Source organism: Pinus tabuliformis, chromosome Q (genome assembly GCF_031772625.1).
Source record: "Pinus tabuliformis cultivar Carrire ecotype Pingquan chromosome Q, CPIR1, whole genome shotgun sequence".
Taxonomy (NCBI): domain Eukaryota; kingdom Viridiplantae; phylum Streptophyta; class Pinopsida; order Pinales; family Pinaceae; genus Pinus; species Pinus tabuliformis.
The window spans coordinates 1093892144-1093964232 of NC_142296.1; the positions used below are offsets into that span (position 1 = coordinate 1093892144).

At 39.2% G+C, this 72089-nt stretch overlaps 1 pseudogene; it reads left to right on the top strand.

Moving 5' to 3' along the window:
• The first annotated feature begins 25915 nt into the window (after positions 1–25915).
• On the top strand, positions 25916–26502 carry LOC149223325 (LOB domain-containing protein 4 pseudogene; annotated as a pseudogene).
• The last annotated feature ends 45587 nt before the right edge of the window (positions 26503–72089 follow it).

The following is a 72089-nucleotide window of genomic DNA, read 5'->3' on the forward strand; positions in this document are numbered from 1 at the left end:
TTTATTGATGAATAACAAGGTTCAGGAAGAGATATAACCCAGAGGGCTCCAATCCAGCATCTCCTTCCCAGCAAATGGAATTCCTATCTTCACCCCCTTCAAAGCATTAAGCACCCAATGATTCCAATCTCAAACCAACAGCAATTCTTTGCAATAACAAAATTCCAACCTCTAGATCTCATGGAGGAGAGATCCATATATAGATGTTTGGAGAGAGGATGAGTCAGCTTGAGATCTGACTAGTGTCCTCTCCCTCTGTCAGTTCTTGATTGCACTTGGAGGTTCTTGCTTCCACTTGGAGATTTGGAACCTCTTACTCATCACCAGTCGAATTCCCTGAGGCAAGTGTCATTGAGGAAGATTCTGGAAGCTTCCTGGGTCTTGACACCTCTTGGAATGAACCTTCCATTTGGAAATTCTCGCTCAACGCAGGTAGCCAGTGTTGCCTTTGACATTCAGTGCATGTAGCCAGTGTTGGCTTTGACATTCAGCGCAAACAGCTAGTGGAGCCACTGAATTGATCCTGAATTGACTTGTTTTTTAGCAGTTTCTGGTGGAGAACTTCTGTGAATCGTTATGGTTTGTTAGCCTTGTTCCTCTAGGGGTAGGAACAACATGTTTAGGGACTTTGGATCCCTTAGATTATGGACATTTTATGCTCAATGCTGTAAGGCACAAAAATGTCTATAACAGTTGCCCCCTAAAGTATGAGGCCATTTATCGGGTGAAATGCTTTATCAGGGGGATCCGAAGTTCATCCAGTGCTGGGAGGAGACCTGTAATAAGATACAATACAATACATTATTTTTCATACTGTTTTCATGATCTAGCTGAGGTGGGCATTCCCATGCTCAGCTTTATAAATTCATTTTCCTGTACATAGAACAGACAATCGTCTGATGGTAGACTGATAATTTTGATGAAATTATCATCCTTTGAGTAGGATGATTATCTACTGCAATGATGTACATGTCAATGTCTTTATCTTTCCTGAATATATATTGCAGCCCGGATGGATGAAACTAGATCCGGGGTCTTCAAACTCGTTCGATCTTCACTCTAAGTACAAGTTGATCCATGTGAGAAATGTTCTGAAGTCGAACATGGAAAGACATCGCTTGATTACCGGTCAATGATGTAAACCGTTAACAAGCGCGAGAGGAATCACCAATAATGATGATGACCCTCAAGGTACTGCAGTACAATTCACGTGGTGTGAATAAAGGACTTGGCGTCGAAGACCACGCAAAATCTTTCGGTCGAAGGCCATTGATGTATACCTGTCACCGGAAGTGAGAAACTTGCCATTGAGGCATGCAAGCTTCAAAGTACTGAAGGGGTTGTTCCTAGATCAACTTCTTGGATGATGAGCTGATGTCGACAAGAAGCGATCCGTCAAAGGAGGGCCTTAATGAATCCCACATCAATGACATGGAACAGAGCTAATGATTTTGATGGAGGTGAAAACTATCTGTGACATATGATTCAGGGTGGCGGTCATGAAAGGATGAAGGATAATGTATGGCAGTGGATGGGACACGGTTGAATTTTCTGAACGACTTCTCTTGAACATGTGGCGACACTGATGCGATGGATCGGTAGCATTACCCCAAATATGGATGGTATGGCGAGACCATGGATGTGACCGGTGAATGAAACAACCCAACCCGATTGTGGTACGGAGGAAAAGTGTCATGTTCAAGAGCGACTTGCTACCATCAAAGTTTTCTTGAGTTTCTCCCAATTTTTCCCCAGTCATTGCTGACCAGTACCTCTTTATTTTTGTCAAGCTTGAGGAGGATAACATATGCTTGTTCTATAACCTTCCCTTCGGGCAAGCCCATCGCTATGTTTTAACGAGCCTAGCGATAGTGAAACTCGTTCTCGTCTAAAGACAAGTTTGTCGCTATTTAATGATTTTAACGAGTCTAACAACAAGGATAACTCGGTCCTTTTCATTTTTAGAGAGTCTGAAAAGGTACATAAAGTTAACTCCAAAAGTCCTTTTTCGTCATCTAATCCCTTTAGTCCGAAAAAGTATAAAACAATACAGAAGGGATGAGTTTTTGATAGTTTTAACGAGCCGAATAAAACAAGTGCTCGATCTTTTTTTGCAATAATCCCTCAGGTCCAAAAAGATTAAAATCTAGAGGAGGGATAGCACTTCCTGTCCCTTTAATGAGCTGGAAGGCTAAGGACTCGGCAATATTTTCATATTTTACGAGTCAGTTGAAAAGAGCTTAAAGAAGACTCGTCTTTTGAGGAACAAGTGATAAACAGGGTTAGCAGCTGATTCCAGGTACAGGTTGGAATTTTCCAATCACGGCAGTGTCACAAGGATGGCTAGGTGAAATCACTCTTCGCAGCTGTTCCTCAAAATGGGTAAACAATCATATGGAGGTGAACGATCGGCCAAATGAAAAGTGGAGGTGACGGTGCAAACACGACCAAGGCTTTAATGACTGATAAGGTTACATTCACGGTGGTTATTTACCGGGTAGTGGTTCATTTTTTATTTTAAAATGAGCTTAAACGCTGGTGGAAACACTTGCTCATTGCTTATGTTTATTTTTTAACGAGCATGAAGTCCGCGTTAAAACTGCTCGGATCTTGCGTTTATTTTTTAACGAGCATAAACTGTGTGCTAAAATTGCTCGATTACCCAGTCATATGATAAGAGTGTCTCATTGAGATTCTATTTTTTATGGAGCTTCATCTCACAAAGCTTTGCCCCACATCCTTTCTTTATGCAAGTTAGGAAACGGCTAACCCAAAAAACAAATAAATAACTGCTCTTTGCTTGCACTCCAAAAGGTTTGCATGCCCGCAGGTATAAAGTATAATTTCAAGGTTACCCCTACTTCATTTCCGTCAAAACATTCGTTTCACCGAGAGAGGCCTACCTCTTTCAGGTTACCCAAAGATTGTCTCGTTAATCTTTCAAACAAAACACTTCCTCGGCAATGTCTACCGAAATAGAAAAAGGTGAGTGACGTAGCCCGCCAACTCACATAACTTTGACAAAAGAATATTATTCTAGAATAACCCTCTTCCTAGACGGACGGGGTACAGACTAGTCATATTCTCCCGCAGAAACCTACTCTATACCCAAAGTTTCCCTGCCGAAGCAGACCAGGATGCATGCCCCCTGGGTTCCAGTCATATCCTCCCGGATTACTCGTGCTCATCAGGAGGACGGACCGTGGGTTGAGACATTTCTTGCGTGAAGAGACCATTTAGGGATGGTACATGACTATTTGCGATGCGTGATCTGGGAAATGAAAGTGGGTCCACGAGCTTGACCACTCTTCCTTCATGCAGGAAACACATTACTCTAAAGAGTGAGGAGACGAGGGCCCCCATGCAATATATATAGTCTCGTCCAAGGAGTAGGTTATAATCCAAGGGTCCTTGAACGACCATCACGTTCATTTGAACGGTCTTCCCTTTCAATGTTATGGGCACATTGGGGAGGATCCCTAAAGGTCGACTGGTTCCTTTATCAAAGCCTGATAGATTTCTCATTTCAGGCAAAAGTGTTGGCGAACCAAGCGCTTTCCAAGCAATAGAGGAAAGGATACTCACAGATGCCCCCTCATCAGTGATAGTGCCAGCCATTACCATTCTGTATATTTGAATGATAATTCTGAATGGTATGCTTGCTGGCAACTGGGGTCTGCCTAGTTGGTTCCAGTCGAATGAGACAACTAGGTTGCTTGGTGGTGGGACCGAATAGACGGCCGGGTATGACTCTGACGAAGTTCCTTCCTGTGATAAATGAATGGGTAAATTTCCCCCTTGTTCGTCGGAGTCTGTGTTGATGAAGAGAATTTGGACGGTGTCGTCTTTATTCTCCTCTGTGATGGTATCATTCGAAGATAGATCCTCTGAAGGCAAAACCAGGTCAACTGCCGCCTCAACCTTTTGGCTTTCGTCAGGCATGGATCCAGACGGTTCATCTTCAATGATAGGTGCTTCGGCTGACCACCTGGGCGGGCTAGCTAGGTTCTCAACTAGTGAAGGACTTGGCAGGAGTTTTTGATATCCAGGAGGAAGTTGCGCTCGTAAAATCGGGCGATCTTCCAGAACTCTTTTAGCCTCGTCTAAGAAGGGACAATGGTGGATGGCATGGTCGCCTTCTCACAGTTTGCAGGGAAATCTAGCTTTCCCTCTCTGTCCTGTGACTTCACTTTCACTAGTTGACGGTGAGCAGTCAACATGGCTATCAGAGGTTGACACTACCGAATTGTGCAAACGGGGAGACCAGTCCCTCAGTATCTGAGGGATGCAGGGACAATCTCTTTGGAAGTGATCTCCCTTGCATATGACACATGGAGATTTAGGCCTAGTCAGTGCTGTGTGTGGATTCTTGTCAGACAACACTTGTTTGCCCCAAGTCGCTTTTGGCTCCTTCTTCTTCTTCTCTTTCTTCTTCTTTTCCTTCTTCTCCTTAGGAACTTGGTTTTTTGTTTTACCAGTTCCGTCAAACGAAGAGGAAGGAGGAGAGGAAGAATTAGATGAAGTAGAAGGCTGGTGGGCAACTCTGGTCTGGTCTAACTGTTGACTCGACTGTTCAAGAATAGTGGTGTTCTGAACGACATTGGTTGAAAAGAGCCAGACCGGCAGGCCAATTGTCAGTCCCGGAAGCGACAATGTGGCCATATGGGGCGCACCAACATCTCCCCAAGAGGAGAAGGGACTAGGATTTCCACCAAGGGGAATTCCTTGGTTGGTGTGCTCCATTTTTCCAACCTAAAGATCAACGCAGGAATAAAGGGTGATTGTTCCGTTTAAAATAAATTTTAACGACGCTTTAGACACAACTTTCTTTTTCAATTTTAAAGAGTCGAGAAAAAGCTAAAGATGACTCTAGTCTCCTTCGATGTTTTAACGAGCTTGAAGTGACAAATGCTTGGATGGACTTTTTCCGTTATAGAGTCTGAAAAAGGCCAAAAGGAACTGCTCTGGAGTTCTAGGCAGAGGGTGTGCCAAACTTTTCGCAAAACCGCAGAATACTTTTTAGGGTACGGGCGGTCGATCTTCCTGAATGTTGTGTTCAATGCATTGCGATTAGTAGGGCGGCCGACACGGCTTCCTAAGGATAAAGGTTTTATGCCTATAGGGGTCTCCCAATATATACGCGATGGTACGTGGGAGCACAATCCATACTGGCGCTATCGTCCCTCAGGAGGAATCACCCACCATCCACGAGATCGACAGTCACCAGGCTTTACGACGCTGGAACACGTCTCTAGCCTAGACCTCTATGTTGTGCGTTATGTTGCAAAGCGTTGTTAAGTTCATTCAATTTATTTTAGGTTGATCTTTTTAGAAGTTTGCCTTTCAAGGTTCACCACGATATGTATGATACAATTCCTAAATGCAGTCTAAAGATGATAAGCAAGCTTTATATCTTTTCAACTTTGAAAATCCTAGCTACTAAGGGAAAAGAAAGACACCATCTTTTCTTAAAGAGCAATCAGCACACTCTAATGCACTTTCCCTAAATCAAACATGCAAACTATCAAAATTCAAATGCATAATGCAGGTGTTTGTTTTCCGCTTTCTTAGTATTGATGCCTACACAGAAAGCTTTTTATACAACTTTGAATTTGCTTTTAAATGACAAATACAAACAAGTTTACTTTTTTGAAATCAGAGAGGGTAGAAGAGATTACAACACTTAACGATTTTCGAAATGAATACTTGTTTCGACACTTAAAAGAGACAAACTCAAACCAATAAGCAAGAGTAAATGTATAATCAACTGCAAACAACCAATGAACTCTCTTCTAAGATCACAATCAACAGATCTGAATCAAGGGCTACAGGATGATTATTTCACTCATGCAAAGGAAAACTGTAAATGACGCCACAAACACATAAAAACACTCACAATCTTTTTGTACAAAAGGAGGCGGAATCTAAGCAGAGAAAAGGAGTTATCAGACTAGTACCTATGCTGGTTACAGGCTGCAAAAATCAGAGATCAAAACAAGGAAAAACAGAGCAGAGAACCCTAGCTGCACAAGGGAAAACTGGATCAGCACAACCTCAACACAGAGGTTTTGACATTCAGCGCAGGTAGCCTTCACGGGACCTGCGTTGAAATGCAGAATCCCTTCACATGGTCTGCGCTGAAGGAGAAACTCTCGTTTCTCACTGGGTTCTGGGTCACAGATTGCTATTTAATCTATTGTTTCAGGCCAAATCAAAGCAACAAGCAAGGTGCAATCAAAGGGATGCTTTGAGGGAGTACTAAGATCTATCACAAAGGATCATCAAATCATTTGTGAGTCCATTGTTCAGATCATAGACAAGTCTAGTGATTGGATCAAAGCAGGAACTGTCTACTTTGCATCTGGGAATAGCAGATGCAGTTCGATTGTTGCTGTCGAGTCTATGAAACAAACAATGATAGAGACACAAACAAAATGACTAAACAGATCTCCCCAGTGGGAGTCGCCAATTTGTTGTGGGAAAAAATGACTATGCAGGACGATCCTATCCACCTAAGGTGTGACAGTGCCTTAGCAACAAACAGAGACAGCTATTCTAGTATTCTTCCTTTATGAATTAAGAATGAAGAGAGATGGATGGACTAACTGGTGTCTTCCGTTTGTCCCTCGATCCGGTTTCTCTTCTCTTGGAGAGTTCCCAGCTACTTGCCTTCTCGCTTGCCCAGCTTCAAGAGGTTTCTGCAAGATCACAAGAAGAGAACACTACACAAGACATGGATTCATATTCATAACTAGTTCAGGATTAGAAGTAAACTAAACATACTAATGCAATCATACATCAAAAATACATCAGTATATAGGAGAAACCAAGATAGCTTTATTGATGAATAACAAGGTTCAGGAAGAGATACAACCCAGAGGGCTCCAATCCAGCATCTCCTTCCCAACAAATGGAATTCCTATCTTCACCCCCTTCAAAGCATTAAGCACCCAATGATTCCAATCTCAAACCAACAGCAATTATTTGCAATAACAAAATTCCAGCCTCTAGATCTCATGGAGGAGAGATCCATATATAGATGTTTGGAGAGAGGATGAGTCAGCTTGAGATCTGACTAGTGTCCTCTCCCTCTGTCAATTCTTGATTCCACTTGGAGGTTCTTTCTTCCACTTGGAGATTTTGAACCTCTTACTCATCACCAGTCGAATTCCCTGAGGCAAGTGTCATTGAGGAAGATTCTGGAAGCTTCCTGGGTCTTGACACCTCTTGGAATGAACCTGCCATTTGGCAATTCTCGCTCAACGCAGGTAGCCAGTGTTGGCTTTGACATTCAGCGCAGGTAGCCAGTGTTGGCTTTGACATTCAGCGCAAACAGCTAGTGGAGCCACTGAATTGATCCTGAATTGACTTGTTTTTGAGCAGTTTCTGGTGGAGAACTTCTGTGAATTGTTGTGGTTTGTTAGCCTTGTTCCTCTAGGGGTAGGAACAACATGTTTAGGGACTTTGGATCCCTTAGATTATGGACATTTTATGCTCAATGCTGTAAGGCACAAAAATGTCTATAACACCATCCTCAGTGACCCATAGTATCAAAATGGTCAAAGTTTTTCTTAATCTTTGATGATGTAGAAGATATCATATGATAGGTTTCCACTGTGGCCACTTCCGCCAGATTACTTGGAGGCGGGAGGATAAAAGTACCCATTAAGGTAGGGTATTTTAGGAGACCTACTCTAACATTTTTAAGTGATTGAGAGCTTCCATGGATCATTGGGGTGCTTCCAGTAGCTTGTGACCTGTTGGGGATAAATATTAGTTGGTCAACGATTATAATTCTACCTTGGAAGGGAAATGCAATCTTTCTAAAATATGTTGACACAACAGCAACCATAGCATAAATCTAGGGCCTTCCCAGTAAGATATTGTAGTCAAGGTTTCCATCAATGACCTCGACTTCAATTTCTACTGTCTTGCCCCCCAGTTCAACTTGCAAGTTACTTAATATCTCGTATGGCGTGTATGCTCTTCCATCAAATTCTTTTAATGTCGTTGATGATCTTGAAAAGGGTGGCAAGCCTAAATTTTTCCAGCAACTCATTGACCTAATACAGGTAGATGCCTGTTATAGACATTTTTGTGCCTTGCATCACCAAGAATGAAATGTCCATAAAAAAAGGGATCCTAAGTCCCTAAAAGTGTTGTTCCGACCCCTAAAGGAACAAGGTCAACAAATTACAGCTTCTCCCAAGAAGTTCTCCACCAGAAACTGCTCAGAATCAGTCAAATCAGGATCATTTCATCTCCTCCACTAGCTGGGTGCGTTGCAACGCACCTAAATGCACTATCAAGGTGCGTTGAGCGGGAAATGACAAATGGCAGTGCCATTCCGCGAGGTGGAAAGACAATGGAAGCTTCCAGAATCTTCTCCAATGACACTTGCCTCACTGAGTTCGACCAAGGATGAGTAAGGGGCTTTCAGTCTCCAAGTGGAAGCAAGAACTGACAGAGAGAAGACACTAGTCAAATCATAAGCTGACTCATCCTCCTTGCATACATCTATATATGGATCCCTCATCCTAGAGATCCAGAGGCTGGAATTTTGTACATTGCAAAGAATTGCTGTTGGTTTTGAGATAGATATAAGAGTATTGGGTGATTTATGCTTTGTTGGAGGTGAAGAAGGGGCTTCTTTGCTGGGAGGTTGATTCTGGATCAGGAATCATCAATTGTAACTCCTCCTAGATCTTCTTGTTATATCAATAAAACTATTTGAGTTTCTCCTACATGCTTGTGTATCATTGATGCTTGTTACATTTGTATGTTTAGCTTAAATCTAATCCTAAGCTTTTTATGAATATAGATCCATGTCTTTGTGTAGTTTTCTTCTTCTGTGATCTTACAGGAACTTGGTGAAGCTGGGCAAGTAAGGGAGCAGGTAGCTGGAAGCTGTCAAAGAAGAGAGGGATTGGATCAAAGGACTAGCGCAAGACACAGGTCGGTTCTTTCTATCCCCTTCTATCTTTAATTCATAAAGGAAATACAAAAGTAGTTTTCTCTGTTTGTTTCTAAGGCAGCTGTCACACCTTAGTGGGATAGAGCAGTTCTAAATAGACACTTTTCCCGGTAACAAAATGGCGACTCCACTGGGGACGATTGTCTAATTAGTTTGTTTGTGTATCTTTTGTTGTTTGTTTCATAAACTTATAAGTAGCATTCGAACTGCATTTTCCATAGCAAATGCAAAGTAGACATCTGCTACTTCAATCCATTCACTGGATCTGTTTATGATTTGAACAGCTGATTCACAAATGATCTGATTGCCCTTTGTGATAGCTCTTAGAACCTCCTTAGATCTACCCTCTGATCATGCATTACTGATTGCTTTTACTCGGCCAAAAACCAAAGACTAAACTACAAACCGTGACCCAGAACCCAGATAGAATTCTCGTTTCTGCCCCAGCGCAGGTACTGTGAAGAGTTCCTGCATTTCAACGCAGTTCCCGAGAGGGCAACCCGCGCTGCAATCCAGTTTCTCTGTGTTATAGGTGCGCTGATCAGACTAGCCCTGTGCAGCTGAGGTTCTTGTGCTTCATTCTTTCTAGTTTTGTCTCTGATTTTTGCAGCCTGTGATCAATGTATGTGTCTGTTTAAAAACCCCTTTTCCTTGCTGTAATTCCGCCTCCTTTGTACAAAAAGACTGTAGATGTTTTTGTGTATTTGTTGAGTCGTTTACAGTTTTCCATTGCAAAAGTAGAATAGTCGTATTGTCGTCCTTTGATTTAGATTTGTTGCAAGTGTCGATTTCGATCATAGGAGAAAGTTTGATTGCTGTTGATAGTTGACTATACTTTTACTTTTGCTTTTGGTCTGAATTTATGTTTTTCTAGTGTCAAAAATGAGTTTTTATTTCAAAATCGTAAAGTGTCGTAATCGTCTTTATCTTTTGATTTCGAAAAGAAGCTTGTTTGTGTTTGACACTTGAAAGAAAATTCAGATTTGTGCATCAACTTTCTTTTTAGCATCAATATTAAGAAAGTCGAAAACAAATACATGCACATGTGCATTTGCATATTGACAGTCTGTTTGGCTTGATTTAGGAAAGTGCATTTACAGTGTGCTCTTTTCTCTTTGTGAAAAGATTGTGTCTTTATTTTCCCCTTGTAGCTAGGATTTTCATTGCTGAAAAGAGATAAAAAGTTTGCTTATCATCTTTAGATTGTATTTTAGGAATTACATCTACATATCGTGGCGAACCGAAAAGGCAAACTTCATAAGAAAGATCAACTTAAAATAAATTCAATGAATCTAACAACGCTTTGGAACTTAACGCACAACATTTAGAGGTCTAGGCTAGAGACGTATTCCGGCGTCGTAAAGCCTGGTAACTGTTGTCCTCACTGATGGTTGGGTGATTCCTCCACTTTGAGAGGATAAGTGCCAGTACGGACTTGTGCTCCCACGTACCGTCGAGTATATATTGGGAGAGCCCTATAGGCTTAAAACCTTTATCCATAGGAAGCCGTGTCTGTCGCCCTATCGATCGCAATGCACTGAACACAACATTCGGGAAGATTGACTGCCGTACCATAAAAAGTATTCTGCATTTTTGCGATTGGTTTGGTACTCCCTAGATCTCCAGAGCAGTCCCTTTCGTTCCTTTTCAAACTCCTTAACGGAAAAGGTCCATCTGAGCACTTGTCACTTCAGGCTCATTAAAAATCGAAGGAGACTAGAGTCATCTTTTGTTTTTTCTCGACTCTTTAAAACTGAAAAAACAAGTTGTGTCAAAGCATCTAAAAATTTATTTTAAACGGAATATTTGTTACCCCTTTCCTACGTTGATATTGGGTTGAGAAAATGGAGTCTACCAACCAAGGAATTCCCCTTGGTGGAAATCCTAGTCCCTTCTCCTCTTGGGGAGATGTTGGTGCACCCCATATGGCCACATTGTCACTTCCAGGACTGACAATTGGTTTGCCTGTATGGCTCTTCTCAACCTCTGTCGTTCAGAACACCACTATTCCTGAACAATCGAATCAGCAATTAGACGAGTCCAGAGTTGCCCACCAACCTTCTACTTCCTCTAATTCTTCCTCTCCTCCTTCCTCTTGACTTGATGGGGCTAGTAAAGCCAAAAGTCAAGTTCCTAAGGAGAAGAAGGAAAAGAAGAAGAAAGAGAAGAAGAAGAAGGAGCCAAAGGCGAATGGGGGAAAACGAGTGTCGTCTAACGAAAATCCACACACTGCACCGACCAGGCCTAAATTTCCATGTGTCATTTGCAAAGGAGACCACTTTCACAGAGATTGTCCCTGCATCCCCCGGATACTAAGGGACTGGTCTCCTCGTTTGCACAACCCGGTGTCGTCAACCTCTGATGATCATGTTGAAAGCACATCGTCAACTACCGAAAGTGAAGCCCCAGGACAAAAAGGGAAAGCTAGATTTCCCTGTAAACTGTGCGAAGGCAATCATTCCGTCCACCGTTGTCCCTTCTTAGACGAAGCTAAAAGAGTTTTGGATGATCATCCGGTTTCACTGTTACGACTTCCTCCTTGTTGTTGGGAAAAGTATCCAATACGGAATGACCCTATCCCACTCTAAGGGTGATAGTACCTCAGCAACAATCGAAGCAAAGCTATCTAAGATTTCTTCTTTATGAAAGTAAAATAGGAGAGAAAGAGATCCACTAACCGATGTCTTTCGCTAATGGTTGATCCAATCTTCTCTCCTTGCTGCTTGCTCCCAGCTCCTTGCTCTTTCACTGGCCCAGCTACACCAAGATCCTGCAAAATGGCAAGAGAGGGAAACTACAAGAAGCATACATTCATAATTGATTCAAGGATTAGAATAAATCAAATACACAAGTATAACAATACACCATTGAGACACATGTATATAGAAGAACCTCAAATGCTTTATTAATGGAAGAAGTAAAGTTCAGGAAGTGATACAACCATAAAAGGCCCAATCCAGCATCACCTCCCAGCAGAAAGAAATCTCCTCTTCACCTCCTTCAAAGCAAATCACCCAATAGTTCTATACTCAAACCAACAGCACTTCCTTACATTCACAAGATTCCAGCCTCCCTAGACCTCATGAGAGAGCTCTATATATAGGAGTTTTGGAGAAAGGATGAGTCAGCTTGTAGCTGGCATGAAGCTGACTAGTGTCCTCTCCCACTTCAGTTATTCTTCAGTTCTTGAGTCCACTTGGAGGTTCTTGCTTCCACTTGGAGATCTAGACCCTCTTACTCATCACCAGTCGAATTCCTTGATCCAAGTGTCATTTTGGAAGCTTCCTGGGCATTGACACCTTGAGGAATGACTGTGCCACTTGTCCAAACTCGCCCAGCGCAGGTAGCCTTCTTTGCAGTTGACATTCAGCGCAGGTACACAGTGGCGCAGTTGACATTCAGCGCAGATGCTCAGTGGAGCAGTTGACATGATCCAGAATTAGCTTGTTTTTGAGTGTTTTCAGGTGGAGAACTGATATTCAGTGCTATGGTTTGCTGACCTTGTTCCTCTAGGGGTAGGAACAACATGTTTAGGGACTTTGGATCCCTTAGATTATGGACATTTCATGCTTCATGCTGTAAGGCACAAAAATGTCTATAACACTCCTGGATATAAAAACTCTTGCCGAGTCCATCGCTAGTTGAAAATCCGGCTGGCCCGCTCAGGTGGTCGGCTGAAGCGCCTATCATTGAGGATAAACCATCTGGATCCATACTAGACGAAAGTCAAAAGGTCGAGGCGGCAGTTGACCCGGTCTTGCCTTCAGAGGTTTCATCTTCAGATGATACACTCACTGAGGGGAACAAGGATGACACCGTCCAAATTCTCTTCATAAGCACAGACTCCAATGAACATGGGGGCAATATACCCATTCCTTTACTGCAGGAAGGAAGTTCGTTAGAGTCGTACCCGGCCGTCTATTCGGTCCCACCTCTAAGCAACCTAGTTGTATCCTTTGACTGGAATCAACTAGGCAGACCCCGTTTACCGACAAGCATACCATTCCGAATTATCATTCAAATATATAGAATGGTCATGGCTAGTACCATCATAGATGAGGGGGATTCTGTGAGTATCCTTTCCTCGACTGCTTGGAAAGCGCTTGGTTCACCATCGCTTTTGCCTGAGATGAGAAATCTGATGAGCTTTGATAAAGGAACCAGTTGACCTTTAGGGATTCTTCCCGATGTGCCCATAACATTGAGAGGGAAAACCGTTCGCCTGAACGTAATGGTAGTTCAAGGACCCCTATATTACAATCTACTCCTTGGATGAGACTATATTTATTGCATGGGAGCGATTGTCTCCTCACTCTTTAGAGTAATGTGTTTTCCGCACGAAGGAAGAGTGGTCAAGCTAGTGGACCAGCTTTCATTTCCCGGATCACGCATAGCAAATAGTCCTATACCATCCCTGAATGGTCTTTTCACTCAAGTAATGTCTCAATCTCCAGTCCGTCCTCCGATGAGTGCGAGTAAGTCGGAGGGATAGTACTGAAACCCATGGGGCATGCATCCTGGTCTGCTTCGGCAGGAAAACTTCGGGTATAAAGTAGGTTTCCGTGGGAGAATATGCCTAGTCTATACCCCCGTCCATGAGTGGAAGAGGGGGTTATTCCAGAACAAGATTCTCTTGTCAAAGTTATGTGAGTTGGCGGGCATCATCACCCACCTTTGTTTGTTTCAATAGACATCACCGAAGAAGTGTTTTGTTTGCGCCGCGAATGGAACAATCTTTGGGTAACCTGTAAGAGGTAGGCCTCTCTCGGTAAAACGAATGTTTTAACGGACTAAAGAAGGGGTAACCTTGAAACTCTGTTTTATACCTGGGGGCATGCAAACCTTTGGAGTGCAAGAAAAGAGCGACTATTTATTTTTTAAATTTTTAGGACCTCTAACCCTTTAAACTCGTAGGATTGGTCGTCTCCTAACTTGCATAAAGAAAGGATGTGGGGATGTGGGGCAAAACTCTAAAAGTTGCCGTTTTTATATGAGACATTCTTATCATATGACTGGATTAATCGAGTAGTGTTTACCGCGAGGTTCAAGCTCGTTAAAATATAAACCCGGACTGAGAAAATGTTTCCACCCGCGTTTAAGCTCGTTAAAAAATGAACTATTCCCCGGTAAATAACCACCGTGAATGTAGTACTTTAGCCATTAAAGCCTTGGTCGTGTTTGCACCATCACCTCCACTTTTCCATTGGCCGATCATTCACCTCCATTTTATTGTTCACCCATTGTGAGGAACAGCTGCGAAGAGTGATTTCACTAGCCATCCTTGTGACACTGCCGTGATTGGAAAATTCCAAACCTTACCTGGAATGAGCTGCTACCCTTTTTATCACTCGTTCCTCAAAAGATGAGTCTTCTTTAAGCTCTTTTCAACTGACTTGTAAAATATGAAAAGATTGCCGAGTCCTTGGCCTTCCAGCTCGTTAAAGGGACAGGAAGTGCTATCCCTCCTCTAGATTTTAATCTTTTTGGACCTGAGGGATTATTGCACAAAAAGATCGAGCGCTTGTTTTGTTCGGCTCGTTAAAACTATCGAAAATTCATCCCTTCTGTATTGTTTTATACTTTTTCAGACTTAAGGGATTAAATGAAAAAAAAGGAATTTTGGAGTTACCTTTACATACCTTTTCAGACTCTCTAAAAATGAAAAGGACCGAGTTATCTTTGTCGTTAAACTCGTTAAAAAGATTAATAGCAACAAACTTGTCTTTAGACGAGAACGAGTTTCACTATCGCTAGGCTCGTTAAAACATAGCGATGGGTTTTCCCGAAGGACGAATTATAGAATAAGCATATGTTATCCTCCTCAAGCTTGACAAAAATAAAGAGGTACTGGTCAGCAATGACTGGGGAAAAATTGGGAAGAAAACTCAAAGAATCTTTATTGGTAGCAATTCGCTCTTGAACATGACACTTCCACTCCGTGTCCGAGTCGGGTTGGGTTGTTTCATTCACCGGTCACATCACCATGGTCATGCCATACCATCCACATTTGGGGTAAATGCTACCAATCCATCACATAAGTGTCGTCGACATGTTCAATAGAAGTCATCTAGAGAAGTCACCTGTGTCCCATCCACTACCATACATTATACTTCATTCTTTCATGACCGCCATCCTGAACCGTATATCATCAGATTGTTTTCACCTCCATCAAAATCATTTGCTCCATTCTGTGTCATTGATGTGGGATTCATTAAGGCCCTCCTTTGACGGATCGCTTTTTCTCGACATCAGCTCATTATCCAAGAAGTTGATCTAGGAACACCCCATTCAGTACTTTGAAGCTTGCATGCCTTAATGGCAAGTTTCTCACTTCCGGCGACAGGTTGACATCAATGGCCTTCGACCGAAAGATATTGCGTGGTGTTCGACGCCAAGTCCTTTATTCACACCACGTGAATTGTACTGTAGTACCTTGAGGTTCATTATCATTATTGGTGATTCCTCTCGCGCTTGTTAATAGTTTACATCATTGACTGGTAATCAAGCGATGTCTTTCCATGTTCGACTTCAAAACATTTCTCACATGGATCGACTTGTACTTCGAGTGAAGACCGGATGAGATTGAAGACCTCGGATCTAGTTTCATCCATCCGGGCTGCGATATATATTCAGGAAAATAAAGACATTAAATGTACATCATTACAACACAGATAATCATCCTACCAAAAGGATGATGGCTCTATCAGAATCATCAGTCTACACTCAGACGATTGTCTATCCTATGTACATGAAAATGAATTTATAAAGCTAAGCATTGGAATGCCCGCCTTAGCTAGATCATGAAAAACAGTATGAAGATAATGTATTGTATTGTATCTTATTACAGGTCTCCTCCCAGCGTTGAAAGAACTTCGGATCCTCATAATAAAGCATTTCACCCGATTAACGGCCTCATACTTTAGGGGGAAATTGTTATAGACATTTTTGTGCCTTGCAGCACCAAGCATGAAATGTCCATAAACCAAGGGATCCTAAGTCCCTAAAAGTGTTGTTCCGACCCCTAAAGGAACAAGGTCAACAAATTACAGCTTCTCCCAGAAGTTCTCCACTAGAAACTGCTCAGAATCAATCAAATCAGGATCATTTCAGCTGCTCCACTAGCTGGGTGCGTTGCAATGCACCTAAATGCACTATCAGGGTGCGTTGAGCGGGAAATGACAAATGGCAGTGCCATTCCGCGAGGTGGAAAGACAATGGAAGCTTCCAAAATCTTCTCCAATGACACTTGCCTCAATGAGTTCGACCAAGGATGAGTAAGGGGCTTTCAGTCTCCAAGTGGAAGCAAGAACTGACAGAGAGAAGACACTAGTCAAATCATAAGCTGACTCATCCTCCTTGCATACATCTATATATGGATCCCTCATCCCAGAGATCCAGAGGCTGGAATTTTGTACATTGCAAAGAATTGTTGTTGGTTTTGAGATAGATATCAGAGTATTGGGTGATTTATGCTTTGTTGGAGGTGAAGAAGGGGCTTCTTTGCTGGGAGGTTGATGCTGGATCAGGAATCATCGGTTGTAACTCCTCCTAGATCTTCTTATTATATCAATAAAACCATTTGAGTTTCTCCTACATGCTTGTGTATCATTGATGCTTGTTACATTTGTATGTTTAGCTTAAATCTGATCCTAAGCTTTTTATGAATATAGATCCATGTATTTGTGTAGTTTTCTTCTTCTGTGATCTTACAGGAACTTGGTGAAGCTGGGAAAGTAAGGGAGCAGGTAGCTGGAAGCTGTCAAAGAAGAGAGGGATTGGATCAAAGGACTAGCGCAAGACACAGGTCGGTTCTTTCTATCCCCTTCTATCTTTAATTCATAAAGGAAATACAAAAGTAGTTTTCTCTGTTTGTTTCTAAGGCAGCTGTCACACCTTAGTGGGATAGAGCAGTTCTAAATCGACACTTTTCCCGGTAACAATGCCCCCTCATCAATGATTTTTCGATGAATAGTTTTATTGAGGGCTTTTACCTGTATAAGGAAAGCGAGTTGGGATGGTAACTGAGGTCCGTATCCTTTATGGTTAAAGGCCACAAGATTGGAATCCGTTGAATCAATCCCACCTATTGTTGATAATAAAGCCTACTTTTGGGAGGGGCAATTCTATAGTACTTCAAGTGTCGACATAGCGGATGACGAATGAGCCAGATCTTCCACTATATTATAATTTTGTGATACTCAAGAACAAGGATTAAATGTCAATTTCTGTACTACTCCTTTAGGCGGCTTTATAGTTAATTTAGGAATGATGGGTGGAACAACTTCTGGCGAAGCTATTGTCAAACTACTGGGTTGATCTGTAGCCTTGTTGTTCGACAACTGTGGATTCCCACAATATTTACTCGTTTTCGATATCAAAGCATAATTTTGTTGTTTTGATATGGATAGCATAAGCACTTGGGATTTAGAAACATTATCTATAGCAACCAGGTTAGTTTCTGGGTTTGGAAACAGATCATTCAACACCACTGAGGTAGTTGAAGTTTTTAAAAATTTCGCAACCTCAGCTCGATGTGGACAATTTCTCGTGAAATGTTCGTCGTTACATATTAAACATGGATAACAAGGTTTATGTTTCCTAGCAGGGTTTCCAGAAGGTTTCCCAAGAGTCAAATATTCCTATTTCTTCTTTTTGTTTGTCCCTTTCTTCTTGCCCCCTGGTTGCTTAGGATTATTTCCCTTGTCTGTTGACATGGCATTAATCTCCAAGGCAAGAGGTTCTTCATCTATGTTTTGACTAGAAAATCCATGGGATTTTTTAGATGTAGCCCTTACGGTTTTCATGCTTGTGGTACCGATCACGCCATCACTGGCATAAGAATCCTTGTTTGATTTAAGAGGGAGAGGAACGGAAAATTATGGTCCAGGAGCATCAAGAATTTTGTTGTAGAGAATGCCAGACTGAGTATAGATCAAGTCTAAATATTGTGCACGAGCAATGGCTTGCTCTTCAGTGACATCTCCTCCCTTAGCCACATCCTTTGTAATAGAGGGTAATAATTACTTTATAAACCATTCAGCTAAAAGCTAATCAGGAACATACATCTTCACCATTCTTAGACGATGCCGCCACTCATGAATATGATCAGATATGTGAGTGGTTGTTGTCTATTTAAAGTTGGTAAGGAGTTCTGTCCCTGTTTTGCACCTTATGGGTAACTAAAAAAGGGTTAAAAAGGTAGTGGCAAGTGTGCTAAAGTTATCAAATGAAGCTCTAGGAAATTCAATATACCATTTTGTTGCTAGACCAGTTAGCATTCGTTGAAAAAGGCGAAGCCTAATCGAATCATTATTCAAGGCGTTGGATTAACATCATAGATGGAATGTCATTACATGATTCGATGGATCTTCACCTGGATTTCCATTGAATTTAGGAATATCAGAGGGAAGTTTATGAGGAATTACTGGCCACCAAGAGGTGTAAGCAATTGGATCATTCGTCAGCCGACTTAGATCTGGTAATTCTAGAGTTACTACAAAAAGCAACTGTTGATTCAGGTTAGGCAAAGCATATCCAGGATAAGATGGAATCACCTGAGCAGTAGGTCTTTGCATACCAGCATAATGTATTTGATGATGGTTACTTTGATAAGGTTGATGGGCATAACCATTATAATATGGTTGTTAATAACCGCTTTGGAAATGCGGTTGCCCATTACTTACAAAGCCTTGTTGCTCAGGTACTTGATATGATTGCTGGAACTGCGGTTGTTGATATTGAACTAGCCATGGTTGTTGGACCATTTGCTGTTGCCCAATACTGGATGATTGACCAAGATGAGGAGTCATACTACCTGTTTGAGCCTGAGTCACTCCAGATAAGGAGGCACTAACCTGAGGTTGTGATCGAGTCGCTAAGACAAGAGGCTGTTGTTTTGCAACTTGAGAAACTTGAGGTTGACATACAACAGGTAGTGCTTGTACTTGTGATACAGTCACAATTGTAGGTGTAGTGGGAATATTTAACATAGGATGGACTAGTTGCATTGAATATACAACCCTTGGTTGTTGAGGTAGTATTGGGACCCAACCGCTGGATGTAATTCCAGTTTGACCTGAACCTTGTTGTAAACTCTCATATGGTTGTTCTCCTGGAGGGAACAATGAAAAGGCATACTGTTGGAAATAATACTGAGAGGGGGGGGGGGGGTGAATCAGTATTATCAGATCAATAAAACTTTTTAAATTTCATACTCAGAAACATATACGCTACTTCAGTTAAGTGAACCAGCGTGTACACGCTACTGTGTCTAAAGAAACCAGCGTATAACCAGAAATCTTATGATTCAGTTAGTTTATCTTCAGTAAATGCATCAGGACATTATTAACCATATTAAAGGTAAACAGGTGCAGTATAACATAACAGATCATCACACAAAATCCACACACATGAACACCATGATATAAGGTGGAAACCCAATGTGGGTGAAAACCACCTGCTGCAAGTCGTCTCTATCTTTCTTTAATAAGAAACTTCATTTTACAATCTTTTGTACTGGTGCAGCCTTATACCAGTACGCAGGCTACAACCTGCAGAAGGCTACAACCTTATCTCGTTTTCCAGACTCCCCTGGAAGGGAGCTCGAACCCCCTTTGCTCTTGTACTAGCTAAGATACTAGTACGTAGGTGCTGGCCTCCAATCTTCTTTCCTTCAGGAACAACTTTTCATACATTTTTAGACTGGATATTCCTGAAGCACAACATTACAATCTGAAGACCACAATTCATCAATTTTCATAACAGATCATACTAGCATCATCAATCTTTGAATCACTGAACCACTGAAACCCTGTCAACACCCAGTCACCAGAACACAGAGCAGACTACAGAACTTCTGCAATAACAGTCAGACCCAACTGCAACCCCAAAAATTAAGCTTCAAAAGATATACGCTACTTCAATGAAGCCAACCCGCGTATACACGCGCTTTTACCAAAGACAACCTGCGTACAGATCTAAAAATAATTTCTCATAACTTGCAGCTGTACCAGACATCAGTCATACTCAGAACATAACATTGCGTTAGTATGCAGATCTAAAAATATGCGTAATCAACCATATACCGATGTTGGGCAATTTATTGGACTTAAATTGCTACATAAATTATCGACCAGGGAAACTCGTAAGCTTGTGATGGTGCCAGCACAATATATGCAGGAGTAGGCAACTAACTCTATGCCTAACTAAATTATTTAAGATTCAATACAATATGCAAGGGAAGAGGCTCCTAACTAAGGAGGTCCTGGTTGTCCTTCCCTACAGTATCATAGAGAAATCATTCCTAAAACTAAAAACTTAAAATGAAAACAAGAGAATGAACTTAGTTATTGTTTAGATTCAAGTAGAGAGAGAGACTAACTTAGTCTCTTGATTGTCCTCTCATGTACTAATCCAAACTAAACTAAGAGTCATTCATGAGCATAAGAAATTAAATAACTTAAAACTTAAAAGCATAAAAGAATGAATTTCAATTACCATATAAATCATTGGAGAGAGAGCCTAACTTAGACTCTTGGTATCTCCTCATATGATACTTGAAACATAAAAGCAAAAGAATGAATTCCAATTATCATGCAAATCAAATAGAGAGAGAGTCTAACTTAGACCCTTGGTTGTTCTCTCATATGCTGATAAGATTTTAATTTAAAACTCATTCACCAATCAAATCCTTAAACATCTAAACAATGAAATGAAATAAAATCTAATATGAAATAACATGTTTCTCTCATCCTTTTAGAGTGAGCTCAATTCTCCTAAGAACAAGACAAATTATTCCATATACTACATTAAGAAAACATATCTAAAAACTACATAATGGAAATAAAACTACATAAATTCCTATCTACATAATGGAAATATATGAAAAATGAAGCTTTATTCTATTCCATCATCAATTGGATACAATGCTCTAAGAGTCCTCCCCTTGGAATGGAGGAGGTACTCCTATTTATACAATGAGAGGAGATAACAAACTCATAATGATGATCCATTAATCTCTCTTTTAGTTCCATACATTTCTCAACCATCTAGACATATAATCCTATCCTCCATGATTTCCTCCATGAGGTCCATGATCTTCTCCATGATCTTTTCCATGAGGTGTATCTTATCAAATTCGAATTTGATCTTTCAAGGCCACAAAAAGGTGTCTTGGAAGCTTCCTTGCAACCTACACATGTCAACAAACTCATGCTAATTGTTAGGTATAAGTTTAAGCATATTATTTTCTAAGTTTTAGCCATAAATTCACTTAGAAATGTTAAGAATTAATAAACTTTGGAAAATTATTGTTATGACCCAATAATGAGGTAAACATAATGATATGGAGGTGGAATGGAGTTGACATGAAGGTAAAATGTGAAGATATAAGTGAATAATGGAGTGAAAATAGGGACGATTTTGAGGCCCAACATCTCCCCCAAACTCAAGATATTGCATGTCCTCATGCAATCAATGGTATCACATGTCCTCATGCAATCTATTACATTACGTTTTGGTACTTGAGCTTTGGCTCGAACTCTGCATGATATCATTTACTTAACTTTTGCAAAGCATTTTTGATGAATTACAACTTGGTTGGTTCTTGTGTTTCAACCATATTTTGTTTGTTGCATTCAATGTATGACCTTTGCATAATGATAATGTGCTTTTTATTGCAGAGTATTTTTGTTGGAATGCATCATGGTTGGTTCTTGTGTAACAACCATGATTCTGTTAGCATCCAATTAACTTTTAAATACTTTTGACAAAGCCATTTGTATGCTCATGTAATAGTGAATATAGCTTGAAGGTAAGTGGGGTTAAGAATGTGATATATGAATGTGGATGTTATATGAATGTGATATATGAATGTGGATGTATCCTTCCCCTTAAACGGATGATTTGGAAAATTATGTGAAATGGGGAAAGCAAGGAAAAAGGAAGTGAAGTTTTTCCAAAAATTATTATTCTAACTTTTCAAGGAATTTAATGGTTAAAAGTTAGAAAATATCATACCTTAACTTACCCTTCCAAAACGGATGAGAGTTGTGCACGTGTGGCTGCAAGAACTTTTGTTCACGGTCTTCTTTACTTGGTTGGAAAAATCATGCATGAATCATGCATGTGCAGCTGCCACAATTCTGCTCTAAATCTGCTTCTTCAAGCTGTGGGTGAAAGATGAATCTGTGTTATTGTATCGGCTGTTGGATCCTCTGCTGCTGGATGAAAAATCTGAGGAGTATGCTAAACATGGCTGAAAGTTGTATCTGCTGCTGGATGATGAATCTGATGAGTCTTGCTGAATATGGTTGAAAATATATAAGGCTTGGAAGGTATACAAAATATAGAAGTTACATTTCCCTCCCAGCCTTATTCATTGACTTGTCCTCAAGTGAAATACAATGTATACAATGAATGGAAATTGGCTTCATCTGCTACAAAATATGGGTCTTCAAGTCTTCAACGCTCGATGGCATAAATCTTACTATGTGATTAAATGTGTCGATGTCGAACATAGCAAGAAGTTGTTGACTTAGTGGCCGTTAATGAATGCCCCTAGCCAACACAAGAGCTCCCACCATTGATTCCAATGGGAGTCAGGATGCCTAACACATCTTTGTAGGTACGAATAAATTTGTCGTGGTCGAGTCACCTACAAGATCCAACGAACTAGGGATATTAATGTACTCCCATTGTTCATTGGCAAGAGTACTTGCCATTAAGGCATGCAAGCCTCTAGGTGTTTTTTCAATGATACATAGACTCTAGGACTTTGACTCAAGCAGATTTTTATTGGTGGAAATGAAGGGGAATGGTAATGACATGGAAAATAAAAATATGCTTGGAAGGAGTGGATGTAAGGAAATGCATGATGTAGGAATAAGAACTCTTGCTGTGAAAAATGGATCTGGAAGTGTCACGCCTTATGGATGTATGATTGGTGGAATTCAAACTTTTTCAAGGAGGTGGAAGGTAGTGGTTGTGGAGATGGATTTGTCTTCAGAATTTTTCATGAATTTAGTCTTTGGAAGACTAATTGTCATCACAATGTAATCTCCTGAATGATCACTTTGTTATCCTGTAACCTGTAAAAAAACTTGGCAGAAGAAACATAAGTTTGTTCAAGAAGAATTGATCATTTCCTTCATGATTCTTACGAAAAAATTTCTAACCAAATAAATCAAATTAAGGAAAATCAAAGTTTTGAATTTGACTTAATCATGATATTAAAATCATTCCATGGAAATGTTATACTCCCTGTTTGTGTCAGCTGACTTTGTGCATGGCGAAAAGTTTGACATTTGCTGTGTCCTGCGGATTAGTACATTGTAAAAGCATACAACAATATTACATTGTGCATTCTATGCATGTTAATCAGCAAATCCACCAAATGGTCTTTTAAATTTTGCTTCCAAATGTTCGATTATTTGTTTTTAAACCTATGTGAATTTTGTGAAAAGTATGTGTTGTTTTTTTTTTTTTTATGTTGATTTTACTTTTAACAATAAATTAAAATTTTTTAATTTATTATTTAAGTTGAATTTTCTTTTACGGTTGTAAAATCAACACAATTTTATTTAGGAAAACCTAAAAATAAACTTAATTTGTTAGTATTTTTATTTTTCAATTAAGAAAATCCATGTGTTTTTTTTACATATCGAAAAAACAAAAATGATTAGTTTCTTTTTTAAATTTAAAATAAAAATAAAATTGAAATATATACAAAAACAAATTATGACTAAATATGTATTTAAAAAAACAAATTAAATGTGGAAAAAAAAACAAATAAAATCAAAACAAATACAAATACAAATATACAAAAAGATTTTATATTTATATATTTTATCGAAAACATACATAAATATAAAACAAATAAAATTAAAAATTAATACAAAACAAATATAAAACAATTAAAAATAAATACAAAACATATTTATGGCGGAGTGGTGAAATGAATTCAGAAAGAAGATGCCAAACCAACGAATATGGAATTTCACTTTCAGGGCTTAAACTAACAAACATGGCACTTTCACTTTCATGGCTCATTACGGGGGTATGGGACAGGATAGATAAAAGGATAAAGAAACGATATCGTAAACAAACCAGACTGGGACGCCCTCCACTTCCAGGGACAATGCTCCATTCAGTATTCACTTCAGCTGTCTTCTGTTCAAGTTCTTTAAGCTTCACCTCAACAATTATTCCTCCTTCATTCTTTTCATCAGGTCAAGGATTGACCGCTATGTTGGAAAACAATGCAAGGGAGTTCACATTTCTCAGAGCTTGTTTTCCTGCTTCTATATTGAAAATATGACCTCGCCGTAACCAACTGGCCTCTCGGGAAACCTTCACAGGTCTGTTGTTATTGCTAGGAAGGTGTCAACCATATGCTGGATTCTGTTGTTAAAAATCACAGCTGACGTGCCATATCCTCGGATTTCGCCGGATTGCTATTTTTATTTGGTTCTGTTGATGATCTCAACGTCAGTGATGCAGTTCCAAAGGACGATTTCCCTGCACCTTCAGGACTTGAAAATCAAAATAAGTCCGTGGATTTGCAAGAAAAGGTGTCCCATTCTTATTGAAAACCTGCAACTCCGGACCCAGTGTATCCAGCATGACAGCACAGAGCTTCTTAGTGTTCTTCACAGCCTTTTTGAGATTTTCAAGAGTTTCTTGATGATATTCGTTATTTCCCCAAGAGAAATCAAAACGAGCAACAGACAATCCAGCCTTGAGGCACCCCTCGATCACTTCTGCAGAACGTGATTTGATGCCAACAGTTCCAACTATCTTGAAGAAGAGTAAGCAGCCAGTCGGCCTGCTGCCTGTCTAACAGTCGTCGATCTCAGAACTTAAATCGCAATGATAATCTCCGCCTCTTAAAAAAACACATTCTCCGCCCATAAAAATGACTGTGTAACACACAAATGCTCTCGGCCTATTCATTTTTTACAAAAATATGACTGCGTTTTATATGGAAAATACTGCACATAGATTCAATTCTGCAATCAACATAGCATATATGCAGGCATGCCGACGCATTTCAACCTTCTGTATATGGCACAGACATTAAAATTCAATGCACTTTGACTGGTTTTGAATATGAATCCTACAGCAACAATCCTCTCGGCATATACCAATGCGCATTCAGTTTATACACACAACACTCAAAAATATGTTTCAATGCGTTCAACCAATGCTTATGACAACACTCTGTATTTGAATGCGTCCTCTATTCTGAGCAGACAGTCATTCCATGATTTATGCGTTCTCCGTTGACAGCTAATGACAATTGCGCACAGCCAAATCGTATTCACATTCATATGACAGACTTAATGGCTATGAATACGGTGGCGCGCAGCAAACAATTGAAGGTTATGTGCAAACAAATGGTTTAACAAACAGTGCCCATATATAACAACCCTTAGCGCTTCGGCATCCAACTAACACTTCCACCTTTGATGCATTGACTCCACATTTAACTCAACCTCTACTATCGTGTTATGCATGCAACAGGTGATTTTAAATGTCGTGGCGATTGACCATTAATTCTACACCATAATCTACGCATACAAATCTGTTTAACCTATCCATACATGCTGCAACTTGGAGTTATCCCGGTTTAAGTGTTACCTGACTGTCGCTGGCCGCGTGGGATGCAAACAACTCTTCAAATCCCTCCTTCTTCGGTCAATCGAACTGGTGGCAGCTGCAAGAACATCTGTGAGTTAATGGCGAAACTCATCAACAATACACGTGCTCTGCAACAATACACGACAAGTCTAGTTTTCACGAGTGTGATAGAGTGGGGTGGAGTTGGTCATAAAACTCCAATATGCTGAAACGAAGGCGAAGGCGAAGGCAAAGGCAGGCGTAATCGATCATATTTTATCCTGGTTGGCTGGCAATAGGCTATAGCAGCTACAGGAGAAGAAACATGGGTGTCCAAGGTGGAGCAGCAGCATCATCGTTAGGAAGAAAGCAGAATAGCATGTCACCATGCGCTGCCTGTAAATTGCTGAGAAGAAGATGTGCCAACGACTGTATATTCGCCCCTCATTTCCCATCTGATGATCCTCAGAGGTTTGCTCATGTCCACAAAGTGTTTGGAGCCAGCAATGTGAATAAAATACTGCAGGTAATTCATTCTCATTCTCATTCTCCTCCTCTGCATATTACATGATGTCATGGACGCATGAGATTGTTTGTTTTAGCGGTGTGACATGCAGGACCTTCCCGTGCAGCAGAGAGGGGACGCAGTTAGCAGCATGGTTTACGAAGCAAATGCGAGGGTTAGAGATCCTGTGTATGGGTGCGTGGGGGCCATTTCTTCTTTACAGCAACAAGTTACAGTGTTGCAAGCGCACTTAGCTGTGGCACAGGCAGAGGTTATTCGCATCAGATTATTGCTGCATCAAGCCACAGCTTTATCAAACTTGGTGGAAGCTCATGGTCTCAAAGACTTTGAATATATCATGGAAAGTGATACACATCGCCAATCTGATGAACCAAAGAAAATTTAGCTTACGACCACAACTTAAAGAGCATGGGCGTTTCAGCCATATTACTAATTTCTAATGATTATTTCTTTGGAAAAGAATAAGTTTCGATTTTTTTTTTTTTTTTTTTTTTTTTTTTTTTAATAATATATATATATGATATATATATATATATATATATGATATATATATTATTAATTTTTTTTTATTTTTGAAAATCTAAAATTAAAAAAAAAAAAAAAAAAAAAAAAAAAAAAACTTTTTTTTTTTTAAATATCTAAAAAAACAAAAGAAACAAAACAAATGGTTATTTTTTTTTTTTAATAATATATATATATGATATATACATTATTAATTTTTTTTTTTATTTTTTTTTTTTAAATCTAAAATTAAAAAAAACTAAATTTCATCTAAAAATTTAAAGATGTTTTTTTTTTTTTCACAAAATTCTTTATTGACATATTACACATTAGTTTTCCAGCAAGAGTATTTTTATTCGAACGAAATCAATAGACTTTCTGATCTTCCTGATCGCACTAAGCGCAGGAAGAGAGCATACTAGTCGCTTGATTCGTTTTTATTTATGCAGGGGGGGTTTGTTTGAAAAGACGAAAATTAAAAACTAGCTAAACACTAAATCATCAGAAAACTCAAATTTAAACGCCTTTGTGAAGATCCTGCTGTCACCAGGTCTCACAAGTTATTTTGTCTAAAGAAAAATACTAGTACTGAATTAAATTTCTAATGCCTAATCCCTTAGCACCATTCCCGGCAACGGCGCCAAAATGTTGGGCAATTTATTGGACTTAAATTGCTGCATAAATTATCGACCAGGGAAACTCGTAAGCTTGTGATGGTGCCAGCACAATATATGCAGGAGTAGGCAACTAACTCTATGCCTAACTAAATTATTTAAGATTCAATACAATATGCAAGGGAAGAGGCTCCTAACTAAGGAGGTCCTGGTTGTCCTTCCCTACAGTATCATAGAGAAATCATTCCTAAAACTAAAAACTTAAAATGAAAACAAGAGAATGAACTTAGTTATTGTTTAGATTCAAGTAGAGAGAGAGACTAACTTAGTCTCTTGATTGTCCTCTCATGTACTAATCCAAACTAAACTAAGAGTCATTCATGAGCATAAGAAATGAAATAACTTAAAACTTAAAAGCATAAAAGAATGAATTTCAATTACCATATAAATCATTGGAGAGAGAGCCTAACTTAGACTCTTGGTATCTCCTCATATGATACTTGAAACATAAAAGCAAAAGAATGAATTCCAATTATCATGCAAATCAAATAGAGAGAGAGTCTAACTTAGACCCTTGGTTGTTCTCTCATATGCTGATAAGATTTTAATTCAAAACTCATTCACCAATCAAATCCTTAAACATCTAAACAATGAAATGAAATAAAATCTAATATGAAATAACATGTTTCTCTCATCCTTTTAGAGTGAGCTCAATTCTCCTAAGAACAAGACAAATTATTCCATATACTACATTAAGAAAACATATCTAAAAACTACATAATGGAAATAAAACTACATAAATTCCTATCTACATAATGGAAATATATGAAAAATGAAGCTTTATTCTATTCCATCATCAATTGGATACAATGCTCTAAGAGTCCTCCCCTTGGAATGGAGGAGGTACTCCTATTTATACAATGAGAGGAGATAACAAACTCATAATGACGATCCATTAATCTCTCTTTTAGTTCCATACATTTCTCAATCATCTAGACACATAATCCTATCCTCCATGGTTTCCTCCATGAGGTCCATGATCTTCTCCATGATCTTTTCCATGAGGTGCATCTTATCAAATTCGAATTTGATCTTTCAAGGCCACAAAAAGGTGTCTTGGAAGCTTCCTTGCAACCTACACATGTCAACAAACTCATGCTAATTGTTAGGTATAAGTTTAAGCATATTATTTTCTAAGTTTTAGCCATAAATTCACTTAGAAATGTTAAGAATTAATAAACTTTGGAAAAGTATTGTTATGACCCAATAATGAGGTAAACATAATGATATGGAGGTGGAATGGAGGTGACATGAAGGTAAAATGTGAAGATATAAGTGAATAAGGGAGTGAAAATAGGGACGATTTTGAGGCCCAACAACCGATAGTTCATTTCAAACCATTTGTTCCCGATCTATCCTTAGATCTAGTCTTCCTTCAACCGGTGTGATCTCTCCTTAGCTTAGATCAAGCAACCCAGAACCTGCATAATAGATCTCTTTCTTTATCAGATATTCAAGACTTTTTCAGTGCACTTTCCTAATGATCTTCTTCTCCTTATATAGCCTTAGGCCCTTCACAATACCACGGTCCAAAACCATAGTAACACAATACCATCAACTTCAAAACTAGGGATCAACACATCTGTCGATTGGTCAAAAACATAGGCTCGAGTACCGAGGACTAACTACCACGGACCAAAGGGAAACTTCTCGACATGTACGCTCTTTTTTGTTCATGAAACTGCATGTATACGCGACTTCGTATATAGCGAGCCTGCATATCCGCGACTTAGTATATAGCGTACCAGCGTGTATACGCTACTTGGGCTTAATGAACCTGCGTATATGAAATTTTTCTTCATTCTTGTAGTCTGGACTGAGATCTGTCATCAAAGAGAGTTGCCATCAAGGACAACACCTGTACCGTAGGGCCACACCTGTGCCAAAATGCCAACAATCTCCCCCTTTGGACTTGATGGCAACCCAAAGATCCTTAGAATCATTCTCCCCCTTTGTCATCAAGGGAAAAGGGCTGTGCTCCCCCTGAGAACATGCTGATATCTCTACTCTGCTGTGCTAAACATGCTCCCCTTGACTGTAGGCAAGATCTGCAAAAGGTGTTCTTCAAAAAGAACCAAGACTTATACATCATAAAGGACCTTCCTATCACCAAAAGACTCAATATATACATCCATACTCCCAACCAAGAGGGGATACATCAGAAATTTACATATAACAACCAATTACATTACATCATTCATCCCAGGCATAGTGGGGAAACCAACATAGGCCGTTACATGACCTTGACATCATAAAAGAGATACATGGCATAGAGACGAAAGATCTAGACCAAGACTTATGAAAGTCACCAAAAACATCTGATAATCATCTCTTAGATCAGCAACCAAGATTTCCTTCTGTGCCCCTTCTCCTGAAACCAACAACAGTTGTGAACTAGAACCAAAAAAATCTAAATGCCAACAATGCTTTATTAGACTTTAAGCTGCTCCCCCTGAAACTGTGCCTGCTGCACCCCCTGAAAGTGTGCCTGAAGGACTCTGGCATACCCATCTCAGACCTTCTCCAACCAGAGTCTACCCTTGCTGTTTAGAACTCCATATACGCGACTTCACCTGCATAAATCAGCGTATGTACGCGGATATCCCCTATACAACACGCGTACACCAATGTTTCTTTAGAACAGACAGGATTCAATAGCAGGATGAAGCATCAACTACTCCCAGCTTTTGTTTGAGATATTCAAAAGTCTCCTTGGGCAGTGGTTTTGTGAGAATATCAACAACTTGTTCTTTAGAAGAAACATACTCCAACTTGACCTTTTGTTCAAGCACTTGTTCCCGGAGGAAGTGATACTTGATTGGTATGTGCTTGGTCTTTGAATGCATGACTGGATTCTTTGAAATGTTGATTGCACTTGTATTATCACATAAGATAGAGACAGGTGGAGTGCAAGTGATTTGAAAATCTTGCAAGGTCTGCATCATCCAAAGAAGTTGTGTGCAACAAGATGCCGCAGCCACATATTCTGCTTCAGCTGTAGATAAAGAAATCGAACTCTGTTTCTTGCTAAACCAAGATACTAATCTGTAACCCATGAAGAATGCACCACCACTTGTGCTTTTCCTGTCATCCACACTTCCGGCCCAATCTGCATCTATGTAAGCATGAAGAGTGAGATCTGTATCTCTAGGATACCATAAGCCATAGTTTTGAGTCCCTTGAAGATACTTGAAGATTCTTTTGATTGCCTGAAGATGAGTTTCCTTTGGGTTGGCTTGAAATCTTCCAACAATTCATACTGCATGCATAATGTCTGGTTGGGTACCTGTCAAATAAAGCAAACTCCCAATCATGGATCTATAAGTTGGTTGATGAACTGCTACTGATTCATCATTTGTACTGAGGCTGCATCATGTAACCATGGGGGTACATACAGGCTTTGAATCTTCCATGCCATACTTCTTCAAGATCTGCTTGAGGTACTTGGTTTGAGACAAGAAAATACCTCCTTCATTTTGTTGGATTTGCAATCCAAGAAAGTATGTCAATTCTCCAAGTAATGACATTTCAAATTCTTTCTGCATAGCAAGGCAAAGTTTTGACTCATAGCCTCTTCATTGATGCCAAAGATAATATCATCTACATACACAACAAGTATTAGCAATTTGTTATTTTCAACTTTCATATAGAGATTGCTATCTGCTGATCCTTTTGAAAAATCTTGTTGGTGAAGATATTTGTCCAAACGATAGTACCAAGCCCTTGGAGCTTGTTTGAGACCATAGAGAGCCTTTTTCAATCTGCATACAAGGTTTGGATCATTCCCAAGAATGAAACCATATGGCTGCTCAATATATACTTCTTCTTCTAAGTCTCCATTCAGAAAGGTTGATTTCACGTCCATTTGAAATACCTTGAAGTTTTGAAAGCTTGAGAGAGCAAGGAACATTCGGATGGCCTCAAGTCTTGCAACAGGAGCAAAGGTCTCTTCAAAATCTATTCCTTCTTGTTGTGCATACCCTTTACAAACAAGTCTGGCCTTGTTTCTAGTTACTTCTCCATTTTCATTCAATTTATTTTTGAAGACCCATTTTGTCCCTATGACATTCTTATCTTTTGGTCTAGGAACCAATTCCCAAGTGTTGTTCTTTTCGATCTGCTCAAGTTCTTCATCCATTGCTTTGACCCAACATTCATCTTTGCATGCCTCTTTCACATTTTGTGGTTCAGTGGAAGAGAGTAATGCCAAATAGCTTGAAGCTTCTGCAATTGTTCTTCTTGTTTGTACTCCTGCTTCTTTCTGCCCCACAATCTGAGATTCTGGATGATTCTTCTGAACATATCTGGATGGAGTCTTCTCTTCTATTCTTGTCTACTCCTCTGGTTCTTCTTCATCATTCTGTCTTTGAGAGTAGCCTTCATCTTCTTCGATGTCTTCATGATGAACTTGCCTAGGAATGTATCCCTTCTCATCAACCACAACATCAATGCTGTCAACAATTCTGCCAAGTCTTTTATTGTAGCACTTGTATGCTTTGCTATGTGGAGAATAACCAAGAAGAATGCCTTCATCTGCTCTTGGTTCAAGTTTGCCAAGTTGCTCATCAGTATTCTTAATATAACATTTTCTCCCAAAGATTTTGAAGTGCTTCACCGAAGGAGTCTTACCACACCAGAGCTCATGAAGAGTTTGAGTGCTGTTTACTCGGACATTTGTTTTGTTGAGAATAATAACCGCAGCATGTGCAGCTTCACCCTAGAAAGTTGCGGGAGTACCTGATTCATCAAGCATAGCACGAGCCATTTGTTGGACTGTTCTGTTCATTCTTTCCACAAATCCATTTTGCTGACGAGTTCTAGCTATATAGAATTCTCTTCTTATCCCATGTTCTTCACAGAAATCGAAAAATTCATTCGAGGTAAACTCCCCACCTCTGTTAGATCTGAGACACTTAATTTTGTGTCCTGATTCATTTTCAGCCAAGGCTTTGAAGGATTTGAATTTTTCGAATGCTTCAACTTTGTGCTTCATAAGTCCTAACCAGACAAACCTGGAGAAATCATCAATGAATAATATCAAATATTCTTCTCCTCGAGGTGTTCTTTTTCTGAATGGACCACATGTATCTGTATGTACTAGCTCAAGAGGCATGCTAGCTGATCCTTCCTTCTCAGGAAAATTAGTTCTGGTTTGCTTTCCAAACTGACATGATTTGCATATGGTGTTGTCTGGAATTCTGATATCTGGAAGATCACGAACTACCTGATATTTGCATGCTTTCCTTATTTGTGGAAATCTTAGATGCCCCAACCTCTGATGCCATAGCCAGTGTTCATCATTCTTGCTCAAATAGCATTGTTGTTGTCTTTCTTCAAATATGTATAGATTATTTGGAGTCCTTCTTCCTTTGATCACTGTTTCACCTGTATCAAGATCACGAACACAACATCCATTTGATCTAAATATTACCTCTGTTCCTTGATCGCACATCTGACTGACACTCAGAAGATTATGCTTCAATCCATCAACATACAAAACATTTCCAGCTTTGACCTTCTCTTTCAACGGAGCAACACCTTTTCCTTTTATGGCTGTAGAGATATCGTTTCCAAAAGAAACTTTCTTTCCCTTTTCTAATGCGGTATATGATTCAAGTTTTTCTTTGTCCCCTGTCATATGCTTCGAACATCCGCTGTCAATGTACCATAGACTTTCTTGACCTTCTGCATAAAAGGCTATCCCACATCTTTCTGGTTGCGGTTCCTTTATTCTCCATGTTCTGACATTTGAGGTTTGTTCCTTCTGAGTTGTCTTCCAGAACCTGCGCCTACATTCAGAGTGTTCATGACCAAATATATTACAAATAGAGCATTCAACTTCATTTTCAAGAACCGAAAAGTTGTTATAAGTCCTTTTCATGGTTCCAGTCATACTTCTTTGCTTTTGAGCTTCTCTAGTCATGATTGTCTTGTAGGCAACACATTGAGCTACTTTGTGACCGAAGTTATGGCAAGAAAAACATTGGCCATTAAAGAAATTTCTCCGATAATCAGATCTATCATCCAACAGATTGTAGCTTCTATTGACATCCATTCTTGGGGCAAATTGGGAAGATTTTACCTGTGGCTGATTGTAGCTTCTGTTTGTCCTTAAGGCAGCTTGTCCCCGAATTTCTTGATAGTCTTTATTTGTTCTTGAGGTAAACTGTCCCTGATTCACCTGATGATTTTTATTTGGTCTTTGCTCGCTCCTCCTTGCTGCATGAAGATAACTTTTAGAGGTAGAAGCTTGAGATGTTTCTCCATTATATCCCAGACCTGTCTTGATCAGAGGAGAACGCTACACATTGATAATCTCATCCAAGGTTTCAGATCCTTTAACAAATTTAAGATTAATCGCTTTTGTTTTCTCAATCTCCTTTCTAAGACAAACAATCTCACATTCCAATTTTTCAAGATGTTTTTCCTTTTCTGCCAGTTGACATTGTAGAGAATCAATAATAGCACTTTTCTCTTCTAAGTAAACTTTGAGATTATTCATTTCTTCACAAAAGCCTTCTACATCTATAACATCCATGTAGTCATCATCTTCAAAAGCCATTAAAAGTTTATATCTATTACCCTGTTCATCTTCGTCACTATTTGAAAGACCATCACTATCTTCATGAGTGTAATAGCTTTTCTTCTTTTCATTTTGTTTCTTGTTCCATTTAACAGGTTCCTTTCCCTTGTCATTCTTATCTTTGTGAGGAAATTTGGCAGCATAATGACCTACTCTTCCACAAGCAAAGCATTTAAAAGGTAACTTACCTCTGAACCTTCCAGAACCCCTTTGAAGATTTCTGACAAAATTTGATTCTTCTTCTTCATCTTCTGGCACGTGACTTGCTTCATAATAATATTCTTTGCCTGAAGCCTTGAAAGCAGCTTCTCTTCTGTCTGATGGACCCCCTTTTCTCATTTCATAAGCAGTTAGAATTCCGTGAAGCTGAGACATAGTAAGAGTTCGTAGATTTTCCTTTTCTTCTATTGCAGACACTTTAGATTCAAATTTGGGGGACAATGATCTTAGAACCATTTCAACCACAATAGCCTCTTTTATTTCTTCACCCAAGTTTTTCATGCAATTAACAATCTCATCTACCCTAAGGAAATAGTTAGCCACACTTTCATCATTATACATTCTGAGAGTCTCATACTTAATCCTGAGAGTTTGAAGTTTAGCACGCTTTACCTGTTCGTCTCCTTCATAGCTCGTGACAGTTTTGTCCCATATTTCTTTTGCAGATTTATAGTGCATTACCTTCATGAATTCCGATTGGGATATACATCCTAATAGAGTACTGACTGCTTTCGCATTTGTTTCATATTTCTTTTTCTCGGCTGGATCTGTAGGAGTAGCTGAAGGAAAAGTGTAGCCTGTCTCTACAATGTCCCAAACTTCTGTACCAAGAGATTGAAGATAGGCAGTAACTCTTACCTTCCAATAATTGAAGTTTGTCCCATCAAAAACCGCTGGCCTGATTGATGCTTCTCTCTCGTAGTTGCTCATGATGAACGATCTACCTTCAAGCGATCAAGCTTCTCTGAAGGACCTGCTCTAATACCAATTGTTGGAAATAATACTGAGAGGGGGGGGGGGGGGGGGGGGGGGAATGAATCAGTATTATCAGATCAATAAAACTTTTTCAATTTCATACTCAGAAACATATACGCTACTTCAGTTAAGTGAACTAGCGTGTACACGCTACTGTGTCTAAAGCAACCAGCGTATAACCAGAAATCTTATGATTCAGTTAGTTTATCTTCAGTAAATGCATCAGGACATTATTAACCATATTAAAGGTAAACAGGTGCAGTATAATAGAACAGATCATCACACAAAAGCCACACACATGAACACCATGATATAAGGTGGAAACCCAATGTGGGTGAAAACCACCTGCTGCAAGTCGTCTCTATCTTTCTTTAATAAGAAACTTCAGTTTACAATCTTTTGTACTGGTGCAGCCTTATACCAGTACGTAGGCTACAACCTGCAGAAGGCTACAACCTTCTCTCGTTTTCCAGACTCCCCTGGAAGGGAGCTCCAACCCCATTTGCTCTTGTACTAGCTAAGATACTAGTACATAGGTGCTGGCCTACAATCTTCTTTCCTTCAGAAACCACTTTTCATACATTTTCAAACTGGATATTCTTGAAGCACAACATTACAATCTGAAGACCACAATTCATCAATTTTCATAACAGATCATACTAGCATCATCAATCTTTGAATCACTGAACCACTGAAACCCTGTCAACACCCAGTCACCAGAACACAGACCAGACTACAGAACTTCTGCAATAACAGTCAGACCCAACTGCAACCCCAAAAATTAAGCTTCAAAAGATATACGCTACTTCAATGAAACCAACCCGCGTATACACGCACTTTTACCAAAGACAACCTACGTACAGATCTAAAAATAATTTCTCATAACTTGCAGCTGTACCAGACATTAGTCATACTCAGAACATAACATTGCGTTAGTATGCAGATCTAAAAATATGCGTAATCAACCATATACCGATAGTTCATTTCAAACCATTTGTTCCCGATCTATCCTTAGATCTAGTCTTCCATCAACCGGTGTGATCTCTCCTTAGCTTAGATCAAGCAACCCAGAACCTGCATACTAGATCTCTTTCTTTATCAGATATTCAAGACTTTTTCAGTGCACTTTCCTAATGATCTTCTTCTCCTTATATAGCCTTAGGCCCTTCACAATACCACGGTCCAAAACCATAGTAACACAATACCATCAACTTCAAAACTAGGGATCAACACGTCTGTCGAGATACCTTGGTCAAAAACATAGGCTCAAGTACCGAGGACTAACTACCACGGACCAAAGGGAAGCTTCTCGACATGTACGCTCTTTTTTGTTCATGAAACTGCGTGTATACGCGACTTCATATATAGCGAGCCTGCGTATCCATGACTTAGTATATAGCGTAACAGCGTGTATACGCTACTTGGGTTTAATGAACCTGCGCATATGAAATTTTTCTTCATTCTTGTAGTCTGGACTGAGATCTGTCATCAAAGAGAGTTGCCATCAAGGACAACACCTATACCGTAGGGCCACACCTGTGCCAAAATGCCAACACATACTGCCCCCCATATGGTGGCAATACAGTACTTAAAGGGTAGATTGGCCTTTGAAGACACATCGGATCGACTTGTTGAGTTTCAACATAAGAAATACCAGATGAGAATCCAGATGAAGAAATAGGAACTAACCATGTCATCGAAACAGTCCCTGATTGGACTTCGGCTTATTGTTGATAACTCGCCGAGATAGATGGTATACCAACAATCATTGTAGGAATGGCAGTAGTAAGCTTTGCTGTAGCCGTGTCTGTTGACACAGTCCTAGATGTTGATGGTTGTTCAGACATGTTTAGTCTATCCAAAAGATTTCCTAGCGATTCGACAAGAACTTGTGATGAAAAAGAACTAACTTCAGTAGTAGAAGGATGTAAGTGGATACCAGTTCCAAAATGCACTGGAGTACTGGGTGGAACATCCTCCACTATCTCTTCTATAGCAATCAATCCAGATGGAAGAGGTAGACTGTCAGGTCTGTAAAATATTTCTGGAGCCAAAGAATGTGTAGCTTCTGTAGTGACAGATACTGGAGGGGTGACACCTTCTGAATTTTGGAATTCAACATCCAGATCTTCAGGTAAGTGAACTTCAGTTTCTTGATCAATCCTAGGTGGAGCTGCTTCAGGAATAGAGGTGTCTACCTGTACATTAGGATCAGTTCTACTATCCTCTTATAACTGCTGAACTTCTTTTGTAAAGGCAGATGTACCAGAGATAATTGGAGTAACTGTAGTCTCTGACGATGTTGAAACGAAAGTTTCAAATAAATCAGGTGAATTGGACTCAATTAAATTAGAATGCTTTCCCTGGGATGGTTTCGTTTCCAGGGTCAAAGACCATTAACTCGCTAGTCTCTGTGAATGACGGGGTTTTGATTGAATTTCTTCCACGATTGTGGATTACTTAATCAACTCAAAAATTAAGGGGAAAAATGTTATTCCGATTTAAATGAATTTTAAGACACTTTGATGCAACTTGCTTTTTCAATTTTTAAGAGTTGAGAAAAAGCTAAAGGTGACTCTAGTCGCCTTCAATTTTTAATGAGCCTGAAGTGACAAGTGCTCAGATGGACCTTTTCTTTTAAGGAGTCGAAAAGGAATGAAAGTGACTGATCTGGAAGCCTAGCTATAGGGTTTACCAAATCGATCGTAAAACTACAAAATACACCTTGGTGATAAATGAGAGAGAAATTACCAAGGACTTATGTACGGCAGTCAATCTTCTCGAATGTTGTGTTTAGTGCATTACGATTGATAGGGCGGCAGACACGACTTCCTAAGGATAAAGGATGATAGCCTATTGTGGTCTCCCAATATATACATGACGGTACGGGGAGCATAAGTCCATACTGGCACTTGTCATATCAAAGAGGAGGAATCACCCAACCTTCGATGAAAATGATAGTTACCAGGATTTACGATGCCAAAACATGTCTCTACCCTAGACTTCTAGATGTGTTGCATTAGATTCCAAAGCGTTTTTATGTTCATTGAGGTTTATCTTATGGTTGATCTTACTGAGAAATTTGTCTTTCAAGGTTCATCGTGTGATGTAGATGTGAAATTCCTAAATATGCAATCTAAAATGATAAATAGTTGTTTATGTTCTTTTAGCAATGAAAATCCTAGCTACAAAGGAAAGAAGATAACGATTTTTCTTTCAGCAGAGGGCATAGAGCACACACTAAATGCACTTTTCCTAAATCAAAACAAGCAGTCAAAATGTAGATGCACATGCATGTATTTTTTTCTGATTTCTTAATCTGTGAATGACAAAAAGAATGCTAAGTACAGATCTAAACTATTTTATTTCAAAGCGACAGCACTAACAATTTTCTCTTTTCAAAACGAAAGGAAGACTAAGACGACACTTTTTCAATTTTGAATTTAAAATTGTTTTCAACAATTGAAATACTAATAATTTCATAATCAAGTACAATGACATAAGTACAGTCAACTATATAGAAGAGGAAGACTTTACGACACTCTTCTTTCGATTCAAAATGACAATTACGACACTTGCATCAAATACGACAGTTCGATTAGGCTACTTTCGACAAAGGAGGATTGAAAATGATCGACAAATACACAAAAGCATTCATAATTCCTAACTGATGGAGGCTGAAATAATGTGAATGAAGATGGTTACAGCAAGAAGGTACTGATCATGAACACCGAAACTACTGAATAAAGCTGAAAACAAAGAGAAAAAGTCAAATTTTAGAGAAGAAAACACATTTTACTCAATCATTGCATCTGCAACACAGGGAAACATGGATGCATCTCACCTGCAACACATGGGAGGTGTGATGCATCCAGGTTGCACAGTTACAAATAGTGTGATGGGCCAGGGAGTGAAACTAAGCTTGGTTTTTGCTCAGAACTTGTAGCTAAGTTCAATGATTTAGGCTAACTAATGATGTACAGTAAACAATAAGCATGAGGGTAGGATTTGATGAGGTTCTGAGCTACCACAAGGGCACTTAAGATGCTTTGTAAGTCAGATGTTCAGTTCATAAACCAACCTAGAGATTGACTGAAGCAGCGTTTATCTACTTCACAATTGCATAGCAAAGGTGTTTCGAAGGCTTGCTAGCTAACTTCAGGCTCTGTCAGTAGTTTATAAAACAAAAAAAACAAACTATTCATTCCCCAGTGGAGTCACCATTTTGTTTCAGGGAAAACTAGTGTCAATTTGAACTGTTAGTCCCACTAAGATGGGTAGCTATCTTAGAGACAAACAATGAAAGCTTTTCAAGAGTTCCTTTAAGTGTGATAAATGGAAGAGAAGAATAGAGGACCAACCTGGATCCTTCACTTTGATCCTAGCTTGCTTTCTCCTTTCCTTGATAGAATTTGCCACTCCTATCCTACTTGTCCCACTTCAAAGAGTACCTGTAGAGTCAAAGTAACAACAAACTATAAAAGAATCTCTATCTAAAACATCATAACCAATATGGAATCAGAAACACATTGACCATACAATTGCATTCATAAACAATAAGATTCACAAATACAAGATCATATGGAGGAAAACTCAAAGAACTTTATTAATAGTAATGTAAGAGAGGATTACAACCCAGTTGTCTGATCCAGCATCATCCTCCCAGTTGTAGAATCCCTTTTCACCTCATGAACAAGCAAATCACCCAACAATGCAATGTCTCTTCTTGAGAAACCAACAACACTTCCTTACAAAATACAAAATTCCAACCTCCAGATCTCTCAGATGAGGGATCCATTTATAGATGTCTTGCAAGGGTATGAGTCAGCTCTGGGTTTTTGATTAGTGTCATCCCATTGATATTTCTTGGTTCCACTTGGAGATTTCATTGATCTCTTACTCATCACTGGGAAAATTCAGAGAGGCAAGTGTCTAATGAGAAGTTTCTGGAAGATTCCATGATCATCCACTTAGCAAATTGTCTCTACCATTTGTCTATTCTCACTCATCGCACCCTACAGAAGGCCTTTTCAGTATTCATCTCACCCCCCGTGTGTACAAGGTGAGATGTATCGAACCCTGACCATGGAGTAGTCAGTATGGTCCATTTTTGGCCAGTTCTGAGTAGTTTTTCAAGTGGAACTTCTAGGAGATGATGTAATCAGTTGACCATGATCCTTTAGGGTATGAAATAACACTTTTAGGGACTAAAGAGCCCTTGGTTTATGGACATATGAGTTTGGGGTTGTAGTGCCCAAATATGTCTATAACAAATATGCTTCTGCATGCTTTGTCTAATCATACTTCATGTTCATTCTTCATGCCATCGTCTTGCCTGCTCCTACTTGGTGGTCGCCTTTCGTATCACGAGGACATGTGTGTTCGTGCAGGTTGCCCACCATATGCCTGTACCCATATGGAGAGGTGGTTGCGCAGGCTGTTTCGTCCACCATACCCGGCTTTCATCCACATCTGAGGCTTTCCAAAGCACATGAACATCATCCTTCTGCATGCGCACCAGTTCTCAAAACTCTTCTAGTGCGTACCCCACCACCTTGCAGGTGTAGCACGCAGTACCCATTTCAGAGCATCGAACCACTATTGTTCCAACACTTCTCTTTCAAATTTGTTTAGGAAATCATCCACCTCTGTCAACCCATCATACATAGGCATATCTCTTACCTCTGTTACCATGCAACGTAGTGACTTTATCATCATGTTGCAGTTGAGTGTGGTTACCTCATGTAATCAATTATGCCATCGTTCTATTTCCTCATCCGAATCTGAGGTGCAAGAGCTTTTGCGCTCCCACGAGAGTCTACTTTCCGCTATTAGATTCACCCCGTCCTACTCCCACGTGGTTATTTTGTAAATACAGTCTAGATCGTCATCGCTATCATTGTCGTGCACTAGTTCTGTGTAGTGTGATCCTCTGCAGGGTATAACAGTACCACTACGCGTAATGACTTTTTCTCAAAAATCATCTAGTGCTTCTTTATATTTATCACTCAATTCATGTTAGTGGCCCAATCTATTCCCAGTAGTGAGGGATAGGGACTGTTGTCATCAACAATCTCTATGACTTCGAAATCTGCAAGCGCGCTCGCACCTTCGATATCTACCATTATTCCCTGAAATCTCCCCATAGGTAGGATCTTTTTGTTATAGACAATTTTGTGCCTTACAGCATCAGGCATGAATTGTCAATAATCCAAGGGATCCAAAGTCCCTAAACATGATGTTCCTACCCCTAGAGGAACAAGGTCAGCAAACCAACAGCTCTCAGATCAGTTCTCCACCTGAAAACACTCAAAAACAAGCAATCCTAAAATCAAAGCAGGTGCTCCACTAGGCTTCTGCACTGAAACTCAACTCCTCCATGGTGTACCTGCGTTGCAAAGCAGGTAGAACAAAGGCCACCTGCGCTGAGCGAGATGGGACAAGTGGCACACTGAGTCATTACTCTGGAATCTTCCAAAAATGACACTTGGATCAGGGATTTCGCCTTGTGATGAGTCAGAGGCTCTGTTTCTCCAAGTGGAAGCAAGGTTCTCCAAGTGGACTCAAGAACTGAAGATCAACTGAAGAGAGAGAGGACACAAGGCAGCTACACACCAGTTGCAAGCTGACTCATCCTTTCTCAATTCATCTATATATTGAGCTCTCTCCTATGAGCTCAGGAGGCTGGAATTTTGTGCAAAGTAATGATATGCTGTTGGTTTCACTATAGAACTATTGGGTGATTGCTTGAAGGAGGTGAAGAGGAGAAATTCTTTCTGCTGGGAGGTGTTGCTGGATTGGGGCCTTCAATGGTTGTAACACTCTCAGAACTTTACTTCTTCCATTAATAAAAGCTATTGAGGTTCTTCTATATGCACTTGTTTCAATGATGTATTGTGATAATTGTATATTTGATTTATGCTAATCCTTGAATCAGTTATGATTGCATGCTTCTTGTAGTTTCCTTCTTTGTTATTTTGCAGGATCTCATTGTAGCTGGGCCAGCAAAAGAGCAAGGAGCCGGGAGCAAGCAGCAAAGAGAAGAGTTTGGATTCGAAATTAAGCGCAAGGCAACGGTTAGTGCATTTCTTCATTCTCTCTTGCTTTCGTAAAGAAGTAAACCTTAAGTAGTTTTCTTTACAGTTGTTGCTGAGGTACTATCACTCTTAGAGTGGGATAGGGTCATCCGAGTCGGATACTTTTCCCTACAACAAACTGGCGACTCCACTGGGGATCGTATCTGTTTGATTGTTTGTAGTATTTTGCTATTCATTTCCTGAACAAAAGAGTACCAAATCGAAAAGCTTTTGACTATATCAAAAGCGAAGTAGAGGGCAGCTACTCTAGCTCATTTCTGAGCATGTTCATGATTTGAAGAGCTGATCTACAAGGATCCTTGTAAGCTCTTAGTGATAGCTTTTCATCTTCCTTGTCATCCCTTAGTGTGTGCTTGACTGATAGCTTCTGATTTGAGCAAAAACTGTGAATTTTTTAGAAAATTGTGACCCGGAAACTGAGAAAACGCAACTTTCGTTTTCCAAAGCAGGTAGTACACAGGCTACCTGCTTTGCAACGCAGGTCCCGAAGGGGCTATCTGCGCTGAGAGCCAGACTGGCTGTGCAGCACCTGCGTTGGCCCAATTTTGCCTTGTGCATTTGGGGTTTCCTCCCTTTTTCTTGCCTGTTTTCACTATAGATTTTGCAGCCAGTTACCAGTCTTGTACCTGTTCTGAAACCAACCTTACTTGCCATCATTCCGCCTCTGTTATATAAAAAAATTGTACTTGTTCTTTTGTATTTCTTACATCATTTACAATTTCCCATAACGAAAGTGAACTAGTCTTGCTTTGGCCTCTTAGATCTGAACCTGTGTTAGGCATTTTGCTGGTCTAAAGAGTTAGCTTGTTTGCTGTCCATAGCTGATTAGTCTTTTTACTTTCGTCATTATGGTTTGATTTCATGCATTTCCAGTGTCTAAACAAGTAAATCTTAAGGTGTCTTTTGATTTTGGACAAACTTGTTTGTTTTCGCTTTAAATCGAAATCAAAGTTAAATAACAACTTTCTTTTTGTAATACATCAACATTAAGAAAGGGAAAAGAAAATACATGCATTGTGCATTTTACATTTGAAAAAGTTTGCATGATGATTTAGGAGAAAGTGCATTAGTTTGTGCTGTATGAACTGTGTGAAAAGATATGCCTTTCTTCTCCCTCAGTAGTTAAGATTTTCATCAGTCAAAAAGATTTGAAAAAGCTTCCTTCTCATCTTAGGCTGCATTTAGGAATTTTTCATATACATCTCGTGGTGAACCTTGAAAGGCAAAATTTAAAAAGATCAACTTAAAATATACTGAATGAACCTAAAAACGCATTGAAACATAACGCAAACACATAGAGGTCTAAGCTAGAGACGTGTTCCGGCGTCGTTAAACGTAGTGACTGTCGATCTCTATGAAGGTGGGTGATTCCTCCTGAGGGACGATAGCACTAATACGGACTTGTGCTCCCACCTACCATCGCGTATATATTGGGAGACCCCTATAGGCATTTATCCTTTATCCTTAGGAAGCCGTGTCGGCCGCCCTACTGATCGCGATGCAGTGAACACAGCATTCACGAAGATCGACCACCCGTACCGTAAAACGTATTCTGTGGTTTCGCGAAAGGTTTGGCACACCCTCTGCCTAGATCTCTAGAGCAGTTTCTTTTGGCCCTTTTCAAACTCTATAACTGAAAAGGTCCAACCGAGCATTTGTCACTTCGGGCTCGTTAATACATCGAAGGAGACTAGAGTCATCTTTAGCTTTTTCTCGACTCTTAAAACATGAAAAAGCAAAGTTATGTCTAAAGGCGTCTAATAAAATTCATTCAAATCGGAAACACAAATTTTCCCCTTTATATTTTAGTTGATCGAGTAATCCGAAATCGTGGAAGAAAGTCAATTGAATATCCGTCGTTCGCGGAGGCTTGCGAGTCAACCGTCTTTGTCTCCGGAGTCAAAAATAGTCCGGGCAAGGTGAGCTCGTCGAACCAGTTCAAAATCTCCTTTAAAAGTTAGAACAAGTGTTCCAACAACATCTGAGATTCTGGTTACTCCAAACATTTCCGGAAACCCTGCCTCTATAGAAGAAGTTCAACCACCACAGAAGGACAGTAATACTGATCCTAGTCTGGGGGCAAATACTTGTATAACTGAACCAGTTCCATCTGTAACCGGTCCAGAGAGTTTTGTTCCTCAAACATCTGTCGCTGTCGATACAACCCCTTCTTCGGCACCGGAAATCTTTTACGGACCTGACGGTCTTCCTCTTCCACCTGGTCTGATTGCGATAGAGGAAATTATAGAGGAACTGCAAGTATCCACTCCAACTCATTTTGGAGTAGGGGTCACTCTATTTCCTGCTACAACAGAAGTTTGTCCATCACCAGTGGAAGTTCCTGTAGAATCACTAGGCAATCAATTGGATAGACTCAAAATGTCTGAACAACCGTCAACATCTAGGACTGTGTCAAATGACATGGCGACGGCAGAATTACCTGCTGCAAATCCAACAATGTTCGCTGGCATACCATATGTCCCAACTAGCTCTCAATCGCTAGAAGGAGTCCACCAAGGGACTATCTCGGCAGTATGGTCTGTTCCTGTTTGTTCCGGAGTAATGTCTGGTAACTCTTATGGTGAGACTCATCAAATTGACCCTTTTGGGAATCAATTTAGGCCATCCAGTCCTCGAGGACAATCAATTGCCTTGAGTTCTGGATTACCACCGTATGGGGGGCAGTATGCCCTTTCATTACCCCCTCCGGGAGGGTACCCATACGGGAGTTCTCAACCTTATTCAAGTTATGGTGGAATTGCAACGAGTAGTTGGGTACCTATGCTATCCCAGCCACCAAGAGTTGTATATTCTATGCAACAGTGTGTACCTGTGACGAACATCCCAACTACACCGGCTATCGTAACCGTGTCGCAAGTTCAAACGATGCCTGTTGTATGTCAACCTCAGATTTCTCAGGTTCTCATGCAACAGCCCCTTGACCCTGCAACCCAACCACAATCGCCTACTGGTGGGGCGACACAAGTACAATTGGGTACAATTACCCCACATCTTGGTCCAATGGTTAGTGTAGCGCAACAACCCATGGTATCGCAACCGTGGATAGTGCAATACCAACAGCCACAATTCCAACAAGTGTACCAAGGTTCTAAACAGCAAATCTTTGCGAATACTGGACAACCATATATCCAAAATGGCCAAAATCAACCACTTTATAGTGGTCAAGTCCATCAACTGTATCAATCATACCAAAATCAACTCCATTATGCTGGTATGCAAAGACCAACTGTTCAGGAAATTCCATCGTACCCTGGTTACGCTTCCCCTAACTTGAATCAACAGTTACCATTCATGGCGACTTTAGAGTTTCCTAATTTACATCGGTTAACCAATGATCCAATTGCTTACGCCCCATGGTGGCCAGTGATCCCGCACAAACTTCCATCCGACATTCCTAAATTCAATGGAAATCCAGGTGAAGACCCGTCGAATCATGTGATGACATTTCATCTATGGTGTTCGTCGAACACTTTAAATGATGATTCGATAAGGCTTCGCCTCTTTCAGAGGACATTGACAGGTCCAACGGCGAAATGGTATATAGAATTGCCAAGAGCTTCGTTCGACAATTTTAGCTCCCTTGCCACGACATTCTTAACCCACTTTCAATTACCAATAAGGTATGAAACGGGAACAGAGATATTGACCAACTTCAAGCAGACAACCGCCACTCATATATCAGATCATATACATGAGTGGCGACGTCGACGAAGAATGGTTAAAACATACGTTCCTGATCAGCTTTTAGCTGAGTGGTTTATAAAGTCATTACCCCCGGCCATAACGGAAGATGTGGCAAAGGGGGGAGTCGTAACAGAAGAACAGGTTATTGCTCGTGCGCAATATTTGGACTTAGTATATACTCAGTCCGGCACGCTCTATGACAAAATACCAGACGCCCCTAGACCAGAGTTTTCAATCCCTCCTCCTCCTAAATCAAATAGTGACTCTCATGCCGGCGATGGCGTGATTGGCACGGCAAACACAAATCCAAAAAGGGCCAATCAAAAGAAGGCCCGTAAGGATTCGAATCAAAATGCGCATGAGGAAATTCTTGCTTCGGAAGTAAATGCCGTATCGACAGATAAAGGCAAAGAAACCAATCAACCAGGAAGCAAGAAGAAGCAAAACAAAGGGAAGAAGAAAGAACGAGGAGAGTCATCTCCCCGAAGAACTCCTTTCGGAGAAGGGAAACCACCTTCTGGGTGTCACATATGTGACGAGGATCACTGGACAACAGATTGTCCGTACAAAGCTGAGTTTAGAAGATTCTTGAAGAATTCGCATACTCCAGCTGTGTTAACTGATCCATTTCCCGATCCAAGTCAAAATCTGGTTGATAGTGGAAACACTTCCGGGTGCCAAGTTCTAATGTTGTCAAGTGCTAAGCGACCAAACAATGCTTTAACTTCGACAATGAACAAAAATTACGGGAACCCGCAATTGCTGAATAGCCAGGAAAAGGATCGATCAGGCAGTTCGATGACAACTTCGACAGAAGTTGTGCCGCTATTCACCACGGGAGGCATTCCAATGATCCATGAAGGAAATCATTCTCTCCAGAACATCGGAGTAATTTTCCTAAAAGGCCCTACTTCAATGGGTACTTTTGCCCCACTACCGCCGAGTAATCTAGCGGAAATGGGTGCAGTAGAATATGAAGCCTTCTATTTTTAATGGATCTAAAGCTACGAGGATAGTTCTTATATCATGTCAACCTCGTTAAAAAATGAAATAAGGAGTCAAGAGGATAGTTCTTTACGATGTCAACCTCATTAAAAAATGAAATGTCCCCTTAAAAGTTTAGGGGGCATACGCCCCGTCTGCATTATTATGCTGGGGGCATCCATCATCGAGTAGTTTTAGCAATGTTCATGCTCGTTAAAAAATAAACGCAAGATTCGAGCAGTTTTAGCACACAGTTCATGCTCGTTAAAAAATAAACGCAAGATCCGAGCAGTTTTAGCACATAGTTCATGCTCGTTAAAAAATAAACATAAGTTGTGAGCAATCTTCCCCTAGAGTTCAAGCTCACCCAGAAAAAATGAACCGGTAAATAACCTTGGTAAATGTAACCTTTGACAGCCATATTAAAGCCCTTGGTCATGTTCTTGCAGTCTCACCTCCATCCATTCATTTGGCCAATCGTTCATCTCCATATGTTTGTTTACCCATTTTGAGGAACAACTGCGAAGAGTGATTTCACTTAGCCATCCTTGTGACACTGCCGTGATTGGAAAATTCCAACCTGTACCTGGAATCTGCTGCTATCCCTGTTTATCACTCGTTCCTCAAAAGACGAGTCTTCTTTGAGCTCTTTTCTCTTGACTCGTAAAATATGAAAAGTTTGCCGAGTTTTGGCCTTCCAGCTCGTTAAAACGACCAGAAGAGCTATCCCTCCTCTAGATTTTAATCTTTTTGGACCTGAGGGATTATTGCACAAAAAGATCGAGCGCTTGTTTTGTTCGGCTCGTTAAAGCAATCAAAAATTCATCCCTTCTGTATTGTTTTATACTTTTTCGGACTTAAGGGATTAGATGACGAAAAAGGAATTCTGGAGTTGACTTTATGTACCTTTTCAGACTCTCTAAAAATGAAAAGGACCGAGTTATCCTTGTCGTTAGACTCGTTAAATTCATTAAATAGCGACAAACTTGTCTTTAGACGAGAACAAGTTTCCCTATCGCTAGGCTCGTTAAAACATAGCGATGGGCTTGCCCGAAGGGCAGGTTATAGAACAAGCATATGTTATCCTCCTCAAGCTTGATAAAAATAAAGAGGTACTGGTCAGCAATGACTGGGGAAAAATTGGGAGAACCTCACAGCTTTAATGGTAGCAAGTCGCTCTTGAACATGACACTTTGTCCTCCGTATCACATCGGGTTGGGTTGTTTCATTCACCAGTCTCATCACCATGGTCCTCGCCACACCGTCTACATTTGGGGTAATGCTACCGATCCATCACATCAGTGTCGTTATATGTTCAAGAGATGTTGTTCTGCAAAGAGTCAACCGTGTCCCATCCACTGCCATACATTGTCCTTCATCCATTTCATGACCGCCACCCTGAATCATATATCACAGTTTGTTTTCACCTCATCACAATCACTAGCTCCGTTCCGTGTCACTGATGTGGGATTCATTAAGGCCCTCCTTTGACGGATCGCTCCTTGTCGACATCAGCTCATTATCCAAGGAGTTGATCTAGGAACAACCCCTTCAGTACTTTGAAGCTTGCATGCCTCAATGGCAAGTTTCTCACTTCCGGTGACAGGTATACATCAATGACCTTCGACCAGAAGATTTTGCATGGTGGTCGACGCCAAGTCCTTTATTCCCACCATGTGAATTGTACTGCCGTACCTTGAGGGTCATCATCCTTATCGGTGATTCCTCTCGCGCTTGTTAACGGTTTACATCATTGACCGGTAATCAAGCGATGCCTTTCCATGTTCGACTTCGAGAAATTCTCACATGGATCGACTTGTACATCGAGTGAAGATCGGAAGAGATTGAAGACCCCGGATCTAGTTTCATCCATCCGGGCTGCGATATATATTCAGGATATAAAGACATTTGATATGTACATCATTGCAGCAGATGATCATCCTTCTCAAAGGATGATAATTTCAGCAGAGAATTATCAGTCTACCATCAGACGATCGTCTGTTCTATGTACCAAAATGAATTTATAAAGCTGAGCATGGGAATGCCCGCCTCAGCTAGATCATGAAAAAGTATGAAAAATAATGTATTGTAGTGTATCTTATTACAGGACACTTCTCAGCAGATTGAATGAACTTCGGATCCTCCTAATAAAGCATTTCACCCGATAAACGACCTCATACTTTAGGGGGCATCTGTTATAGACAATTTTGTGCCTTACAGCATCAGGCATGAATTGTCAATAATCCAAGGGATCCAAAGTCCCTAAACATGATGTTCCTACCCCTAGAGGAACAAGGTCAGCAAACCAACAGCTCTCAGATCAGTTCTCCACCTGAAAACACTCAAAAACAAGCAATCCTAAAATCAAAGCAGGTGCTCCACTAGGCTTCTGCACTGAAACTCAACTCCTCCATGGTGTACCTGCGTTGCAAAGCAGGTAGAACAAAGGCCACCTGCGCTGAGCGAGATGGGACAAGTGGCACACTGAGTCATTGCTCTGGAATCTTCCAAAAATGACACTTGGATCAGGGATTTCACCTTGTGATGAGTCAGAGGCTCTGTTTCTCCAAGTGGAAGCAAGGTTCTCCAAGTGGACTCAAGAACTGAAGATCAACTGAAGAGAGAGAGGACACAAGGCAGCTACACACCAGTTGCAAGCTGACTCATCCTTTCTCAATTCATCTATATATTGAGCTCTCTCCTATGAGCTCAGGAGGCTGGAATTTTGTGCAAAGTAATGATATGCTGTTGGTTTCACTATAGAACTATTGGGTGATTGCTTGAAGGAGGTGAAGAGGAGAAATTCTTTCTGCTGGGAGGTGTTGCTGGATTGGGGCCTTCAATGGTTGTAACACTCTCAGAACTTTACTTCTTCCATTAATAAAAGCTATTGAGGTTCTTCTATATGCACTTGTTTCAATGATGTATTGTGATAATTGTATATTTGATTTATGCTAATCCTTGAATCAGTTATGATTGCATGCTTCTTGTAGTTTCCTTCTTTGTTATTTTGCAGGATCTCATTGTAGCTGGGCCAGCAAAAGAGCAAGGAGCCGGGAGCAAGCAGCAAAGAGAAGAGTTTGGATTCGACATTAAGCGCAAGGCAACGGTTAGTGCATTTATTCATTCTCTCTTTCTTTCGTAAAGAAGTAAACCTTAAGTAGTTTTCTTTACAGTTGTTGCTGAGGTACTATCACTCTTAGAGTGGGATAGGGTCATCCGAGTCGGATACTTTTCCCTACAAAACTTTTGTTGGTTCACCATTTGCAATTGAATAGGAGACCATCGCAACGCAGGCCTACCCATGCGCTCCCATGTCTACTTTGGCAGGACTCTTACATCCGACCCTAGATCCAAAATCACTTGATCCATTTCATATTCCCCAATTTTCACGGTCAATCTCATCTCTCTTCTTGTTCGCGTTGTGTGCTTCTCGAGCTTCCACACTACACACAGTTCTCCTGGTGTGGTCCCAACACATTTAGTGATGAGTTCTTGCAGCCCCTTCACAGCCTTGCTATCCCGCAACAGCTTCATGCATGTCTCCAAAAGGGTAGTGAGCATTGAGGGGTCCATTTCCAATTCCAGTTTGTCTTTACTACCTGAAGTGGAGGCCTTCGTGAAGCTCTTCTTAGCTTCCATGAATGTCTCCTTAGCGTGCTCCAAATAAAATTCTGGTTCCTTTGTTGGAGCCTTTCAAACCCAGGAACTTTCTTTGGACTGCTTTCCTTTGTCATCTCCTGTCGTGATACCACTTTGGAGAATGATATTTACATTGGAGTGTTCCTTTATCGCGCAGCCTCGCTATCAGCATGGGACAATCCTCTGTATCATGATCAAACTAGATACAATATAAGCATGATGGTCTCGTCAAATTTGTACAATAGTGGGTGTTATCACTCAGTATTTTCTCAAGGTTAAAGAAAGAAATCACCGAGATAACCACAAACGAACTTTGGAGCATAGACTCTAGCCAACCTATAATCAGAGAGGGCTCTCTTTATATGATTTAGCTTTGTTTGCTAGGATTTTAGGCTAGTTATGATTGTTCTTGAGGTTTTTGAGCTGTATTTGAGATTGGGTGGTGCGGTTCTTTAAACAGATGGATAGAATGATGTCTGTAGACCATTGGGCTATGGAGTCAACAGAGGAACAACAGAACTAGATCAACTTACTAAAGGGAATGTTCAAAGGGCAAGATAACAGAGTAGAGTGTAGGTCTTTGGGCCAGAGGGGTAAAAATGTTTTAACCAGGGTGAGAGAGCAATTAAGAATTCTCATACCAAGATTGAAACGTTGAACAAAGGGTAATTGGAAACAAAAGGAAATTAAGAATCCTTTGCTACAGATTATAAAGAAACAACCTAAACTAAGGAGCAATTAAGAATTCCTTAACTTAGATATCAGTAGAAAACATGTATTTGCTTAACTGTTAAAACAAAGTGTAACTAAACAAATTTTGAGATATTGTTCCAGTTATAGCATTCAGATTCAGAAATACATTAAATATTGTGGAAAAACTTTAAGAAATATAACAACAACATGATAAAATACTTATCTGCACCTCGCTTCACACATGAATCCTATGAAATATCTTGTCTCTATTCATCAATCCAGCTTGCTGGCCCAGTCAGTGATACAATAGCTTTACAATATTTTGATCAAGAAGTCTATAGAAATGTCTAAGGATCCACCCTAAATGCTTCAAATGGAGAAGTATTTATACAAATTCTAAACTGAAATATCTTGAAAAAATATCAAGATTGGTTTTACAAATATCTCAAAATATTTTATATTAATAGAAATTAAATAAAGGACAGTCAAAACTAATGAATCTATTTGGAACTATATTTATGGATTGATGGTGACAAAGAAGAGAAATTCAAATTTTATAGTAACTCTTAATTGATGATGAGGCTTCCAAGTCACCAACTATCTCCTTCCTTTGTGCATTCTGCCCCAGAAATTCTGCAAAATTAGGGTCCAGTGATACCTTTGTATATCTCAGTGCGAGATAGATATGTAAAATGTGAAAGAGGTTATTGTATATAAGTATGTTATTGAGATAAAACTCTCTCAGCTTCCCAAAATTCATCTCCATTTGTTCACAATATTCTATAAAAAAAGATTTCAAAACAGGACTTTACACAGTCCGAAAAATAGGCTCTGAAGATATGAATTTATCTCCTTTTTTGTAATACTTACATGAGATAGGATTTTCTATATTGACATTTCAGGAACACAAACCTCCTCCCATTTCTCAAAATTCATCTTGGATTAGCCACAATAGTTTCTCCAAAATTATGACTTAAACAGGAAATTTCTGGAAGATGTACCATTTCTGATCTTTTTTTTATCTATCTTCACTTTGATTTTTCAATCTGATATACTTTTACTGATATTCTTTCATCTAATACACCTTTACTTTGATGACCTTTCAATATCCTTAACTGTGTTTTACTTTTACTGTACATTTTAACTTTTTACTGTGTATTTCAACAGTAAATCATTTAGTTTTTTTTATATGTATCAACATATGGTAATGGATATTGATCAACTTTCAGTATGTTTTGTTCATCTACATATCTAGACTGGTTACCCTGTTCTGAACTGTCACTGCTCTGTATAATTTTCCTCTTCTCAGATTTGTGTGTATTAGCCTTCATCTTTGTTCCTTGTGTAATTGGTCTTCCTCTTCTGAATTTGGTCTTTTAACAGGTTTCTAGTCCGAATCTTGGAGTAAACAGGTTCTTTTGACTAGTATAAGAACTATTTATCCAAGCTCTGATCTTAGTCGGATAACCTGAAAAAGTCAATAATATTTAAGAAAACACGGTCTGCATGAAGGGCGGTTGATGGATCTATTTGCAATGAGATGCCTGAGAAAGGTCTCGGATCAGTGCTTTAGGTATGAATGGAGGTAAAAATAACATCGTAGAAGAGTAGGGTGGCGCAGGATGGTTTCAAGGGCTTACACTATAATACTGGCAAAAAGAGAGAAAACATGGGGTTTTGGTGTTTAAAACTTTAACGAGTGGTCTTTTGAAAATGACGAGAAGTTTCATATTAACGGAGGATGGGTGGTTTATCGGAATGGTGGGGAAGTGGTTTTCAAGGGCCATCGCACTGCTTTTGTGGTGCGGACGGTTTTTGGGAGGGGTCACCCAATGCCATACATCATATGACACATAGCATTGGGGGCCAGGAGGAAAACCACTTTATTGGGCGCTTATTATTCAGCCATCGAGCGCAGCCTATATGGCTGTGCACCATAGGATGTGGGGGAGAGATGATCAATGGTAGTCAGGAGGCGAAGTTGCATGGGGGAAAATGATGGGGGTTGATGGGGGGCCCAAGGATTTAATTATGGTGGTTTGGGATTAGTTTAGGGACTAATCCAGGGTTAGTTGATTGGGCCAGGATTTAATGAGGGATTAGGGAGTCGGGTGAGGCTGACACAGGATTAACTTAAATTTTACTAGGGTTAGGTAAATTAAGTGAAATTATATCGGGATAAGGGGTAGTTAATATTGTTTTCTATTAAACTAAGGGGTTGGGATACTCTATATAGGGTTTTAATTATTTACGGGAAAAGGGTTATAATGGATTTATATAATAGAGTTAGTTAATTAATATGAAATGAGCGGAGATGGGTTTTTCTTAAGTAAAAAAGGGTAAAGTGTATGCGATTGCACGTTTTGATTTATACTTAGGACAAAGGCCTTTGGCAGGTTTTTTGGTGAAATAGGATTTACATGGGGGGTGAGTCAATTCTCCTAGGTAAATGGTGTTTAAACCTTAGGAAAAAGGGATTTTCTTAGGTTAATGAGGGAAAATGGAATTTTATGAAGGGGGAATGTGTTTTTATGAAGGGGGTTCTAGTACTTGTTCCCCTAAGTCATTAAGCTGAGGGTTCGGTCCCTCCAAAAGTCAGAGAAATGCTCTGAGCCCCTTTGACTTATAGGATTTAAGTACTAGAACTTATTTATGGGAAATTAGTGAAGTGAAGGGGTGAAATGAATGAGGAGATGTTAAATGAACCATATTGTGAACCATTGTCTTTGCTTTGTTTACTACTTATGCATATTGGAAAGATTAATTTAAAACAATGACATAAGTGCTTTTATGTAATCACATGATATTTCTGCAACCTTTCTACTACTTACCCACTTACTCATCCTACCATTTTTTCTTCACTTTATTAGGGTGCATTTAGGCTAGCAAATCGTCATCAATCTCTGTCTTTTCTTTACAAAGTAAACTATCAAATTCTAACCTTATATCATCCAAGGGCTTAGATTAAACTAATGAGCTCCTTTTATTCACTCTACTTATCTAATGATCTGCAAAGATTACACTGTTTGGTCAGATTTTATACTCTAACTATAAACATAAAATTTAAAACATGAAATATCCAAGTTTAAACATTTTTACTATTATGGATTGTGACATGAATAACAAGTTGCAAAAAATCATTATTATGCAGAAAAGTAAATAGTAGTGGCATTTGGACTTGCACACTTTCATGGTCTCTTTGTTTTTGGGGTTCATATATTTTCATCTTTTTTTGACCTTCTCTTAGTCTTTTGTCCTTTGATTTTTCTTTTAGGACATACCCTCTTTAGACTTTTTAATTTTTTATAAAATGGAAAACATTTGCAGAAAGCAAAGGTATGTATAATATTACAAGGCTTAACCTTAGTCATTCAAAATTATGACTCCTATTGGTATAGGAACCTAATAGTGGCTCCACTTCAGGATGGAATTTCCTTGTGAAATGTCAAGAACACCGCCGACTAGTAGCCTGATCCATTGGGCCAATACCACACATGTATATGCTCTGTTGTATAATCTTTGTGACTAAAAATTTTGAACTGAAAATACACCCTTTTCTGCAAACTAAAATCTGATCTAGCATAAACTTGTTGCTGAAAATTGAATTTATTCAAACTGAAATTCTACCTACTTACTCTAATCAACTTTTTGACTACTGGTTAGGTAAAATGAAACAAACAATTAAACCACTCAAGCATTATATATATTGATGGATTTTGCTACTTGGGCTTGTTTGTGATTAAAACTAAGGTTCTAAAGTCAAATATAACCTTTTAAACCATTGAGAAGATAAGGAAATACTTGCTTTTCTTTGTAGACTCTAAAAACTATACAAAAGGATCTTCCAAAATATATACACTATTTTAGAACTGATTTAAGCAACTGCACACTTGTTCTAGATGGCTTCCATGCCATGAAAATGAAATGTCACTTTTATCTTTAACACCCTGTAGACTTTAAGATGAGATTTGTGATGATACTTCTATTGATTGAAATGTCTGTCTGGTGAAACCATTATCATCTTGATTCTGAATCTGATTTTTAGTTAATGAAGAACAATTCTAGTTGCATTCACTATCCAACCCATCAATTATGGGATCATGAAAAACTTGAAAGAATTTCTGCAACTTATTGCATATAGGTTTGAATGGAACTTCACAAATTTCTACAAGCTGCACATCCTTTTCCTTAGAGTTTTCATACCACATTTCCTTTAAAAATTGAAATGATTCAAAACATAGTGGTATAGAACTTTCCTATATTATTTGATTAGGTGTTTCAATGGAATTTGACAACTGTAATTGTGAAACTGAAGGATCTTGATCAGGAATTTTATTGTCTTCTTTGTTGTTAATGTCAATACCTAAAGATTGTTGATTTTTTATTTCTTTAAAGTTTTCTCTGATGAACTGAAATGAAGAAAAATAAAGAGGAAAAGAAGCTTCACTTATTTCCAAATTTTTTGTGCTTTCTTCCTCCCTTTCATAGTTGATATGAATAAGATGATCATTGTTTTCAAGCTACTAAAACTGAATTTCTTTATTTCCCAAACTAGTTTTTGATTGCTCTGTAAATTTAGTTTGGATTTGAAGAACATAATTATCATCATATTGATCATATTTAGGTAAATCATTAAAAGAAGTAATGTCATCAAACATACACATTAGATCAACAGATTGCTTCTCTACATATTGCTCTATAAATCTATCTTTGATCTATGATAGTTGGAATTAGCAAGAATTTGTTCATGGATATCAAACTCTTCTTTTTTTGAAATAAATGTGTCATGGTGATTTTGAGCAAAAAAATTATCTTCCATGGTGATCTTCTGTATCCTTTCCTCTATTTTTCTTACGAAAATGTGGAGTTTTACCTCTGCAATGTTGTTTTCCTTTGCTTCTGCTTTCAACTTTTCTCTTCTAATTTGCAGATTAACTTCTACATCTACTGCAATGTTTCGCATCTATTCTAGTGTTGAGGGGTTTCTTTCTCTTAGATGAAATTATATCTCTGGATCAAATGCTTTTGGATAATGCAAGAGAGATGAATCAGGAGGAGGTCTTATATTTGATGGCATTGAATAATAGGCTTGATTAAATCTGTCTGAAAATTGTTGTATTGTTTCATTTGGATGTCTTTTTAACTAATTATATTCTTTTATGATCACAAAAAGATTGAATTTGATTATCCATATATCAAGGAAAAGTTTGACAAACTGTTGGAAATTTGAGATGCTTGCAATAGGTAAATTCATGAACCAACTCTTTACTCTACTTTGCAAAGAGAGAGCAAAAGGTATGATTCTAACATCATCTTCATCAATCTCAAATAAGTCCAGATAATTCTCAAAACCTTGAATATGTTTTTGTGCAGTGATTTTACCATATTCTCCATCAAACCTAGGGAGATACTTGTAATAATTGTTAGGGAAAGCATGGAGTGTAGGAGGTAAGATGAGGGGCTTATATCTATCAGGAACTTTACAAGGTACAAGAATATGTACATGGATTCTAAGATCATTCTTGATTATTTGAGATTTCTTGATTGGATAATGATCATCATAAGATTTAGAAGAATGTTGCTCAAATGGATAAGGAGGATATATATTTACAAATTTTGAAGGAAAATAATAAAAAATTAATCTAAGATTTTCTCTAAAATACAATATACATTGAAAAAATTTATTAATGAGAAAAAACATAATGTCTTGGATAACAATACAAGTTAAAAGCCTAATATTTTCATATTGTTCTTTCAAGGTCATTCCTCCAGTGGAGTCTTGATTGTAAAATTGATTTGGAGTCGCCAGGTGGATGATTTTAACCTTTGTGTGTCTGATCACTATCCACCATCATAGATCAGATCTGAACCTGTAAAATATTTCTAAAGAAAATTTTAGTCTTCCTCAGTATGGTCGCAACTATGTTATCACTTAGTATTTTCTCAACATTAAAGAAAGAAATCACCGAGGTAACCACAAACCATCTTTGGAGCATAGGCTCTCGCCAACCTATACTCAGAGAGGGCTCTCTCTATATGATTTAGCTTTGTTTGCTGGGATTATAGGCTAGTTATGATTGTTCTTGAGGTTTTTGATTTGTATTTGAGATTGGGTGGTGGGGTTCTTTAAACAGATGGATAGAATGATGTCTCTAGACCATTTAGCTATGGAGTCAATAGAAGTGTAGCAGAACTAGATTAACTCACTAAAGGGAATGTTTAAAGGGCAAGATAACAGAGTAGAGTGCAGGTCTTTGGGCCAAAGGGGTGAAAAGGTTTTAACTAGGGTGAGAGAGCAATTAAGAATTCTCAGACTGGGATTGAAACGAGGAACAAAGGGTAATCATAAATAAAAGGCAATTAAGAATCCTTTGCTATAGATTATAAAGAAACAACCTAAACTAAAGAGAAATTAAGAATTCTTTAACTTAGATATCAGTAGAAAACATGTATTTGCCTAACTGTTAAAATAGAATGTAAATAAACAAATTCTGAGATATTGTTCCAGTTATAACATTCAGATTTAGAAATACATTAAAGATTGTGGAAAAACTTTAAGAAAGATAACAACAACATGATAAAATACTTATCTGCACTTCGCTTCACACGTGAATCTTGTGAAATATATTGTCTTTATTCACCAATCCAACTTGTTGGCCTTGTTAGTGATACAATAGCTTTACAGACTTTTTATCAAGAAGTCTATAAAAATGTCTAAGAATCCACCCTAAATACTTCAAATGAAGAAGTATTTATACAAATTCTAATCTAAAATATCTTTAAAAAATATCAAGATTGGTTTTACAAATATCTCAAACTGTTTTACATTAATAGAACTTAAATAAAGGACACTCAAAACTAATGAATCTATTTGGCACTATATTTATGGATTAATGGTGACAAAGAAGAGAAATTCGAATTTGATAACAACTCTTAATTGATGATGAGGCTTCCGAGTCACCAACTATCTCCTTCCTTTATGCATTCTGCCTCAGAAAATATGCAAAATTAGGGTCCAGTGATACCTTTGTATATCTCAGTCCAAGATAGATAAGTAAAAAGTGAAAAAGGTTATCGTAGATAAGTATGTTATTGCGATAAAACTCTCTCAGTTTCCTAAAATGCATCTCCAGCTGTTCAAAATATTCTCTGAAACAAGCTGTCAAAACAGGACTTTGCACAGTCCAAAAAATAGGCTCTGAAGAAATGAATTTATCTCCTTTTTTGTGATACATGTGTAAAAAGTGAGATACGCTTTTGTATACTCGCCTTTTAAGAACACAAACATCCTCCAATTTCTAAAAATGCATCTTGTATTGGCCACAATAGTGTCTGTACAATTATGACTTAAACAAGAAATTTATGGAAGATGTACCATTTCTGCTCTGTTTTTTCATCTATCTTCACTTTGATTTTTCAATTTGATATACTTTTACTAATACTCTTTCATCTAATACACTTTTACTTTGATGACCTATCAATATCCTTTATTGTGTTTTACTTATACTGTACATTTTAACTTTTTATCGTGTATTTCAATAGTAAATCATTTAGTTTTTTTATATGTATCAGCATATGGTAATGGATATTGATCAACTTTCTGTATGTTTTTTTCATCTACATCTCTAGTCTGGTTACACTGTTCTAAACTGTCACTGCTCTGTATAATTTTCCTCTTCTTGGCTCTGTTTGTATTAGTCTTCATCTTTGTTCCTTGTGTAACTAGTCTTCCTCTTCTGAATTTGGTCTTTTAACGGGTTTCTAGTCTGAGTCTTGGAGTAAACAGGTTCTTTTGACTAGTATCAAAATTATTTATCCAAGATCTGATCTTAGTCAGATAACCTGAAAAAGTCAATAATATTTAAGAAAACATGGTCTGCATGAAGGGCACTTGATGGCTCTATTTGCAATGGGATGCCTGAGAAAGGTCTTAGGGTAGTGCTTTAGGCATGAACAAAGGTAAAAATAGCATCACAGAAGAGTAGGGTGGCACAGGAGGGTTTCAAGGGTTTACACTGTAATACTAGTGAAAAGCGATAAAACATGGGGTTTTGGTGTTTAAAACTTTAATGGGAGGTCTTTTGAAAAGGGCGCAAAGTTTCATATTAACGGAGGATCTGTGGTTTATTGGAATGGCATGGAGGTGGATTTGGAGGGCCATTGCACCGCCTTTGTGGTGTGGGCGGTTTTTGGGAGGGGTCACATGATGCCATACATCATCTGACATGTAGCATCGGGGTCCGGGAGGAAAACCACTTTATCAGGCGGTTATTGTTAAGCCATCGGGCGTGGCTGCTATGATTGTGCATTGTTGGATGTGGGGGAGGGATGATCAATGGTAGTCAGAAGGCAAAGTTGCATGGGGGAAAATGACGGGGTTGATGGGGGGCCCAGGGATTTAACTATGGTGGTTCGGATTAGTTTAGGGACTAATCTAGGGTTAGTTGATCGGGCTAGGCTTTAATGAGGGATTAGGGAGTCGAGTGAGGCCGATGTAGGATTAACTTAAATTTTACCGGGGTTAGGTAAATTAAGTGAAATTATATCGGGATAAGGGGTAGTTTATATTAGTTTTTATTAAAACTAAGGGGTTGGGATATTCTATATAGGGTTTTAATTATTTACGGGAAAAGGGTTATAATGGATTTATATAATAGAGTTAGTTAATTAATATGAAATGAGCGGAGATGGGTTTTCCTTAAGTAAAAAAATGTAAAGTGTATGCGATTGCGCGTTTTGATTTATACTTAGGACAAAAGCCTTTGGCGGTTTTTTTGGTGAAATAATATTTACATTGGGGGTGAGTCAATTCTCCTAGGTAAATGGTGTTTAAACCTTAGGAAAATGGGATTTCCTTAGGTTAATTAGGGAAAACGGAATTTTATGAAGCGGGGATGTGTTTTTATGAAGGGGGTTCTAGCACTTGTTCCCCTAAGTCATTAAGCTGAGAGTCTGGTCCCTCCAAAAGTCATAGAAATGCTCTAAGCCCCTTTCAATTATAGGATTTAAGTACTAGAACTTATTTATGGGAAATTAGTGAAGTGAAGGGGTGAAATGAATGAGGAGATGTTAAATGAACCATATTGTGAACCATTGTCTTTGCTTTGTTTACTACTTATGCATATTGGAAAGATTCATTTAAAACAATGACATAAGTGCTTTTATGTAATTACATGATATTTATGCAACTTTTCTACTACTTACCCACTTACTCATCCTATCATTTTTTCTTCAATTTATTAGGGTGCATTTATGCTAGCAAACCGTCATCAATCTTTTTCTTTTCTTTACAAAGTAAACTATCTAATTCTAACCTTATATCATCCAAGGGCTCAGATTAAACTAATGAGCTCCTTTTATTCACTCTACCTATCTAATGATCTGCCAAGATTACACTGTTTGGTTAGATTTTATTCTCTAACTATAAACATAAAATTTAAAACATGAAATAGCCAAGTTTAAACATTTTGACTATCATGGATTGTGGCATGAATAACAAGTTGCACACAATCATTATTATGCATAAAAGTAAATAGTAGTGGCATTTGGACTTGCACACTTTCATGGTCTCTTTGTTTTTGGGGTTCATATATTTTCATCTTTTTTTGACCTTCTCTTATTCTTTTGTCCTTTGATTTTTCTTTTAGGACATACCCTCTTTAGATTTTTTAATTTTTTATAATATGGAAAACATTTGCAGAAAGCAAAGGTATGTACAATATTACAAGGCTTAACCTTAGTCATTCAAAATTATGACTCTTATTGGTATAGGAACCTAACATCAAGAATAATGCCTTAGTCCTCTGCAATTATCAGTTGCCTGTGGCCTCTTCCTGGTCCCATTCCACCTCGACCTCATCCTCACCCCTGAAATCCAGTGGGTGCCATCCCTGCATTTTGATCGAGGGCTTGGGTTTCGATTTGAACTCTGTAGGTAGGAGTCCGATCCATCATCATTTCACAACTTCTACAAGTATGCTCATCATGGACTACTGACCTGTAGAAATTATAGAACAACTGTTGGGAACTCTACGTATACTTCTATAATAGATGGTAGTTATCTATAGCATGCTTCCCTCCGATCTGACAAATCACGCACCATAATGTAGGCAATGTGCTCGGTCCTGCTTGTGCCTCTGGTCTCAATGGAATTGGTCCTCCTCCCACCTAGTAGTTCATGAAGACTAGACAATGGTCCTTGTCATGTCCCTGACCCTTGCACTTTATGCACCATACATCCTCACGTGGTTCTGGGCGAGATGTCCTGTCTTGTTTCAAAATCTACATCTTAAGACACAAGTTTTTTCAACTACGTGTGGATCTGTTGAACTCCCAGGTTAGGATCTTGTATCAGGGTCTTGTGCAGTCTCATTGCGATCTCCAAGGCCTTGGCTTGAGTGGATAGCTTCTACTGTGATAGTGCATTCCTTAGATGTGGTGTTAGCGATGCTACAAACCATGCGCGGAGTTGCCCATCCATCAAGGTAATGTTGGCTTCACAAATCATACCCTTCAATCTATGATCTAGCTCCTAGGGTTCTCTCCTCGAAGCATCGCGATTTCCTTAAATCCAATAATCGACTGTCTCTGATTTCAACCTACTAAATTCCCTATTTAGTGCAGCTTGGATATCCATGATCCCTACGTTTGGGTTGTCATTGGAATGCTTAATGTACCACATCAATGCGTGATCTTGCAAAGTGATGACCAACGTTACTTTCTTTATATTGTCATCCATGACTCTCGCACTTCCCATACAACCTTTACCATGAACCAAAATTGGTCCAGATCTTCATTCCCTACTCCTTGGACATCAAAATTTTTATTGCACTTTCCATATTGAACTATGATGGTGGTGGAGGTGGTGTGGGCGAAGACGGGGGTGAATATGGTGAGACTGGTGGTGGTGTAGGTGGAAGTGGTATGTGTGGAATTCGCTACCTTATCAAACTGATCACACTTCTTGGTGAAACCTTCATGAGCTCTTCCTCGCTTTCTCATGGAGGTTAAATCAAGGGGCTAGTTTCTAGTTCTCCACTACCTTCATTTATGTAGATCCTCCCACTTTGCGTAGCCACAAACATCAATTTATTCACATAATCCACTTTTCACACAGTAGCATTTTAATCCAACTGTTCAAATATTTAACGTACTTACCTCGCGGTCCTTTGGGGAAGCATAATTCTGCTTCACTATAGTTGACTGAAGTATCTACCACGAACTCGCTGATAAATCCCCCTATAATTCGATCGAGCCATTGATCCATAGCGTGCACAATCTTATCTTTTGATGCTTCTAGTCTGCGCACCAACTATGGAGTTCACACACTAGGTTTGTCGAGCCTACACCTCCCTTGACTGTCTAATAGCTTCGCGATCCACTCATACAACTCAGAGGGGAAGGATGCAAAGAAAATTTCATGGATTTCCATATATAAGTAGCAATCTAACCACTCTTCCTTTGATAATCGTGGATTCCTATTTTCCTATGCCACGAACTCATGAATCTTCCTATCCAACCACTCTTCAATTCCATTCTTTGTCGGATTCTAGTGATACGACATCAGACGTCTCTTATGCAGATCCTGATCCCGACAACAGAACCATTTGTTGGCTTATTGAGGCTTGACCCAGGTTTAGAGTTAAGTTAGCCAAACAAATCTTGTTACTACTGGCCCTTTCGGCAATAGTCCATGGAGCACGGATTGAGGTCTCACCCGAAGTAGTATGGGAGGGTGCTAGAACCAGGTTTCCACACCTTGGAGATGTCTGATGAGTTCAAGTGGTCTGCATTTGAAACTATGCATAGGTTTCTTCGCACACTTTCCCGTACCTCGCTAGTCAATATACTGCCTATGCGCAACCCTACCCAAGGCCTAACATTGCGCTTCTGCGTTATTACCCAAGACCTTACTAATATTCCAATGTTAGTTGATTATCTTAGCCTACTTGCATGCTTTAAGTTATACTTAACAACATAAACCATTCATACAAGTGAGTGTAATAAATAAACAATATATTCACAAATTATATCAAACATGCATTAACCTAAGAACAGATACACAAAATTATGATAAAACTTCTCTTTATTAATTCCTTCCTCAGTTACAGACTTGACTCCACCCTATGCACTCAGCTGCAGGGGTCCACGCACTCAGCTACAGACTACTAAGCCTTTGCGCACTCAGCTATAGAGCCTTCTCCTACTCTACGACCCAAAGATAGACTTCACTTAGTTACTTAGACTCTTTTCCCTCTTAGAGCCTCACTCTATTTATATAATCCCATGGTCCGTGGACCATGGGTAGGCTGACATTATATTACAAAACTAGGGCAGACAACCCTGTGGCTCTATCATACTTTCACACCCCGCACATGCAATTTGTGTAGCTTTACAATAGAATTTAGTCAAAACTTGGGCTTTGAGCCCCAAAACATGCCTTGGGGGGATTCCATGCCCAACGTCTTGATGTTGCTGGTCTCCTCTAACGTATCCTGGTTCCCACACTTTTGCTAGCATCTCATGGATAACCCCAATAATGGAAGTTTTAAGGCCTCTTCCCTTTAGTCTCAAACCAAACCAAACATACTATTCTCCCTCAAACATACACTAGAAAGCTACAAGTTATATATGTCTTGCTGATTATTCAAGCTCCAAAAATACTAATACTGAAACTAGTGAAGTTTGTAAAAGGAGGGGTTTATATAGCTTGGATAGATGGGAGATGGTTCCTCTTATCATGGGAGAAGGCTTTATCTCTTGGGTTGGTTCCATCCTAATAGGGGAAAGGAGCCTAAACTGACTTTCTCGGCTCCACCCAGCAAAACCATTTACTAGACTTCGTTTACAAAGCTTCTAGACTTGGAAGATTCGACTCCATATTTAAAAAACTTGCCAAAAGAGGATCGACGCGACTGAGGAAAGGCTTAGTAGTGTTGTATGATGCTAGTCTTGGTTTTAATCTCTACAAATTGGTGCGAGGAGGAAACTGGTCAGTAGTGTTGGTTTTGTAAACTCAGGTAAAAGGAAGATTCTTGGGAAATGATGCAAAAGGTAATCATTCTGCTCATGAAGAGGGACATAGTGGGAGTTTCTTCATGATAGGAAACCAAGTAGGTTTCACTATAGAGGTCCTCTGGGATTTTGGATGGGGAGTATAGGGACAGTGATAAAATGATGTGTAATAGATGCCACCTAAAGCGTGAAAGCCGAACTAGAGTGAGGGGTGAAATGCTTTACAAGTGGATGTGGGGAACCAGAGTCCTTTGTTGAAAATCCTGCAAGCAAGCATAGATACATATACATCACTGAAAAAATCTGAAAAATGATACATGAATCATGGTATGGATGCAACCATCTAGAGAATGATCATGTAAATGGATCCAAGGCATGGGTGCAACCATCCAATAGAAAGGATCATAACAAAACCAAGGCATGGTCGCAACCATCCAATAATGAGAAGGATCACATATAACAACTCATGGTATGGTCATAGCCATCCATCTGAAAGAGACATGTATATCAACATGATCATGTCACATCAGCTCACAACCTAGACTTGTGTAATATGAGCCCAGGGTCTTGCACTCCAACATGACCCGATCAAAGTACAAATTCTACAACGTGAATGAATGCGTTGAAGGCGAACATGCTAGAAAATTACTTGATTACTGATCAGTTATGTGAACCATTAACAAGAATGAGAGAAACCACCAATAATGACAATGGATCTAAAGGTACCAGCATCAGAGTCCATAGAATGTGAATAAAGGAACTAAAGTTGAACACCCGTGAAATCACCCGATCGAAAGCCAGTGATGTGAACTTATCATCGAGTGTGAAGAACTGGCCATTAGGGCATGCAATCTCTAAGGTACTGGAAGGGAGTCTCTCAGCCAGCTTCTTGGATAATGAGCTGAAGTCGATAGAAATCAACAATGTCGAAGGAGAGCCATGATGTATCCCACATCATCGACATGATACAAAGGGATAAAAATGATTTTAGATGATACAAAGAACCAGGAGTAAGTATAACTGTAGAGGGACAAACTCTTGAACATATCAGCGACATGACTCTGGAGTTTGGCAGCTTTTGGATCCATAGGATTGGTAGTCATGATGACATGGCAGAGATCAAATGGAAGGAAAAAATGGATGGCCCAACCTAGGAAGGTCAATGATGAAAAGGAGGATATCCCAACCTAAAACGAAACATAAAGTGTCATGTTCAAGAGTGAGTTGTCGACACAACTGATAGAATTTCCCATTTTCTCCCACCATTTCTGGCAGGTACCCCAATTATTTTTTGATCGCAAGATTGAAGGGGATAGCATATGATTGCACTATAAGTTCGTCCTTCAGATGAATCTAACCTAGCAAGTTTAATGAACCTTAAGAAGGAGAAGCTCATGTTCATCATGGTGACAAATCCAATGTCATTTAATGTTTTAACAAATTCGACAAAGGTGTAACTCAGTATATTTTCCACATTTAGTGAAAAAGACACGGAAAATACAACTCCACATGATCCCTTTTCGTACATTTGTGTCTCTCGAGCCCGAAAAGGTAGAAAATTATACTTGAGAGAATTGCTTGACCATTTCAGTTAAGGAGTACCTTTTTCGTAAATACTTTATCCCAACCCAAAAAAGGGGTAAAAGTATACTAGGTAAACGACGTTTCATAGCCTTTAATTAGTTCAAAATGATAAGAGATCGGAAATATTTTCATGTTTAAAGAGCCAGAAAAGAGCTTAAAAGAGGACCCGCCATTTTTATTATCTTTTACCAGTCACAAAGGCAAAAATACTCGACGATATTTTCATTAAAGTTTTACGAGTCGAGAAAAGAGATTAAACATGACTCCAGTACCATCATCAACAATCTGTCACCTATCACTGCACAAAAGGTAAATGCATTATCCAATTTTTGCAGCAAAAATAGGTCAAAAAATACATTTAAAACCCTAATATTTCATGAAAAATGAATAAAAGGAGGAAATTATTTTTTACCATTTTACCATTTTACCTTGTGTGAAGAACATTTCACCCATTTGTGCCCTAGCTTTTCAGGAGCAAATGGCGGTAGATCCAGGAGGCCATTCGACGATCCGTCAGTGGCAGGTAAGAGCCAAGACCTTTAGCTTCATTTTAATGCTCATTTTTCCTGTTTTTAATAGATTTTTGGATTTCTAAAGAGGTTTTAGAAGAAAAATCTGCACTTGGTCAACGAGATTTCTAGGCATGGAATCACACCGAGCGAGGGTTATTAAGACTGATAAGCGAGCCATCGGTGCTCCTGTTTTTAAAACAGTCGTGCTGACACCATGAACCTAAAAGTTTAAAGTTTTGGCCAAATTTCTCTGATTTAATCCAAATTTCTCTAGCTAATAATGATTATTGATTTGATTTTATGGTTTTTGCAAGGAAAACATCACAAAAAATGGTCAATTGGAAGGAACGTGAGCATGAGGAAATTGACACACAAGAAATGGTAGACCCAAATTGCTTGAATGCCCTGAGGAACTATGGGCTCATCATATTCTTCCTCACACCAGGTTTGCAGGCTCAACCCGAATTGCTACGGTAACTGATCAGTCTCTGGGACGTCAATCGGGAAGTTTTTATGATCCAGGACCAAGAAATGTAGTTGGAAACTTTCGACATTTATTTCGTCACAGGACTATCCTGAAGAGGGGAACTAGTCAATCTGTATGGGTCCAGGCCTATTGGGGCAAGCATGAACATGTTGCTTAAAGAACACTGCCCGAAAGAACTAAAATAAAAAAGCAACAAGATAGATATCATGAGTGTTCAGGATCTTATGTTGAAAGTGTTGTTATTGACCATCAACAAAGTGGCTAGGGCTCAAGCGCAGCATGAGTCCAACAAGTTGAAGCTTCAGTATGTTATCGACTACACGGTGTCGACTATCTTCAACTAGGTGGAAGCCATGAAGGTAAACATGAAGCGCCAGCTATCAAAAGCCAAGGCAGGAAACCTAAAGAAGTTCTACTATGGCTCCATTCTAGTGACCTTCTTTTTGGAGTGGGTCCCACTATTTCACTACCAACTTCCTGAGGTGGAACCGCCATTACCACGAGTGCCACGAATGGTCCATTGGAGTGCATTGATGCCTAGGATTACCAGGGGCCAATAGATGTCCTATAAGCCCGCCTTTGTCTCGTGGCTATGACGCTAGTTGATCGTAGTAGAGGATTGGCATCATAGTGGTACCGAAATTCGCGGTGATCAAGATATGCTGCTCCCAAAGGGAGAGGATTATGATGATGGAGGTAAAAAGAAAAAATTTTAATTTTTAATTTTTTATTGTTTTTGAAATGCATGCATTCATGACATTTTGATTTTGTAAATGTAGATGTGGGACTAGAGCGTCCTGTCCGGATGTCCCTGATTGCTAGGCATGTTTCTCGGTAGTTTGATATCACTCCTTATCTCGAAGGAAGCAATAATGAGGAGGATATCATGTGAAACCTCAAGGGATTGACCCATGGTATCCCAGAGTATGCCCGGCTGGGTGACATCCCACACCAGTATCAGAGGCACACAGTGGGGATATCAGACTGGATCTGCCGACTATTGACTCGTGTAGACCCGTTTAGAAGGTGCGTACCCCCAGTTCACTTACTTCAAGGCAGAGAAGCGCGTTCACGTGGGGTTTCCTATGTTGGGCCCGTGGTATTTAGCCCGCCGTTCTTGATTCTATGGTTTTGGCCCGTGGTATAGGATCTATTTTAGCCCCTGTTTTGATCCCTTGTATTGGTTATTGATGGTTTTGCCCCATGGTGTGGATAAGGGCTTGACTATAAATAGGGAAGGAGATCACTTGGCTAAGGTATCTTTCGCAAATTGAATATCTTAAGATCTGAAATATTGGGTTATTGTTTTAAAAGCTTGATCTATATAAAAGTGAAGTTGAAAGCGAATCTATGAAGGGTGATCTCTCGAGTGCATGATTAGATCTGAGCATCTGACTATCTGTGGCACACTGGGGGACTGCCAATTCGGCCCTAATCAGAGGTATGCAGGTGATTAACAGTGCAAGTGTGTGGGTACACAGATCAGAAGAAGGAGAAGTGCGTGGGTACGCAGAGCAGAAGAAGGCACAATGCGTGGGTACGCAGCGCGATAGAGGTTCAGGTGCGTAGGCACAGGGAAAGTACGTGGCACTTCAGAAGCTGCAGGTGCGTAGGTACGCGGCGCGATAACATCTATGGGTGCGTGGCTACAGTAGCAGTATGCGACGCGATAGTATCTGTGGGTGCATGCCTACAGTAACATTACGTAGCGCGATTGAAGAAACAGTGCGTGGGTACGCGGTGCAGCAGAAGGCTCTCTGTGGGTATACGCAGGGGAGCAGAAGGTGTAGTGCGTAGCCACGTAGGCCAGAGAAAGAAAATCTGCGTATCTGTATTAAGGCATTTATTTGACTGACTTTTCTCTGTTGATAAGGTGTTCTGGGTTTAGTTTACTGTTACTATGGATCTGGTTACTACAGTTGACTGGGTGATTTACTTGTACTTGATGATCTCTTGATGTTTATGGATCCAGTTTGAAAATTTATGAAAAGTAGTCCTTGAAAGAAAAGAAGTAGGGGGTTGTAGCTCCCTTCCAGGAGAGACTGGAAAACGAGAGAGAGTTGTAGCTCTCTGCAGGTTGCAGCCTGCGTACTGGTAAAGGACTGCACCAGTACAAAACCATTGTAAAAGGAGTTTCTAATTTGAAAGAAGATAGAGACATATTGCAGCAGGTGGTTTTCACCCACATTGGGTTTCCACCTTACATCTGGTGTTCTTTGGTGTGACTATCTGTTTTCTTTGTTCATGCTCATTATTTTATGATACTGACATGAAAAAATAATTCAAAGTATAAATAAGGAAGATTTATTAAAAGAACTTGATAATACTGATTCACCCCCCTCTCAGTATTATTTCCAACAGTGAGGATGTTTTTCCTTGAATATATTAGACAAATGCTAAATTCAGATGATATTCACTTTGTGGTGGTAAAGAAGAAGTCCCAATTTCGGATAAAAACACAAGTGGGCCCTTTCATATGCAACACCAGGTTAGCAGGAGAAGAGGCAGATAAAATCCCTAAGGGGATGAAATTCAAACTAATTTTCACACGGTCTTATGACCCTTTGGGTATCAGTTCTAAGCGGAGAGTAGAAAACAAAACTACTCCATACATCCATACCCCAAGGCCTGAGATAGAGAAATATGTGGAAAACATTATAGGAAGCTAAAGAGAAATTGGTTTCTACTTCAAATTTAAAGAATCCCACTCCCCAAGAAGAAACATGTAAAAGGTAGAGAGAGGAGGGATCATCATCAAAAATATGTAGTGAGGCCAAGGAGTTCAGAATTATTTATAGGAAAAGAACTAGGATGACTCCTAGGATAGATGCAGTAAAGGAGGCAGAAGATCGAGCTGCCATCACAATTAGGGAAACACCATCTACAAGCAACAAGTTTCTTACATCTGCTACTAGACCTTCACTATCACAAGGTAAAAAGGATACAAAGATAACTTCATAGAATGTCCTAGGAGAAAAAGAAAAAAGTGTTTTTGACAGGTACCGGGAAATCAAACTTAAGAATGAAATTCTTAAGAACAACACTTGCACTCATTTTTGGAAGTAGACTTCCAGTTCACAGAGAAGACTATTATCATTTTTTGATATAGAACAAGGAAGGATGCAGATGGCCTTCCTGGAGGCCCAAATTCCACATCCTAAGACACCAGCAGATTACAAGAGCACAACATTTGAATCCACACCAAAGGTATTCATCCCATTGATCAAATGGATATGCATAAACAAACTGGTGAGATGATTTCCTATACCTTAACTAATATTGCTATGTCATTATCAAAACTGCAGGTTTCACATGCAAATATTTTGTCCCGGTTACAAATGGAGAAGATATCTTCTTTGGCAAAGGACAATATAATCAAATCTTTAGAAGATTTGGTAGTCAAAATAGGATATGATCCTAAAGAGATAAATGTTGCAGAGGATATCATCAAGAAGAGAAATATTGACATTGCGGCATGAGAAAGCAGCTGAAACTACCAGCCACAGAGGATCCCTTGACTAAAGATATTGAAGAAAATGAGACATAGAAGGGTGACATGATGAAGTTAATCATGGAGCAGAATGTTCAGATCAGACAAATGGAGGTAGAAATGGGGAAATTATCAAAGAGAAAGATTAGAGTCAAAGGGTAGGCAGAGTCCCCCTGGATGTTATACCCATCACACAAATCTCAGCTACAGGAACCGTAACTATAGCAACCTCTTCAACTCAAGCTACAAGTGCTGAGTAGGTGACAAAGACACTAGAAAGTACGTCAATCCAATCAGAATAAATTAAGAAGTTGCATGGGAAGCTCAAATCTCTACAAGAACAAAAATCCAAAACTGAAACTTCTCATTTCGCTGGAGTACAGAAATCACAAAGGCTACTAGAGAGGATATAGAAGATGGAGAAGGATACAACAATTGGTCAAACCTTGGCCCAAGCCATGGAAATAATTTGGATGGATATTTTGGACTCCATGAATGAGATTTTTCCATGCATCCAAATCATTTTTAAACATAAGGAGCTCGTACAAAAGGCCATTGAAACCACTATTGAAGGGAGAAGTTGGGAGACATGCCTATAGTAGCTTCCAAAATCATCAAATTCCTGAATTCAAAAAGTAAGTATGAACTTGAAGAGGTAGGAATTGATGACAGGATTGACACCATCATGGAAGTAATGAAGGTTTTAACTAAAAGAAATCTCATTACTCAATTGGAGGAGAAATGTGAAACAATGGAGCTGGGAGTGAACAGATTATTCAATAGGATTAGAGCATTAAATTAGAAAGGATTTCCCAGCATATATGTGATTAATGAAAAACTGATTAATCAAGAAGATTATGTTATAAAGATGAAGGAAGTGGTCAGAGATAGTACTAAATTCAGTGGTATAAAACGCAGCCTGACAGGTAGAGCATTCTTAGAGGCAACAAGAAATGACTTCTTTAGCCAACATGAGGTAAAACATATTTTCACAGTAAAGCCAACATTTGCAAATTATACTAAGGTTGATGAGATTTATCGAAGGGTAATCAAGTTAACCATTATAGATTAAGAAAGGTGGGACCAACTATGTGATTTATTGGGGTAAAAAGCAACTAGAATGCAATGAGAACATCAGCCAGTGCAACACAGTTATAGGCTAATTCAGCAACCGAATCCTCCAAAACAGAACCACCTCTTCATGCAACTATCCACCTCGCCTATGATTCTGCAGAAGATTGATTTTATTATTTAGATAATTCCAATAATACACTATCAGTTGAGGCAACGTTTTTGTAAATAATTTTGTAATTATTCTCTAAATACTTCACAGTTTGAAGTATTACAGATTGATTGTTGAATATAATTTCCTCGTGAATTTAATTTTCTAGTTGTTGGAAGCATCAATAATACAAGGAAATTATTCACAACATTCATGTGGTGTACGAATTGGTGATGTTTTTCTTATGTTCAAGTGTTTAGCCCTTGTCTCCTTTCTTTTTCATTTATGAGAAGCTTAATTACATAACAGAAATTGTGGCAAATATGATATGTTATACGATACACCCTATTATGGCTGTTAGTGATTTATATGTTTTTCGTTGAAGTCAAATTAAGGAATCCTTCATTTCTCCTTAGTTTCTACTAAATCTTACATTTCTTATGTTTCATAATCCATTTAAAATTTTGAAAGATCCAACTAGTGCAACCTAGCTTGCCCTATGAAACTCCTTCAAAGTTTGATGTAGATCTAGTTAATATTTAGACTCCATAGCCCAATGGAATTATAACAATTTAATGAACCAATAAATACAATAAAAAACAATCAATACAGTAATAACTAGCCTAAAATTCACATAAAACATAGCTAAATTTTACAGAGAGATCCCTCTCTAAAGCTGGCAGGGCTAGAGGCCAGCTTCCAAAGTAGTTTTGATGTTGTCCTATGTGTTTACTCCCTCAACCTCAAAAATACAGAATGACAACATAATGGCGACCATACTGGGGAAAAAATACTTTTTAAATTGAAAA